We start from the raw sequence: 72,089 nt of genomic DNA, 5'->3' as shown, positions 1-72,089 counted from the left end.
TAATCCCTGCTGTGAGCCAGGCCAAACAGAGTTGCTTGGGCACATGGGAAGTTTTCTGGAGGTTGGTTTGGTGTAAAATTCAATATTTAGGGAGAAAAAAATGAACCACTGTGCAACAGGAATAGTTGGGTCAACTGCAGTCAGAGAAGGTAATGGCACCCCACTCCAATACTCTTGCCTGGAAAATCCCATGGATGGAGGAGCCTGGTAGGCTGCAGTCCATAACGTCACTAAGAGTCAGACACAACTGAGCAACTTCACTTTCACTTTTCACTTTCATGCATTGGAAGGAAATGGCAACCCACTCCAGTGTTCTTGCCGGGAGAATCCCAGGGACAGGGGAGCCTGGTGGGCTGCCGTCTATGGGGTTGCACAGAGTCGGACACAACTGAAGTGACTTAGCAGCAGCAGCAGTCAGAGAGGGTCACACATTAACACGTAGGCACTGAAAATACACACACACACACAGACACACACAACTAGCCTGATGGGAGAGTTCCCAGGAAAGAAATATCAGTCAGGAAATTGAGCAAGGTAATCCCAAAATTTCCATCCAAATGAAGAAATCCTCAGTTCTCTGTATCCACCCTCCCAACCTTCAGGGAAGTCAGGCAAGAAGAGATGGGATTTCACCTATGGCAGGAAAACTACTGTGAAAAGGAGGTGCTTTTTATTTTTCTAGAAAGCAGGATATTAGGAGAAAGGGTGAGGGGACTTCTGTTTCTGGTTATGGTATAGGAAGTAAAAACCAAAACCAAACCAGGAAGAGGAGACACCTACTGTAGATGGTAGAGAGAAGCCTACCAAACTTGTGGGAAAATTATAATGACCGTGTGTGAGTCAGTGTGAAAGATTAGGATGCCAAGGAGCTCCAGCCACAGAGGAAATCTGTACCCACCTATCACACATTTTAATACAGGTTTTGTCCAAGTTCATGGACAATATGTTGAAGGCTGGGACCAGAGAGCTGAAGGAGGTCTCTCAGGAGGTAAGAGGAATCTCTCCCAAGTGCAAGGCAGCTAGCTGCCTTGAAAAGCTGAGGGCAGAGCAGGGAGCTGACAGAATGCCATCCAAGGCAGTTAGGGAAGGGGCAGGGACTCCAGGGAACCACCCCCCCTAAAAAAAAATCAGAGGAATGGATACTGGGGAACATAGGAGCCAGGCTGTAAAGCAGAGAGCTATCCCATGGTTTGGAAAATGGCATTTTTGTGTACATCATAGAGAAGTATCTGGACTATCTCAAATGCTCAGGCCTTCAGACCTGCTGAAGGTGAGGAACAGCCAGTGGGCAACTGAATCAAACTAAAAGAGAAGCAAAGGTCAGATCCAGACTGACTACGTATCAGATGGACTCAGCCCTCCAATTTTGAAGCCATACTGAAGAAGGGATGTGAGATTCCCTAGAAGTATTATTTACTTGTTTCTCTAGTGTTCTTTCATGTAAAATTTTCATTATATGATGATAATAATGAGACATTTGAAGATACTAAAAAAGTAAGTCCATGTGACTCATGGTCAGTAGAAGGAGTGGATGATAGAAGCATACCTGGAGATGGTACAGTTCTAAATTTTAAAATAACAGTGATGACTTATCTCTGGGCTTTCTATTTTGTTCCATTGATCTATATATCTGTCTTTGTGCCAGTACCATACTGTCTTGATGACTGTGGCTTTGTAGTAGAGCCTGAAGTCACGCAAGTTGATTCCTCCAGTTCCATTCTTCTTTCTCAAGATTGCTTTGGCTATTCGAGGTTTTTTGTACTTCCATACAAATCTTGAAATTATTTGTTCTAGTTCTGTGAAAAATATCGCTGGTAGCTTGATAGGGATTGCATTGAATTTGTAAATTGCTTTGGGTAGTGTCCTCATTTTCACTATATTGATTCTTCTGATCCATGAACATGATATATTTCTCCATCTTTGATTTCTTTCATCAGTGTTTTATAGTTTTCTATATATAGGTCTTTAGTTTCTTTAGGTAGATATATTCCTAAGTATTTTATTCTTTTTGTTGCAATGGTGAATGGAATTGTTTCCTTAATTTCTTTTTCTACTTTCTCATTATTAGTGTATAGGAATGCAAGGGATTTCTGAGTGTTGATTTTATATCCTGCAACTTTACTATATTCATTGATTAACTCTAGTAATTTTCTGGTGGAGTCTTTAGGGTTTTCTATGTAGAGGATCATGTCATCTGCAAACAGTGAAAGTTTTACTTCTTCTTTTCCAATTTGGATTCCTTTTATTTCTTTTTCTGCTCTGATTGCTGTGGCCGAAACTTCCAGAACTATGTCGAATAGTAGTGGTGAAAGTGGGCACCCTTGTCTTGTTCCTGACTTTAGAGGAAATGCTTTCAATTTTTCACCATTGAGGATAATGTTTGCTGTGGGTTTGTCATATATAGCTTTTATTATGTTGAGGTATGTTCCTTCTATTCCTGCTTTCTGGAGAGTTTTTATCATAAAGGGATGTTGAATTTTGTCAAAGGCCTTCTCTGCATCTATTGAGATAATCATATGGTTTTTATGTTTCAATTTGTTAATGTGGTGAATTACATTGATTGATTTGCGGATATTGAAGAATCCTTACATCCCTGGGATAAAGCCCACTTGGTCATGGTGTATGATCTTTTTAATGTGTTGTTGGATTCTGATTGCTAGAATTTTGTTGAGGATTTTTGCATCTATGTTCATCAGTGATATTGGCCTGTAGTTTTCATTTTTTGTAGTATCTTTGTCAGGTTTTGGTATTAGGGTGATGGTGGCCTCATAGAATGAGTTTGGAAGTTTACCTTCCTCTGCAATTTTCTGGAAGAGTTTGAGGAGGATAGGTGTTAGCTCTTCTCGAAATTTTTGGTAGAATTCAGCTGTGAAGCCGTCTGGACCTGGGCTTTTGTTTGCTGGAAGATTTCTGATTACAGTTTCAATTTCCATGCTTGTGATGGGTCTGTTAAGATTTTCTATTTCTTCCTGGTTCAGTTTTGGAAAGTTGTACTTTTCTAAGAATTTGTCCATTTCTTCCACGTTGTCCATTTTATTGGCATATAATTGCTGATAGTAATCTCTTATGATCCTTTGTATTTCTGTGTTGTCTGTTGTGATCTCTCCATTTTCATTTCCAATTTTATTGATTTGATTTTTCTCTCTTTGCTTCTGGATGAGTCTGGCTAATGGTTTGTCAATTTTATTTATCCTTTCAAAGAACCAGCTTTTGGCTTTGTTGATTTTTGCTATGGTCTCTTTTGTTTCTTTTGCATTTATTTCTGCCCTAATTTTTAAGATTTCTTTCCTTCTACTGACCCTAGGGTTCTCCAATTCTTCCTTTTCTAGTTGCTTTAGGTGTAGAGTTAGGTTATTTATTTGACTTTTTTCTTGTTTCTTGAGGTATGCCTGTATTGCTATGAACTTTCCTCTTAGCACTGATTTTATAGTGTCCCGCAGGTTTTGGGTTGTTGTGTTTTCATTTTCATTAGTTTCTATGCATATTTTGATTTCTTTTTTGATTTCTTCTGTGATTTGTTGGTTATTCAGAAGTGTGTTGTTCAACCTCCATATGTTGGAATTTTTAATAGTTTTTCTCCTGTAATTGAGATCTAACCTTAATGCATTATGGTCAGAAAAGATGCTTGGAATGATTTCGATTTTTTTGAATTTATCAAGTTTAGATTTATGGCCCAGGATGTGATCTATCCTGGAGAAGGTTCCATGAGCACTTGAGAAAAAGGTGAAATTCATTGTTTTGGGGTGAAATATCCTATAGATATCAATTAGATCTAACTGGTCCAATGTATCATTTAAAGTTTGCATTTCTTTGTTAATTTTCTCTTTAGTTAATCTGTCCATAGGTGTGAGTGGGGTATTAAAGTCTCCCACTATTATTGTGTTATTGTTAATTTCCCCTTTCATACTTGTTAGCATTTGTCTTACATATTGCAGTGCTCCTATATTGGGTGCATATATATTTATAATTGTTATATCTTCTTCTTGGATTGATCCTTTGATCATTATGTAGTGGCCTTCTTTATCTCTTTTCACAGCCTTTGTTTTAAAGTCTATTTTATCGGATATGAGTATTGCTACTTCTGCTTTCTTTTGGTCTCTATTTGCGTGGAATATCTTTTTCCAGCCCTTCACTTTCAGTCTGTATGTGTCCCTTGTTTTGAGGTGGGTCTCTTGTAAGCAGCATATAGAGGGGTCTTGTTTTTGTATCCATTTGGCCAGTCTTTGCCTTTTGATTGGGGCATTCAACCCATTTATGTTTAAGGTAATTATTTATAAGTATGATCCTGTTACCATTTACTTTATTGTTTTGGGTTTGGGTTTATACACCCTTTTTGTGTTTCCTGTCTAGAGAATATCCTTTAGAATTTGTTGGAGAGCTGGTTTGGTGGTCCTGAATTCTCTCAGCTTTTGCTTGTCTGTAAAGCTTTTGATTTCTCCTTCATATTTATAGATCAATGGGACAAAATAGAAAGCCCAGAGACAAACCCACACACATATGGACACCTTATCTTTGACAAAGGAGGCAAGAATATACAATGGAGTAAAGACAATCTCTTTAACAAGTGGTGCTGGGAAAACTGATCACCCACTTGTAAAAGAATGCAACTAGATCACTTTCTAACACCGCACACAAAAATAAACTCAAAATGGATTAAAGATCTAAATGTAAGACCAGAAACTATGAAACTCCTAGAGGAGAACATAGGCAAAACACTCTCTGACATAAATCACAGCAGGATCCTCTATGATCCACCTCCCAGAATTCTGGAAATAAAAGCAAAAATAAACAAATGGGACCTAATTAAACTTAAAAGCTTCTGCACAACAAAGGAAAATATAAGCAAGGTGAAAAGACAGCTTTCTGAATGGGAGAAAATAATAGTAAATGAAGCAACTGACAAACAACTAATCTCAAAAATATACAAGCAACTTATGAAGCTCAATTCCAGAAAAATAAACGACCCAATCAAAAAATGGGCCAAAGAACTAAATAGACATTTCTCCAAAGAAGACATACGGATGGCTAACAAACACATGAAAAGATACTCAACATCACTCATTATTAGAGAAATGCAAATCAAAACCACAATGAGGTACCACTTCACACCAGTCAGAATGTCTGCGATCCAAAAATCTGCAAGCAATAAATGCTGGAGAGGGTGTGGAGAAAAGGGAACCTTCCTACACTGTTGGTGGGAATGCAAACTAGTCAGCCACTATGGAGAACAGTGTGGAGATTCCTTAAAAAACTGCAAATAGAACTGCCTTATGACCCAGCAATCCCACTGCTGGGCATACACACCGAGGAAACCAGAATTGAAAGAGACACATGTACCCCAATGTTCATCGCAGCACTGTTTATAATAGCCAGGACATGGAAACAACCTAGATGTCCATCAGCAGAGGAATGGATAAGAAAGCTGTGGTACATATACACAATGGAGTATTACTCAGCTGTTAAAAAAAATACATTTGAATCAGTTCTGATGAGATGGATGAAACTGGAGCCGATTATACAGAGTGAAGTAAGCCAGAAAGAAAAACACCAATACAGTACACTAACACATATATATGGAATTTAGAAAGATGGCAATGATGACCCTGTATGCAAGACAGCAAAAAAGACACAGATGTGTATAACGGACTTTTGGACTCAGAGGGAGAGGGAGAGGGTGGGATGATTTGGGAGAATGGCATTGAAACATGTATACTATCATGTAAGAATCGAATTGCCAGTCTATGTCCGATGCAGGATACAGCATGCTTGGGGCTGGTGCACGGTGATGACCCAGAGAGATGTTATGGGGAGGGAGGTGGGAGGGGGCTTCATGTTTGGGAACGCATGTACACCCATGGTGGATTCATGTCAATGTATGGCAAAACCAATACAGTATTGTAAAGTAAAATAAAGTAAAAATAAAAATTAAAAAATAAATACATGCATAAATAAATAAAATAACAGTGATGAGTATACTAAACAATGTAATGGAAAAGGTTAACCACATGGAGAAAGAGATGAGAATTTCAATGGAGTAATGAAGATAATGAAAAGGAAGACAAAGAAATGCTATTAAAATTTCACTTCTAACCAACCTGGAGTTCCTGTAATTGGATTTGCCCTTCTGCATGAAGCAGCAAAGAACTGGGCAAAATATGTGAAACAATGATTTTCAAGACACCGAACATAGAACAGTGATCCCTCAGACACAGAAAACAAGAGAGGTGAGTTCAATCAATTGTCCAGTGTTTGCCTTGTAAGAGTTTTCAGGCTGTGACACAGGGAAGGCAAGCTAGGTAGAAAAACCAGAAGACTCCTGGACTGAGGAGTTGGAGCTGGAAGTTCAAGGACACTATGATGGCTAGAGGTGGTAGACCAGAGAGGGGAAAGCTGCATACAGAAAGAACCCCAGATGACTATAGAGGGTCCTTCCTGAGTGCTCAGGAGAGCACTCATCACTGCATGTTAGTTCATTTCTCTGAGACTGCAGAAGAGTAGCTGGTGCCCATAAAGCGCTGATAGTGATGCTTGTTTACACATCAGAGAGAAGAAAATCATGAAAATTCTTATCTCAGTAGTGAAAAATAATTAGCCCCAGTTTAAACACTGCTCTGATCTTGAGTTAAAATTAGATTTGGAATAATCCTCCATAGCTCTAGGATCTGCTTTCTGGGATCTTCTGAGTTATCCTTCCTTTTTACAATGGAAGGTAGCACATTATGATATTATGATTGACAGTAATAAATAGATATTTGGCCTTTGTCCTTGGTTGCTTCATCCTCATTTTAGAGCTACTAAAACCAGTGGAATTGCCAAAATGATGAGAATGACAAGGCTGCTATTTGTTCTGTTAATGAACTGAATTTTGGAATGTCTCTAGGTAACCAAAGGATGAAAGTAAAAGTGTTAATTGCTTCAGTCTTGTCTGTCTCTTTGTGGCCTCATGGACTGTAGTCTGCCAGGCTCCTCTGTCCATGGAATTCTCCAGGCAAAAATATTGGAGAAAGTAGCCATTCCCTTCTCCAGAGGATCTTTCTGACCCAGGGATCAAACTAGGGTCTCCTGTATTGCAGGTGGATTCTTTACTATCTGAGCCACCAGGGAAGATATAAAGGATGAAAAGTGAAGTGAAAGGCACTCAGTCGTGTCTGACTCTTTGTGACCCCATGGACTATACAGTCCATGGAATTCTCCAGGCCAGAATACTGGCATTGGTAGCCTTTTCCCTTCTCCAAGGGATCTTCCCAACTCAGGGATTGAATAGGGGTCTCCTGCATTGCAGGTGGATTCTTTATCAGCTGAGCTACTAGGGAAGCCCTAAAGGATGGAAACTGGTAGTCAAAGGAGCCAACTGTGTGTTTAGAGGGTTGGGACTTTCAGCCCCACCTCCCTGGAAGTAGCGTTGGAGGGCTGGCAGGCAGTGTTTTGGGGCTGAGCCACTTATCTGTGGGATCTGATGCTATCTCTGGGTAGTTAGAATTAGTTGAATGATAAGACATCCAAATGGTGGCAGACAGTCTCTTGTTAGTGTGGGGAAAACTTGCTACCCTCCCCATCTCACATTGGAATTGGGTACAGAATTATTTGACACATGTTTGCAGCTGAAGAATTTTTCAACCTGCTTCTTACCAGTGGAATCTGGGATTACAACAGTCTCCTCTTATTTTGTCCCATCTGTATTTTCAGTCCAAGCTGACAGTGTTTTTTCTGGAACAATTTTCTCAAGAACTTTGTGGGCTTCCATTGATTTTCCCAGAGTTCACTCCATTAGACAGAAGCTGCACCCACAGAACTTTATGAAAAAGCCCTTTTCTACCTTGGTCTTCTGCTGAGATGGCTGAGGGACAATGCCTTTGAATCTCCTACAGGATCTGTGGTTAGACTGAGATCCGTGAGGCACACCCTTAGTCTCTTGAAAAGGCTCTTTGTGTGGCTGAATATGCTGACTTTTTGATCTTTTCTGAGATTTGAGGACAATATTGTATATTCACACACTAATCTTTTTCTCTAGATTTCACTTTTTTGAGAGTGGAAGCTGTCTCTCAATATTAGCATGTTTTGCCATCTAGGGAGGCTGAGTACTTTCAAAACATTTTGTATACATTAAAACCTGTACATGAGTGCTCATATTGATTTTTTTTTTTCACATTGACTTTAGTCTATTCATCATTGCCAAAAACTAGAAAGAACCCAGTTGTCTTTCAATGGGTGATGATTCAGCAAACCACAGATTACTAGTCAGTAATACGAAACTCCAATACTTTGGCCACCTGATGCGAAGAACTGACTCATTGGAAAAGACCCTGTTGCTGGGAAAGATTGAAGGCAGGAGGAGTAGGGGATGACAGAGGATGAGATGGTTGGATGGCATCACCGACTCGATGGACATGAGTTTGAGTAAACTCTGGAAGTTGGCGACTGACAGGGAGGCCTGATGTGCTGCAGCCCATGGGATTGCAAAGAGTAGGACATGACTGAGCAACTGAACTGAACTGAACACAAAGATATGGACTATTGATACAAATAACAACTGGATGAATCTGAGGAGAATTAGGCTTAGTGAAAAAAGGCACCAAGAAAAGTTTTGGTTCCTTCTAGTTCAACATTATTTTTCCCCTCAAATTATCTCTTTCTTCACACATTTTATTCCAATTAGCAAGGAGAAATCAAGTGGCACCATCAATATTTTGCTTGGAGATATCCTTAGATAGCTCAGTTTATCCCTTACAAGTTCTGCTTTTCACATAATTGCAGAAGATAATTGTGCTAAGCTTTCTGGCACTATTTAACAAGGATCCTTCTTCCTCCAGTTTCCAATAACATGTTCCTCACTTCCTTTTAAGTCCTTACTGGCAGCATTCTTAATGTCCAAGTTACTTTTAACAGTCTGTCCAAGACAATTTAGGCTTGCTTTCTTTTCAAAACTCTCCTGGCCTCTACTCACTGCCCGGTTCCTAAGCCATTCCCACAGTTTTAGGTATATGTTAGATCAGCATTTTACTTCCATTACCAAAATCTATATCAGTTACCTTATGCAACAGAACAACATCATCACAAATTTAGCAACTTTCAACAAAACACACATAGATTCTTTCTAACCCTGCGGGTCAGCAGTTTAGGCATGGTTTAGCTGGACTCTGCAATCAAGGTGTTGGTCAGGGCTAGGTTTTCATGTAGGGAGAGAGGTGCTTCCAAATTTATGGTAGAATTCAGATCTTTGTGACTGTAAGACTGAAGAATCCAGATTCTTGATGGCTGTTGACCACAAGCTTTCCTCAACTGCTACAGGCAAGCTTCAGTTCCTTGCCACATGGGGAAGCAACACAGCTATTTTCTTCCTCAAAGCCAACAAGTCACTCCTGTTCCCACAGTGGCATCTCTTACAGATATTTTTCAGATCCTGTTGTTGTTGTTCAGTCACTATTTGTGTCTAACTCTTTGTGACCCCATGGATTACAGCAAGCCAGGCTTACTATCTTCACTATCTCCCAGAGTTTGCCCAAACTCCTGTCCACTGAGTCAGTGACGCCACCCAAGCATCTCATCCTTTGTAACCTCTTTCTCCTCCTGCCCTCAATCTTTCCCAGCATCCTTCTCCTATAAGTCAGCTCTTGGCATCAGGGGGCCAAACTGTTGGAGCTTTAGCTTCAGCATTTGTCCTTCCAATGAATACTCAGGGTTGATTTCCTTTAGGATTGACTGGTTTGATATCCTTGCTGTCCAAGGGAGATGATCATATTTCCTTGATGTCCATTCTGATGTCTGACATTCATTTAGAGTTATGTTATATCCCAAAGGCTGCTATTTTTCTCCTAGGAGTGATGACTGTAGTTCCAGTAAGTGACATTGGGTGCCCAGTTAGAACAGAATTGATCAATAGGCTTGCTGCAAGTTTATCTAACTGGTATCTTCATCACTTCTTATCCCGCATGAAAGATTAAAGATGAGTCACCTACATTTCCATTTTAATAATAATGAATGCAAGTTTCAGAAATAATATCTTTTAGATAATATTTTTGCCCATTTCAATGATGGCTTAACTTAGCAACACCGAAGATTACTTTTTATTGAAACACAGTTGATTTGCAATGTTGTGTTAGTTCAAGTGTACAACATAGTGATTCAGGTAAATATATATATATATATATGTATATATATGCACATATATATATTTAGATTATTTTTCCTTATAGGTTATTATAAAATATTATGTATAGTTCTCTCTGCTATATAGTAGGTCCTTGTTGGGTAAAACCAAAAATTATTTTATCTGATGGCTGCCCTGCTTTAGTGTTGAAAGCTTTTGTGAGATTTACTTATGTGTGTAGCCAGACAATTTGTTGACGTAATACCTCTTCCTTTGAGAGCAAAGCATCAATGCTCAGAATTAACATGATTCCACTGAAAACTCACTTTTCGATCTTAGACATATCTGAAACTTCTCTGAGCCCCAGTTTTCTTCCACATAATTTCTGCTCATATTCAATCCCTGTAAAATGGGAGTATTCTAGCCTAGTTCTTATAATATTAATCCCCTGTTCTTATTACAAAAAGGAATTCATTTTCTAGAAAGAGAGTTCAATTTGTGTAATTCTGAGCCTCTCTCGGGTCCTTTACTTTCTGGAAAGATGAAATGCCGTGACAAATCTGGGAAAACACCTGGGCACATGTAGGTTCAATTTCACTCCTGTAAGGAAGAAGCCTCCTCATAGAAAGCGTGAATTTCCATTTGTTCCTCCAGGCCTTTGGCCTCCTGAGATAAGACTCCTTACACAAGCTCACTATCACTTTATTGGGAGGGTGATTCTATTTCTAGAGTCTGGTGAGTAGGGCTATAGAATATTAGAGTAAATGACCTTCTCTAATTTAGTTATGTCAATAATAAAACCATTCTAGACTGCTTACTTAATCTCTTATTTTATTTTATACAAATATACAAATTCTGGTAGAATAGAGGGATGCAGGCTATTGAGGGTTTCCTTGGAAATCCCAAAACCTATCTGATAGAGTTTTGTCTATCTAATGCCACAGAACAGAGAAGCATTATAGCATAGTGGTTAAAATGGCTTCCCTGGTAGCTCAGTTGGTAAAGAATCCACCTGCAATGCAGGAGACCCTGGTTTGATTCCTGGATCAGGAAGTTCCACTGGAGAGGGATAGGCTACCCACTCCAGTATTCTTCAGCTTCCCTGGTGGCTCACATGGTAAAAAAAATCTGCCTGCAATACAGGAGACCTCTTGGTTGGGAAGATCTCCTGGAGAAGGGAAATACACTACAGTATTCCAGCCTGGATGGGGTTGCAAAGAGTTGGACACAACTGAGTGACTTTCACTTTCACTAAAATGGTAGGCTCTGGTACCAGTCTTATCTCACTTTTAATTTCAATTTTAGCTCTTTCTGGATATGTCCTCAGGTAGATTGCTAAATCTCTGTGTCTCATGTGTTAAATGAGGGAGGGTGGTTTGTAGATTATATGAATCGGTGTATGTTAGCACTTAGAAGAGTGCCTGGTACATTGTCAGTCCTCAGTAAATGTCAATTACCATTTACTGTTACAGTGTAGTTACATATAATACCTGCATCACAGTGAGCATTCAAGAACTTATAGCTGTGATTGTCACCATGGCAGTGACCAGTATATGAAAGACATTTGTGTTATTTAGGATAAGTAGGCAGAATATGGGCTTCTCAGGTGGTGCTAGTGTTAAAGAACCTGCCTCCCAAGGCAGGAGATGTAAGAGATGCTGATTTGATCCTTTGGTCAAGAAGATCCTTTGGAGGAGGGCATGGCAACCCGCCCCCCAGTATTCCTGCCTGGAGAATCCCTCAGACAGAGGAGGCTGGCGGGTCCTATGGTCCATAGGATTATAGTCAGACATGACTGAAGCGACTTGGCACACACACACACTAACAGAGTACACAGATGTGCTGTTATAAATAGACTCAAATATTCAATGGCTTTGAGAGGAAGCTTATTTTTCAGCTCATGCAGCAATCCACAGAAGTGGAGAGTTCTGTGCACATAAAAACCTCTACACGAGTGCTCATGTCAACTTCATTCATAATGGCCAAAAACTAGAAAGAACCCAGTTGTCTTTCAACAGGTGAATGATTCGACAAACCAAAGATTACTAGTCAGTATCCCTGGTAGCTCAGCTGGTTAAGAATCTGCCTGCAATGCAGGAGACCCCAGTTTAATTCCTGGGTCGGGAAGATCCCCTGGAGAAGGAATAGGCTACCCACCCCCGTATTCATGGGCTTCCCTGGTGGCCCAGACAGTAAAGAATATACCTGTAATGTGGGAGACCTGGGTTTGATTTCTGGGTTGAGAAGATTCCCCTGGATGCTTGATAGGAGGATGGGTAGTGATATAACCCACTCCAGTATTCTTGCCTGGAGAATCCCCATGGACAGAGGAGCCTGACAGGGGTCCATGGGGTCTCAAAGAGTCGGACATGACTGAGCAACTAAGCACAGCATAGCACAGCAATACAAAGATATGGGCTATTGATAGCAAATAACAGCTGAAAGAATCTGCAGAAAATTAGATCGAGTGGAAAAGAAGCACTGCAAAAACATATTCAGTGTGATTCCATTTATAGAACATCCTTAGAGTCACAAAATTCTAGAAATGGAGAAGAGATTGGAGTTCGCCAGGGATATAGAGCAGTGGGTGGGAGAGGAGGGTATGTGACTATAAAGGTCAACATGAGGGTGCCACAAGGATGGGAATGCTCCGAGGATGCTCCAAATTTGACTGTATCACTGTCAATATTCCTGTTGGGAGAGTACCGCTACGGTTTTGCAAGATGTTACTATAGAGGGGGACTGGAGAACTGGTGCTCTGGGGCTCTTCATATTATTTCTTACAACTGCATGTGAATCTACAGTTATCTCCAAATAAAAAGTTCATTTTAAAAATCTCCTGATTTGTTTCTTAACAACGACAAAAAAGAAAACGTAATTTGCTTTTTAAACTTTGACATGATTTTAAAAGATAGGTCAAAACTGTTTCTTAAAGAAGAAACTCCTCAGTTCAGTTCAGTTCAGAAACTCCTCCCTGGAAAACTTATCCTCACCAGGAAAATACACACTTTGGTAACAATTTGTAACAATCTTGGCTCCTGTTGTTCATTACTGGACCCACTCTCTGAGGTCCATCTAGGCTTTGTTCCTTCTGTGTGTATGTCAGTCGCTTCAGTCATGTCTGACTCTTTGCAGTACCACGAATAGTAGCCCACCAGGCACCTCTGTCCGTGGGCTTTCCCAGGAAAGATTACAGGAGTGGGTGGCCATTTCCTTCTCCAGGGGATCTTCCTGACTTGGGGATTGAACCCACACTTCCTGCACTGTAGGCAGGTTCTTTACCGTCTGAGCCACCAGGAAAGCCCTTGTTCTCTGTGGCAAATGCCGTTTTATTCAGAGTGAACTGCTCTCCAGAGCAGCAATCAAAATCCAGAAGGCCAGCAAGTGACCCACTGCCAATCTCCGGGGAGAAGCAGAAAGGTGGGTGTCCATTCCTCTTGACTTAAATGGTCTCTCTGTGGTCCTTGGACCTAGTATCTAGGAGTGCCTTGAGAGAGAGTCCATTGGAAAGAAGGAATTCTGGTATTTTCCAGAGGGCCAAATCTCAGTGATTGCCCCTGGTGTGTAAAGGTGAAGGAGGAGAAGGGTCTGGGGCTGGCTGGCCCTTTCCTCTCCTATAAATCACCCTCCATAGGGTCCTTCTTATGATCCTCTTCCCCTGAATGACTTCTCTGATATCCATTTTAACCAGATTCTTCGACTTCTTTAAAAAATCAGTCATTTATTCAAAAAATACTTCTTGAGTCCCTGTATTGTGCCAGGTGGTAGCAGATAGTGATGAGCAAGGTAACGCTGATGTTTCACCATCATCAGCTCCCCTGTCTTCATAACATGTCTTATATTTTTGAGAGTCTTCTATGAACAAGACACTGTATAACATTCACTGATCCTTTATTACTTGAAGATCTGGTGTACATTTTAATCAAGTGTATCTTTTTATTGGTGTATTTTTTATCCAAACCACCGTCCAGAAATCTAAAGCTAAACTTGTAAAGGTGGCGTGAGCACTTTGGTCACTACAGTTTGAAAACCTATTATGTGCAAGGACCTGTGAAAATCCTTGCCCTCTCCCTACAGACTCCTTATTCACAAGAGTGAGTACACATCTCCACTCCCTTCTTTCAGCGTCATCCCACTTACTTATCCTCTCTCCAAGAAAACAATGATAATAATGGGTTTCTGGGAACACCATGGTCATCCTGTGGTTAATCTCCCATTGAATCCTTTGAGATAGTTACTATTATTATCTTTACTTAACATATAAAGAAACCGAGGCTTACAGAGGCTCTATAATATCCCCAGGGTCCTCCAGCTAGAAGAGGTAGGATTTGAACTCATTTGCTGATCCTTCTATACTTCTCTGCACTAACCTACCTCCAGGAAAATGGTGCTGATTGACCAAGTGCTCTGCCAAGCTCTAGCCTGGGCAGCGCCTTGACTCTGCTTAACCATGTGAATGGGTGGATCAGCAGGAAGGATTCCTACATCCTTTTGGGGCAATTGTTCACTCATGGTGGTGGTTTAGTCACTCTTTGCGACCCTATGGAGTATAGCCTCCCAGGCTCCTGTGTCCATGGGACTTCCCAGGCAAGAATACTGGACTGGGTTGCCATTTCCTTCTCCAGGGTTTCTTCCCAACCCAGGAATCGAACCCAAGTCTCCTGCTTTGCAGGCAGACTCCTGCACTGTAGGCAAATTCTTTACCAACTGAACTGCAAGTGAAGCCTCAATCATGGTAGCTACAAGCTGGTTTTTAAGAGCAACCATCACATCACAGAAATAGAGCACAATAATGGAAAGCCTGGGCTCTGGAACCCAGGCATATACACAATCTCTACTCCACTGCTTACTCTGTGACTCTCTCTCAGCAGGTCACAGAGTTTTTCTGCATCTCAGTTTCCTTCCCCGGAAAACAGGGCTAATAACAGTACCTGTATCTAGAAGTTGTATAAGGAATTTATCCCTGGACTTAGGTCTATCATTCCTCTAGTTCATGGAGTGTTTCCTTGTTGAGTTTTGTGAAAGGTTTAAAAAAATGAATCATTTAGTTTTCACAAGCATTCTCAAATCCCTAAGGTTTTCATCACGCCCCCTTTAACTAGTCTTCTTTCCAGACTAAACTATCCTAATCTTGGAAATCTCTCTTCCTTTAGAGCTAGAATCACAAGTACCAAAGTAGAAACAAAAACACTCTCTTCTGCATTTGAGTTAAAGTGCTTGTTCTCAGCAGAACTCTTCCTGTGGAAAGACTGAAAAATTGAGGCAGAGAAGTTCAAAGACCCAGAGCCACTGAATAAAAACAAAATCCCTTAAAATTACACTGATGGTTCTTCCAGATAAGCAGGTAATTCTTCGAGGTAATTTGGAGAGAATTCAACAGTGTTTATTACAGGTTCACTTAAGAAAGTCAAACATCCAGCCCTAAAAGCAATTTCAAAGCAAAACTCCAAACAGTATTTTAGAATACAGAGGAAATTATATGCACAATCTTACCTCCCAGGGGTTTTGAAGGATTAATGGGGGGAAAATAGAAGCTATAAAGGAAAAAATCACCAGAAGAATGACAGGAAATATGAGAAATTCACAATAAATGGGACAGGCTAACAGGGTATAATGTGCATAATGTGATTTTTAATGGACGTTAAGTAAATACCTGAAGGTGGATTGACTTTCTGCCCGATGGGAATATAGCACTTGGGGGAAACAGACATGACCAAGTGGAGAAAGAATCACCGCAGAGAATGGAAACTAGTTCAAGTTGCTTTATTTTCTTATTTTGACTCTGAATATCAAAGGAACATTAGCATTTGCCCTCAAAGAGTATTTTAATAATTTATTGGGGTTGGAAGTCAGATTATTTTATTTACCAGGAAAATGACACATAAAATACCAGATTTTATGATACTATTTATGGTGCATCACACTAAGTGCCCTTAATGGGGGAGGGGGCGATATCCACAGTATTCTTCAATTAGGATGGAAAATATAAAACGTCCAGCATTCTTTATAATAATGAACAGACAACGGATGAATTTAAGACCTTTATGTTATTCTAAACTTTCGTGCGAGTTCTCTAGGGGAATACTGAAAATTGCGCTGGGCTCCTCTCTTGAATATACTCACGAGACAGCATACCCAAGAATAACTCTGATCTTCCTGGGAGTCTTCGTTGTCTGGAGGCTTCACCTCTGCCTCTTAGTTTTTAGTGATTCTTCCCAGAAAGGCATTCCTCTCTACACATGGACCACACTGCGACTGGGTGTATACTCTCTCAAGGGCAGTTGTATTTCTCAACATGAGTCAAAGCTCTGGGTTTTAAAGGCCTGAAGCTCATTCTCCCTGATTTCCGGGCTTTAGAATCAAGGCAGCATAGTCAAGAATACCCAGACTTTGGGATCAAAGTGTTCCAGCTTTGAATTCTGCCTCAACTGTTCACTGGGTAAATGGTCAGTCAAGTTCCTCAGTTTCTCATCTCTGATTCCCACCTGCACAATGGAGAAAACAATTCTTACGTAACAGGATTATTGCATGAATAAATGAAATTGCTAATCCAAAGAACCTTGCTTACGGTACCTGTGTCATTGCTGATATGGTGGTTTTCACTGTTGATGTTGTTCTAGTCCAGAACAATGAGCCTATTGAGGTGTTTCAAACAACACACGGGTCTTGAGCAATATATTAGAAACAGTATTGTCCTAGAGTTGGTGTTTTCTCTCCAGAGATAAAGTTCTTTTTCTTCCAGTGCTAGACTCACCAGCTCCTGACTTACTGACCACTCAGTAATGAAAACTTTTGTATAATCATTTTTGTTGTAGAACCACCATGTTTTAGAACTGGTCTAAGGTCAGTTTGCCAATGATGGTCACCAAATATGGGGATTCCGCTACAAAAGAAACTACTGCTTCTCTTTTTGGTAAATTTAAGGAATTGTCGTAAAGGAATTGTTAATCCATATAGACTAGAGGCTTAGAATTTTACAATGTGAGATGCCTTTTTTTTTTTTTTAAGTGTATGTTAGGTTTCTTCAATATATTCTTAAGATTGGCCTGGTTGATGTGAAGCTTTCTTATATCCAATGGTGTAATCACAGGAGGGGTAACTCATAAATGTACTATTTCCCTGTGGGAAGAAGGCTGGGGGTCCTGGTTAAACACCTCACTAGAGGGAAAATACTTCTCTTGCATCGATAATAGTTTCTGCTTCCACTTGATCAAAAAAGAAGAAATTATAATTAAGCGGTACTTCTTTAGGGCTTCTCTGATAACTCAGTTGGTTAAGAACACGCCTGCAATGCAGGAGACCCTGGTTCAATTCCTGGATCAGGAAGATCCCCTGGAGAAGGGATGGGCTACCCACTCCAGTATTCTTGGGCTTCCCTTGCGGCTCAGCTGGTAAAGAATCCACCTGTAATGCGGGAGACCTAGGTTTGACGCCCAGGTTAGGAAGATCCCCTGGAGAAGGGAAAGGCAACCTATTCCAGTATTCTGGCCAGGAGAATTTGACTGTTTAGTCCATGGGGTCACAAAAAGTTGGACATGACTGAGTGATTTTCACTTTCACTTTCTTTAGGCTTTGTCAGTTTAGGGACAAAATTCTTAAGAATGAGAAATTTGTGATGGGGGAAGAGAAAATTCATAACAAACAACATTTCTAAAGTCATAAATTTCATAATAGATGGAGAAAAGATTGCTTGCTAATTATATGCTTATTTGAAAGTTACTCTTCTCCAGTGTTTCAACATCTCGGTTTGTTAGAATGCACAACGAATGCCTAGAATCTCTTTCTTTTGGAAAAGATCAAGCTATCTTGTTAAAGGAGTCATATTCCCTGAGAGTAGGCCCAGCACTGAATGGTTAAATGGTTACTCCATAAAGAGATTAAAAATGGAAATACAGGAGGAAAGGTGACTTGTGACTGTGAACCTCATGGATTCCACTAGCATCTTTTCTCATGAAATCCTGTCAGTGTTTTTTGTTCAGAAGATAAGCCTTGGCACTAATTCCACTTCTTATTTTGCTACTGCTTCCTTGGGTGGTCATGGAAAACACATTTAGTCTTTTGATATCTTGGTTTCAACAACTATAAAATGACTTAATAACTTTTACTTTTTATAATGGACTTTGTAATAACTATCTATTACTGGATAATGAATTGCCCCCAAAACGTAACAGGCTTAAAGCAAGCGTTTCTGCAGCTGCATGTCTATGAAATCCAGAGACGGCATGTTTGGGTGCCTCATAGTCTCTCCAAGGCTGCAGTAGAGGTTTGACTGGGGCTGCCATCTTATCCGAAGGCTCGGTTGAGAGACAGTCCGCTTCTAACCTCCCTCCTGTGGTTGTCAGCGTGATCCAGTTTCCTCCTAGGCTACTGACTGAGGGCCTTGGTTCTTTGCTGGCTGTTGCCTTGGTGGTGGGAGGAGGTCAGCCCCAGTTCCCTGCCATGTGAGCCTCTGCACAGGCCAGCTCATGAGATGGCAGCTGGCTTCCATCAGAGTGAGCAGGTGAGAGCATCAGAGAAGGTTTGCCAGACAGAGCCACCATCCCTTCACAACCCAGTCTCAGAAGGCACACCCTGTCACCTTTGCCATGTTCTATTCATTAGGAGCAAAGTTCTGGGTCCAGCTGCACTCCAGGGGAAGGGGTTACACAGGGCATGGCCGTAGGAGACGTGCTGAGAACGAGCTCAGTCACTCATTCATTTATGACTCTTTGCAAGCCCATGGAATGTAACCTGCCAGTTCCTCGTCAATGGGATTTTCCAGGCAAGAATACTGGAGTGGGTTGCCATTTCCTCCTCCAGGGGATCTTCCTGACCCAGGGATTGAACCTATGTCTCCTGTATTGCAGGTAGATTCATGATCATGGAGCCACCTGGGAAGCCCACTATCAGAGACACAGGGATTGTTAGGGTCATCTTAGAGGCTGCCTTCCGTGGACTTAGTCATAGTCGATCTGTGGGATCACAGAAAAGCATGTGTCTAGATCATTTGAAGTCTCTCAAAATCTCACCCTTCTCCTAAAGTAGGACAGCTTTTATTCATCCATTCAAGACCACATTTAAAAATTCATTCACTCATTTGGAACATTTACCACATACCTGCTGTTTATAAGGCACTGTAGGGAGTGCTTTGAAAGATCAAAGCTAAAGGAGTTAACAATTCAGGGAGCACAGAGCACCCTTTGATAGTGGAGTCATCTGCTGTGTGGATGGGTAAACATCACCCAGGGACAGACAGCCAGATCTCCATGGAAACAGGAGTGGAACAGAAATGCACACAACCACAATACCGCTAGCCACACTTCCATCAGCTGAAACTCTAGGAAAAGATCTATATGAGAAAGAGATATTCTGCCTGCCTTGAACCACTTTTAGGGGAGTCTTTCAAGATAAATGCAAGGTGCCAATCCTTTTTAAATCTCTTTCCTCAGGGCCCACAGGCTGTGGTTCCTGTGCAAAAAGGCGGAAACAAAGATCTCCCTGGGCTCAACCTGCCACTAGCCAGTGACACTTCTTATTTTAATTCACTGTGACTAAAGTCTAGACTTCTTACTTGGCTTTTATATGTGTCCTTCTTGTCTCTGCAACTAGATTACTGTTCTCCAAAAGCAGAAGGCACTTCTTACCCTTCCTTGCATCAAAACAACTTTGATTAACATGGTACTGTTGTTGTTGTTTAATCCCTGACTCTTTGTCTGACTCTTTGCGACCTCATGGACTCTAGTCTGCCAGGCTCCTCTGTCCATGGAATTTCCCAAGCAAGGATACTGGCGTGGGTTGCCATTTCCTTTTCCAGGGCATCTTCCCAACTCAGGGACTGAACCCATGTCTCCTGCATTGACAGGGGGATTCTTTACCACTGAGCCAGCAGGGAAGCCCAACATGGCATACAGGCATCAGATGATTCATACACTGGTGCCTCTTTCAGAGAGGCCCAGTTTGCACCTGGATCCAATTAGGAAGGACCAGCTTAGGATCATTGGCTGAAGGGCTTCTGGGGGCATCATCTTATTTACCTTTGCCTAACTTTTGAGTCCTTTCTTCTGCTCTGGCTATCTTTGAGTTTTAGGTTAATATTTCCTACCCCTTAACCTCTTTAGTTTCCCACAAAATCATATTTTCTTTTCTGTCATGCTTTGCTTCAACGCAACCTCTGTTCCTGCCACAGCCCCTAGGTGGGAGGCAATGGGCACCAGGGTCTCTGTCAAGAAGGAGAGTGAGGAAGAAATATGCTGCCACCAGAAGACCCTGGCCCCATCCACAAGCATGAGGATAAGCTAACTTCTTAGCTCTTTCCTTCTGTACTTTTCAGAGTTCTTCTATTTAAATACAGGGACCTAGGTCTACTATGGTAGTAGTAGGTATTTTAACATATAAATATCTTTATCCTCTTTGGGAATGCGTTTCCTGTTTTGACTTGTTCTCTAAATATATATAATTTTTAAATTACAGGTTTACATCAGGAGGACAATTTAGTCAAGTATAACTTTCTTCACAAAACATGTCCTGGTCTCAGCACATAAACTGTGGAATGTGAACAGTCTCAGAGAACACACGAATTGAGGGATGCCCTCCCCCACTCCTCCGCCCTGACATTGTAAAAATGTATCTCGGGTTTTTTGTTTAGCAACCAAGTCTATGAAAGGCGCTGCTCTCTAAGCAAGGATACTAGAGATCAGAACCTTAGTTGATATCACCCAGATAGAAAAATATTCAAAATCTTGTCACAGAGATAGAAAGGTCCTTTCTAGGAGCATCTTTATGATCTAAGGCTGCACGGGAACAGACATTTCACCCTAAAGCCTTGTAACTGGGGTCCTGAGTTTCTAAACAAGGCAGAGAGGAAAGGTGACCTCCTGGAAGGGTGGGCTGTGTTCCTCATTGTGTGCTTGGACATTAATGCAATCATGAGCTTTCTCTTCTCGTTTCTACATCTCATTCTATTTCTTTCTTTTTTTTTTTTCATTTTTATTGCAGTATGATTGCTTTACAGAGTTGTGTCAGTTTCTGCTTATAGTAAAGTAAATCAGCTGTATGTATACATATTTCCCCCTTTTTCGGATTTCCTTCCCATTTAGGTCCCCACAAAGAGCACTGAGTAGAGTTTCCTGTGTTATACCGTAGGTTCTCACTAGTTATTTATTTTATATGCAGTAGTGTGTATATATATATGTCAACTTCAATCTCCCAATTCATCCCACGCCCCCCTGTCCCCCCTTGGTGTCCATACATTTGTTCCCTACTGTTGTATCTCTATTTCTGCTTTGCAAATAAAATCATCTATAGCATTTTTCTAGATTCCACATATATGCATTAATGTACGATAATTATTTTCTGTGATGCCAATTCATGAAGTCAAAAATTAGTTTTTGACTTAGAATCCAAAGGCCTTGGCTTGAAAATGGAGAGGCCTTACCTCCGACTGGGACACAATAAAATAACTTAAGTAAGGTTATGTCCTAAAAGTTAGATTAAAGCAGAAATATATAAATAGGTTGAGATATAATTATGTAAATGAATTACACAAATGAAAGATGGACTTCTGCTACGTCATAGTCTGGGTTTCCTGGAATAAGATTCTGAGATGGAGGTGTGTGTGCAGGTGGTTTAACTGGGGAAGAACACCAGGGAACAATCCTGTACAAGCTAGAGAGAAGCAGAATTCGACAAAGGGAGACGGTGACCCTGGACGCAGGAGTGACAGAGACTCAGCTGATGCCACAGGAAGCCCTGGAGCTGTGAGGGGGAGGGCCTTCAGAGTCATCACAGCTTAGTTCAGTTCAGTCGCTCAGTCGACTCTTTGTGACCCCATGGACCACAACACACCAGGCCTCCCTGTCCATCACCATCTCCTGGAATTTGTTCAAACTCATGTCCATCCAGCTGCTGATGCCATCCAACCATCTCATCCTCTGTTGTGTCCTTCTCCTCCCACCTTCAACCTTTCCCAGCATCAAGGTCTTTTCAAATGAGTCAGTTCACATCAGGTGGCCAAAGCATTGGAGTTTCAGCTTCGACATCAGTCCTTCCAGTGAACACTCAGGACTGAGCTCCTTTAGGATGTACTGGTTGGATCTCCTTGCAGTCCAAGGGACTCTCAAGAGTTTTCTCCAACACCATAGTTTAAAAGCATCAATTCTTCAGGGCTCAGCTTTCTCTATATTTCAACATCCATATATAAATATTGGAAAAACCATAGCTTTGACTAGACGGATCTTTGTTGGCAAAGTCTCTGCTTTTTAATATGCTGCCTAGATTGGTCATAACTTTTATTCCAAGGAGTAAGCATCTTTTAATTTCATGGCTGCAGTCACCACCTGCAGTGATTTTGGAGCCCCAAAAAATAAAGTTAGCCACTGTTTCCACTGTTCCCCCATCAATTTCTGATGAAGTGATGGGACCAGATGCCATGATCTTAGTTTTCTGAATGTTGAGCTTTAAGCCAACTTTTTCACTCTCCTCTTTCACTTTCATCAAGAGGCTTTTTATTTTTCCTTCACTTTCTGCCATAAAGGTGGTGTCATCTGCATATGTGAGGTTATTGATGTTTCTCCCAGCAATCTTGATTCCAGCTTGTGTTTCTTCCAGTCCAGCGTTTCTCATGATGTACTCTGCATATAAGTTAAATAAGCAGGGTGACAATATACAACCTTGACGTACTCCTTTTCCTATTTGGAACCACTCTGTTGTTCCATGTCCAGTTCTAACTGTTGCTTCCTGACTTGCATACAGGTTTCTCAAGAGGCAGTTCAGGTGATCTGGTATTCCCATCTCTTTCAGAATTTGCCACAGTTTATTGTGATCCACACAGTCAAAGGCTTTGGCATAGTCAATAAAGCAGAAGTAGATGTTTTTCTGGAACCCTCTTGCTTTTTCGATGATCCAGCAGATGTTGGCAATTTGATCTCTGGTTCCTCTGCCTTTTCTGAAACCAGCTTGAACATCAGGAAGTTCACAGTTCTCTAAGCCTGGCTTAGAGAATTTTGAACATCACTTTACTAGCATGTGAGATGAGTGCAATTGTGCGGTAGTTTGAGCATTCTTTGGCATTGCCTTTCTTTGGGATTGGAATGAAAACTGACCTTTTCCAGTTCTGTGGCCACTGCTGAGTTTTCCACATTTGCTGGCATATTGAGTGCAGCACTTTCATAGCATCATCTTTCAGGATTTGAAATAGCTCAACTGGAATTCCATCACCTCCACTAGCTTTGTTTATAGTGGCCCACTTGACTTCACATTCCAGGATGTCTGACTCTAGGGGAATGGTCATACCATCATGATTATCTGGGTCATGAAGATCTTTTTTGTACAGTTCTTCTGTGTATTCTTGCCACCTCTTCTTAATATCTTCTGCTTCTGTTAGGTCCATACCATTTCTGTCCTTTATTGAGCCCATCTTTGCATGAAATTTTCCCTTGGTATCTCTGATTTTCTTGAAAAGATCTCTAGTCTTTCCCATTCTATTGTTTTCCTCTATTTCTTTGCATTGATTGCTGAAGAAGGCTTTCTTATCTCTCCTTGCTATTCTTTGGAACTCTGCATTCAGATGCTTATATCTTTCCTTTCCTCCTTTGCTTTTCACGTCCCTTCTTTTCACAGCTATTTGTAAGGCCTCCCCAGAGAGCCATTTTACTTTTTTGCATTTTTTTTTCTTAGGGATGGTCTTGATCCCTGTCTCCTGTACAGTGTCATGAACCTCCACCCATAGTTCATCAGGCACTCTGTCTATCAGATCTAGTCCCTTAAATCTATTTCTCACTTCCACTGTATAATCATAAGGGATTTGATTTAGGTCATTCCTGAGTGGTCTAGTGGTTTTCCCCACTTTCTTCAATTTAAGTCTGAATTTGTCAATAAGGAGTTCATGATCTGAGTCACAGTCAGGTACTCACAAACTTCCCTTCCCAGAATGGCATAAGTGCAAAAACTATTATTAATAGTTCCACATCACTTATGTTTCATACTAGCAAGGCATTTTCAGGTAAGTATATATATACTCTCTAAACAAAGAAAGAGACAAAGCCTGTTTCTGGGTTCAAATCCTGTCTCTGTGGAAGCCCTATAACCTTGGGATTCTCTTTGGCTTGGTTTTCTTTGCAGCGAAAAGTGTTGGATTAGATTGTGACAGTGGTTCTCAACCCTGATTGCCCCTGAGAACCAGCTTTTAAAATTCGTGATACCTGGAACTTACCTGACCTGTCCCACTCTAGAACAATTACAATAGAAATCTCCAGGGTTAATTTCAGACATGGCATGCAGTCAGAGTTCCCCAAGTGATTCGAGTGTGTAGCTAGGTTCGTGGAACTCCAAGTTAGATGATCTTCAAGGATGTTCCTTGATCCAGGGCTCTAAGCTTCTGTGAGTTTGTGCTTATGGGACTTTAAGCATGGATATGCTATTACTGGAGAAGGCAATGGCACCCCACTCCAGTACTCTTGCCTGGAAAATCCCATGGATGCAGGAGCCTGGTGGGCTGTGGTCCATTGTGTCACAAAGAGTCAGACACGACTGAGCGACTTCACTTTCACTTTTCACTTTCATGAATTGGAGAAGGAAATGGCAACCCACTCCAATGTTCTTGCCTGGAGAATCCCAGGGATGGGGGAGCCTGGTGGGCTGCCGTCTATGGGGTCTCACAGAGTCGGACATGACTGAAGTGACTTAGCAGCAGCAGCAGCATGCTATTACTGGGGTTTCCCTGGTAGCTCAGCTGGTAAAGAATCTGCCTGCAATGCAGGAGACCCTGGCTCAATTCCTGGGTCAGAAGGATCCTCTGGAAAAGGTTATCCCTTTTCCAGTATTCTTGAGCTTCCCTGGTAGCTCAGAGAGTAAAGAATCTGCCTGCAATGCAGGAGACCTGGTTTTGATCCCTGGGTCAGGAAGATCCCCTGGAGAAGGAAATGGCAACCCACTCCAGTATTGTTGCCTGGAGAGTCCCCATGGACAGATGAGCCTGGAGAGCTACAGTCCATGGGGTCACAAAGAGTTGGACACAACTGAGCAACTAAGCACACACAGCAAGCTATTACTGACCAGGTTTCTTGGTCCTCCAAATCAATAGAAATTGACCAGAGATCAGACAAGGAATTCAGGCAAGGAATCCTTTGTTGGGATTCCTGCAGTAGCAGGGGAGAGTGAAAACAAGTAACAGGTCCCTCGTGCACTTCCCTAGGTGGGGTGAGCTGATCCCTTTTAGGGGGTGAGGGTAGGGGTGTGTCCAGGGGTCAGGTTGGAGGGGTGGCTTAGGTGGTTTGCCCTCCCCTTAGGTGGTGTTGAGTGCAGGGGTATATGCACTCCCTGTTGTTTTTGCTCCCTGCTCTTTTGAAACAGCCGTTGAGTTTTGGTCTTTTTGTATCTTGTCCATAAATTGCCTCGACTCTGCATGCACACAGTTATTTTCAGTCCTTTATAGTTTCTTTATATTTTGTTGCTCAAGGAAATGTTTGTCCCGGAGAAAGCACTGCAGCAAAGGGTCCCAGACCCAGGTCCCAACCTGTCTCTCCACCTAGTTTGGAAACTAGCTGCTCTAACTACTTCCATCAATTGTCAAGTTAAGTAACCCTGCCTGACTCTGAGGAATGAGATAGTTATTTCTCCCCCACATCAGTCTTCTCCAGGTCTAGCGCCTTGACAGCCGGGAAGCCCCACCCCACCTTCATTTACAATTTATGAAAAGGTCACCTGAAACCTAACCTCAGTCCCATCACAACAGTATCCATCAGGGGTCTTAGCTTTGATGGTCAGACTAACCCCTTTGAGAACCTCATGAAAGCTATAGATGCTCTCACAAGAAAAATTTGTACCTGCACATCAAACTCAGCAGACAGTTCTCACGAGTACCAGAATCCTTGATGCAAGGAAAGTTCAATTCCATTTCAGCATAATATGTAAGTTAAAAAAAAAATCATTTAACCCAGGAAGGCAGAAATTCCAGCTTAGCAGGAAGCGTCGGGACTAAAGATTAAGAGACCTGAGTTCTAATCTTGGTTTTACTTCTGACCACCTAGGGGTCACAGAGTCACTTTATACTTCAGTTTACACATATGTCCAATTAAGCATCCCAATACCGACTCTGCCTCACTTCTGCTTACCATCTACTCTCACAAAGAACTGGCACATTCCTCTATCCAAGCTGTGTTTGAGACCATAGCACCCAGGTGTGTTTATGTATTTGCCTGTGTGTGTTAGTCGCTCAGTCATGTCCGACTCTTTTGCAACCCTATAGACTGTAGCCCACCAGGCTCCTCTGTCTGTGGGATTCTCCAGGCAAGAATACTGGAGTGGGTTGTCATTTCCTTCTCCAGGGGAATCTTCCTGAGCCTACTTCATTCTGAGCGCCTGCATTGACCAAAAGGCCATGAGAATGACAGTTTGTAAGGGTCCTGGAGCCCAGATGGGACTTCAAAGGGCCTGCATGCAGTGTCCATCTGCTTGGAGTAGGACTTGGCCTCTGACCTTGGGAGGGGGAGGGGGAGCGCCCATGGACCCACCATGCACCAGCCACAGTCTTCAAGGAGGAAGGCTGCGACTGGAACCAGAGGTCTGAGAAACAATCTCCCAGACTTCACACAAACTGCCAGATTGGCCACAGGCTTGGCAGAAACTTCCCAGCTGGTGAGTGCCAAGTGGTCTGGAGAGAGTGGAGCCGTGGCCAGCCTCTGGCACAGGCGTCCAGGGGAGCTCTGTTCCCAGGGCGCTAACCTGACAAGTGTGTCTGTCAGCCCTGCCAGGAGGGTGGGTTGGACTCTGAGGGGCCCCAGACACACTGCCTCACCAGGGGAACACAGCATCGTTCTCCCAAGAGCCTTGGGTAGCTGCATTCCCCAGTCACCTTCTTCTCCCCATCATCCAATCTGTCTCCAGACCATCTCCTCTGACAATCCTTCCAAAAGCAAGGGGTGGGTGAGAAGGGAGGGGTGGCAGTTCCCATCTGGGTCGCTAAGCTTCTGCTCAATGTGGTCACTTAGAGATGGCAGAGGAGCCCCATCCCCCAGGAGAGCTTCTCCTCTTGAAAGATATTGAGGGAACAATCACAGAAGCCTCTTGCCAATAGTGGTGATGGGGGAGGCTGTCTGGGGGCTCTCAGAGAGCCTGCAGCGTGGTGCTCCTGGGGACAGAGGGAGATGAGGAGGGCCCATGGTGACAGCTATGACTTCTCATCCCCAAGCTTCAAGGATGACACCCCTGCACCTTCAATCCCTCTCGTGCATCATTTCTTCTCATTTCATCCTACCAGAAAGGAAGCACTCCAGCCATGCATGGGACAGCAGTAGACAGATGTGGTTTTAAAAAAAATTTTTTTTTCTCCTAATTCCCCCTTTGCTGCTTACAGGCGGTTTTGCAACTACTGTTTCCAGCTGGGACAGAGGAATATACACAAGCAGTATACTTTTTAAAAAATATTTACTTCATTGAAAATAAAGATAGGCATCTCATAGTCTCTTCCCATGAAACAAGAGATGTGTGTTTCCAAGCTGGGGCATTTCTTGCTGTCTTTCTAGTTCTGACAAAAGATGCTCTTCTACCGCAGACCCTTTTTTTTTGTAAACCTTTTATTTTGAGAGAGAGAGAGAGATTCCTTTTCTGCACAGAATTGCTTTCCAGTATATCTGAATCATAGAGAGGAGACACAAGCACTGTTGATGGGCATAACAGGAGGAGGAAGGTTACCTTGTGGTTCCCTGTCTTGCGGATTTGGCAAAGGGACCACTGGTCAGAGGAAACCCAGAAGAACCTCTTTTAGGACCAAGAACGCACAAGCTTTCTCGTTTGTAGGACCTCAACCCCACCATTCTGTTTCCACAAGATGAGATACACTGTCACCATTGGTGGTAACACGTGGCCACAAGGTTCTTTACAAATCCAGGGGAAAACAGAACGAAATTCTCACAGTCTGCATCATTGAGGAAGCTGCCATGCAAAGTGACTCTCGCTCACTCCTGCTGGGGTAAGGGAGGCATGGACCTCTTTGTTCCAAAGAGACAGGGCTTCATGTCTGTGTCAGCCTGGGTCTAGTCAAGAACCAGACCACATCAGCCCATCTAAGAGAGAATTCACTATAAAGAACTGTGAAAAGGCAAACAGAACAGCTGGATGTTAAGGAGATAGAAACTGGGAGAAGAAACCCTAGGCTAAAGATACAAAGGACTAGATTGGGGTTACTAAGACTTGGAGCTCTGAGGATGGCTCCATGGAGCTGAAACTTTGACCTCTGAGAAGGGGAAGCCTCCATGGGTGGAACTGTTTCTCAGCGGATCAAAGGGGCTACTGATGCTGGGAAAGCTGCAAGGTGGACTCTACTGCTGCCCATTCCGGGGAAGCCAGGGTGAAGCAGTGCTGCTAGGAAGACAAGGACAGAACTGAATGCCCAGGAATTCATGGTCTTTCTTCCTCAAGTCGCTCCAGCGCCCTCTGTTGGCAGCACCTAGCAGATGCCACGGGCTAAAAAGTCCTTTGTCGCTCCCTCCCAGCAAGGAAGGCAGAACTGAGGATGAGAGACAGTGGTTTAATAACTAGTACACGTGACTGGGTCTCCACTGATTTATCACTGCTGTCCAGCTTTCCTTTGTTCCCTGATCTGTCATTACAAGCTGTGCGATGGGACCCTTTTGTTTTTTTGAAATGGCTAAACTCAGGCAGAAGGTAGATTTGGGAGAACTTCCTTGTGTAGGTTACCCCGCATGCCTCCAACCCAGGATTTCTCAGCCTCAGCGCTGTTGACATCTGAGGCTGGATCACTGTTTGTTGCAGGAGGCTGTCCTGTGCCTTGCACAGGTTGAGCAGCACCCCTGTCCTTCACCCACTAGGTGCTTAGAGCACCTCCCTCACCCTGCCCCCAGTCAATCCAAAATGACAACTAAGAGAGTCTCTGGATGTTGCCAGTGTCCCTAGGGAGCAAAGTCTCCAGTAGCTGAGAGTCACTGCTCTATGCTCTCAATATTGTTATCCTGAACTTTCTGGCCTGAGAATTAGAACGGTGAAAATAGCCATACTTCCACAAACTACTTTGCGGTCTTCAAAGTTCTTTTTTTCTGCTCTATTGAAACATATTCCATCAACTCCAGGAGACAAGGAGGGTCAGATACTATAACATCCACTTTAGAGGCTAGTGAACTGACTCAGAACTGCCACCCCTGCCCCCACTAGGAAACCCTATCAAGGCAGAAGCTATGCAACTCTAACAGACCTCACCCTCAAATATTTGGAGGGAAAAGGGGGTGGTTGGACATGGACTGGCAGAAAAGGGAGTCTCCTCTCCCAACCCCAAGCTACTAATAATGTTCTTTTTATTTTTCTTTTAAAGTGTCCGGCTATTGCCAGGAATACCATATAAAACTTCTTTATGAAGTGAACACAGGCCCCAGCAGCTTATACAAGCTGGCTTGGACAAGGGCACCGGTGTTTCTAATTAATGCTTGGGTCAGCGCTCCAGGCCAGCCCTACTTGCGTCCCGACCCTCCGCTTTTGACTTCTGGCTCACCTGCACAGGAGCCCCTGTGCTGGTGACTAATAAAGGCTCCTGACGTTTCTTGCCGAGTCTGGGAAGCCAGAAATAAAAGCCACTTCCAGCTAGGTGTGCTCCAGCCTGAACATGGACCATTCACAGGAGGCACTGGTCCAGCCATGCGGCACCTATGGACAGGCACTGCTGTGCTTGGTGTCAGCTGCAGCCGTCCCAGGGCCTTTGAATGACAGCCAAAGGTGTCTCCTCACCACCGGCAGAGCAATCATTCTCCAGACGTCAGGCAGACATTTTCACAGCTCTCCCCACACTAGAGATTTCTAGTTCTCCTGAAGACCCAGGGTAAGAGATTGTGCTGTCACTGGACAGAACAAGATAGAAACAGGTATTTTTCTATATTTTCTATATAGAAAATATTTTTCGATTCTATATTTCTATAATTGCTGTGCCCTCGTGTGTGTGTTTGTGTGTGTGCCTGTGCATGTGTGTGTGTGAGTGGGCACAAATGTGTACATATATGTGTACATGTCAATCCATGACTTCTCATATGGAGCTGAAAGAAACAAAGGCCTTAGCTGTGCAGACCTTTTCCACATTCTGTGTTCTGATTGGCTAACTTCTTGGTTAGTTGATTACTTGATCACAAATTTACAGTCTGTTACTCCCAGTTCCTTATATTCCAGATAGAGAACAAAAACCACAAAAAGTACCTAGATGTGTTGTACAAACACTTGGAAATATTCAGATAATTTGCCATAATTTCCTTCTATGTATAAATATTGAGCATTTGAAAAATAAAATCTAAATCTAGACCTTTGCAGCTTAGAATTCACAAATAAATAGGAAGCTTTGCTTTGGGAAGGACTGTGTCACAATTTGCCTGAGTTTTTCATGGTACTTAGCATACCACTGCGATGGCCACGGGACTGGCATTCCATTGACACCTGTTTCTTAAATGACCAGAAGAATGATGTAAAATTAAAGATACCAAATTTTTTTAAAAAATGACAAATTGACAGCTGGGGTCAGATCTTTCCAAAAGAGTGGAGGGATTTTCTTTCTCTCTGTTGATTCCCACAGCACCTGGGGGGTGGCTATGATGGAGTTGCGAGCGTGTTCCAGGCTCATGAAGGGGGTTGTGACCTCACACCTTGTGCCCTACAGAGGATGTTAGTTTTTATAACACTTCTCTGTGATCCTGGGAGATAAGGAAAAGCATTTGATGGGGAGTTCACTTCCTAACTGTGTGACCCAAGGAAATTAAATTGGGGATAATCAAGTTGGTATTCACATCCCATTGCTGTTGTGAGGATGAAATCCAGCAAGGCCATGCAGAAAGCAGCATGCAAACTGGAGAGGGCTTTCCAGGGGTGGTGGTCATTGCTGAGAGTTCTTGAGCAAATCCATCTACTTGAGGGATGTAAACTCCCTGGGCATCCGAGGGAGATGCCCAAAGCCACACAAGCATATGATATCAGTTCCTGTGATGCAGTCGACTGGTGACAGCTGCGAAGATGTGAATTTAGGAGGTGCCTCCATGTGTAACAGACGTCCTCATCCAGATATGAATTCTAGTTCATGAAATCAGAACAAGTAAACACTGTGCTTTCCTTCACCCACAACCTGACGTCAGGAGATCGGCTTTTCTGCGTGCAGCCAAGTGGATCCAAGTTGGTTCAGTTACAATAAGACAAAGATCGTGAGCATGGTACAGAAGTGACTAGAGTGAGAGGAATAGCAGGCTGGTACCACACTCTGATTTGTAGGCAAGGAGAAGTGGGTCATGATTTCCTCACCCAGAGATCAGTCTAAAACCAAATGAAAGTGTTAGTCACTGAACCATGTCTGACTCTGCGACCCCAGGGACTGTAGCCCACCAGGCTCCTTTGTCCATGGGATTTCCTAGGCAAGAATACTGGAGTGGATTGCCATGCCCTCCTCCAGGGAATCTTCCCCACCCAGGGATCAAACCTGGGTCTCCCGCATTGCAGGCAGATTCTTTACCATCTGAGCTACCAGGGAAGCCTCTGATGAATCCTTCAGTGGCCACAGCACTGGAGATCCATGACCCCTGCTGACCATCCTCATTTGGACTCCCCATAGGATAGCTTTTCTGCAGCATGTCTTCCTGTCTTAGGACTCCGGGTCCTCTATTTATATACCAGGTACTGTGTGATGATCACTCTTCATCTGCTTCGATACCTATCCACTCTTTCTACTTTACATTATGACTTTGGCCAACACCACAGTCTGCGTCTACCCTTTTGGGAAGGCCTTTTGTAACCAGGAACCTTTATCCAGTTCCTGGTTCCAGGAAACCTGGAAAAGATGAAGCCCTGCTTAGCGTGGGATTGAGAAGTGGCTGAGCCTCTGCCCAGCAGGAAGGGAGCAACAGAGAGCACAGGGCAGTGCCTGAGCTCCCATCAGTTCTCTTGGAGGGGCCACCTTGTTTCATCCCAAAGAGAACCTCCAGACCAGAAACATATTCCAAAGCTCCAGGTAATTGTCTCTTTTCACACTCTCTGGCTGCCTGGAATCACACATGACTCTTCTGCACTCTGATACAGATAAGTAACTGCTAAAGTTTGACCTATTATTTTCACTGTTCTAAATGCACCAGTGTTGAGACTCTGTTCTTCCTGCTTAGAAAAAAAACAAATAAACAATCTTAGAAAAGTAACCCAGAGAGGACATGATGGCTAAAATGAAGACAGAGTAGAAAGCATTAAGTCAGAAATAATTTCTACCACTTTGAAGTCTAAGACGATATTTTTGAAAGACGAAATATAGAACAAACGTGTGCAAGTGTAGATCCTGTAACATGCAATATCTAATTTGCACCAATATATTGTGGGGGGAAAAAAACTCAACAAATGGAAATTTCTCCCAAAGTCTGGCAAAAAGCCACTCCTCTGCTCTGATTTGGAAAAGAAGATTGTAAACAATGTGGCGGTGTCTGGTTTTACATTACAGATGATTTGCAGATATCCAAGTTTGATTATAGTTTAGCTTTTGAGATTTTTATCACAGGAACATATTTCAAAGAGCCCTAGCATGCAGAAGATGGGGGAGAAGCTTGTAAAAACAAACTCTTGGGCTTCTTTAAACCTAAGAAAAGGAAAATAAAAACAGTGAACAAGTTGAGAAACTCCCCCACCGGTTTATTTCTCTGGGTTTTGCTCTGTGCTGCAAGCTCTTCATGTCCTGACAACAGAAGTTTCGCTTATTACAGTGAATGTGGATCATGGAACCAACATGAGTGGAAGGAAGATTCAAGTCAGCCCCCACCTCCCGATGCACTGGAAAGGGTGGATCCAGCTCGCTCGATGGCAAAAGAGAAATGACAGAGGCAAAAGCCCACATTCCTCTAACAGAGTGAGACCTGTCACTTGGAGCTGGACACAGAGCCCAGAGCAAAGCACACTCCCCGACACTGTGTACTGCAGAAAGGACAGGGCACTTCAGAAACAGCCTGGAGGAAGGACAGCTCCGGAAATGCAGTGCTGTGTGAAAAGGGGGATGCGGTAGGGGACGCAAATCCACTGAACTTTCCAGAACATCCGGGGCAGGGCAAGTGCGGTCCGCAGCATCCATGCCAGGAACCTCAGGTGCTGGCTTTCTAGCACCAGTGGGGTCAGAATGTCTCTTGCATCTTCCCTCAGGTGGTCTTAACCTCACCCATTAATGCACACACGCAGCGGACCCATAGTGCTGCCTTGTATGGGCTAATCATCTTGAATAGGAGAAGCAATATGACTGAAGCTGTGGGGTGGGAGTGGAGTTGGGGGAGTAGGCAAGTGGCAAGACCAGCTCTCCTGCGGCTGAGGGCCCTTCCAGGATGCCTGGCCACCCACACAAGCCAATGTTGACCTTCTCCCTACCTCTCCTTATGGCATCTTCCTGCTCCTCCCTTCCCTGGAGATACGCAAACTTTGCCAAGACACCCACAAATACCATGAGGCAAACGGAATGCAGAACCCTGGGCTCCAGTAAGAAGATGCTGTCTGCTGGAGGCTCCCATCTGGTGTCCGTGAAATTACAAGGCAGGGGAGACTGCCCTGGCTGGGAGGAGCCCTGTGAGAAGTGTGGAACTCAGGAGCCAATTCTTGGAAATTAAAGCTTAACATGGTCTGGTGCATGGCGCAGAAACCTCCACAGAGATGGGCGACCCAGAATCTCCACCTAGCTGCCCCCATCTCTTGTAGCCAGCAAATCTAGCAAGTGAAATCACCTCTCTGAGCCTCAGTTTTCTCACCTGCCGAATGGGCATATTGACCCCAATCCTAGAGATGTATACGAGACTGTGTGTGTGTGTGGAATTGTAGGATGACAAGCTGTTCTGTAGGTACTGGAAGCTGATAGACTTGGGACACCAAAAGGCTGAATGTACACTAAAGTCCCCACGGGGATTCCGCATGCTCATAGCCTCAAACTGGGGCCGGGTGTGTGTTTGAGGTGGGGTGGAGTTTGGTTCAGCTATTGCCAGAGGGAGGCTTCACCACGTGGGACAGCACCCCCCCACCCCCACCCCCTCCGACACCCACACAGTGCCAGAGCCGGGTCCCCCAGTAAACTGTCCGCACCCACATCCTGTCAGGATTTTGAGGGAAAACGCCTCCATTTTCTGTAACACCAGCCTGAACCAACGCACACGTCACACTGCACCAGGTTCTGGGGGCTCGCGCTTCCTTTCCCGAGTTTGGTCCCCCCATGAGTCAGAGGGAGCCGGATCAGCGGGAGCTTAGTGGTTTTACTGGAGGGGAACCTACAGGAAATCATTTAAGAAGATAATAAGGGGGATTTTTCCTGTCTAGAGATGAGGCCCCTGGGTCTTTGCAGATGGTGCTCTTTTCTCAGATTCAGAAATAACTGCAGAGAAGAGCCTCAGCTGGTTCCTAAGTCAGTACAACTGGGTCAGTACACAGACCCTCCCGGGACAGGACCGAGCTTTCATGCCTTGAGCTTTGCCAAAGGCTCAAGTCTTCACAGATCCGTGGGACTCCCCTCCCAGCACCCAGAGTCCTGGCAGGCTGGGCTCTTCCTGAGCCTCTCGTGGCTCGCCCAGCCTCTCTTCCCTGTTAGATTTGCCTGATTACTTGAAATGTGATTATCTCTGGAACTGAAATTATAAATGGATTTTCATTCTCTGCTGTCTCAGTTGGTAAAGAATCTGCCTGCAATGCAGGAGACCTGGGTTCAATCCCTGGGTCAGGAAGATCCCCACTCCAGTGTTCTTGCCTGGAGAATCCCATGGACAGAGGAGCCTGGCAGATTACTGTCCATGGGGTCACAAAGAGTCAGACACGACTGAGTAGCTAACACTTTCCTCTGAGGTAGAAGGTAATTACTTTGGGTGGTGCCCCTACTGCGGTTATGTAATTTCTCTTTTAATAAATGTTGTGACACCTAACGTTGACTAGCGTTGAACCTGAGTAATGAAAGATAAGGTATTTTGCCCTTTTCTGTATTTTGTTATTCCTATCATTCCTCCTATTAAGGTTCATTGTATGTCCGAGAAGAGCAAATATTTTCACTATCTGAAAAAAATGTCTGAATTTTTATACTTGTTAGCATCTTTGTTTTGGTCATAAAGGGTCCAGAAATAAATCGAACCACAAGAGTTGGGTTGATGGCTCAGGAGCCTTCATTTCTTAAGATGCCCCTGAGCATCTCTTCCCAGAGCATCACCCTTCTCCTAACTGGACCATAGGCCCAGTTTCTGATTTGCAAGCTTACTCATCACAACACATCCAGTGAAATGGATTCACTCATCAAACATCTACTGAGTGTCTGTGCCACTGCATGCTGCAGAGACAGAAACAAGCAAGTCCAGGTCTAAAAAACAAAAATTATTGACTAGTCTTGAAATTTTGCCTTCAGAGACATCTGCTCAGGAATTTGTATGTGGAAAAGAAGAAGCAATGGGTGGATAACCAAGCAAAAAGGATACAGAATGAGGACCCATGGAGGAAATCTAGTCCCTCTCTCTGTATCATAGACCCCAAGCCCAGTGACATCACGTGAATGATGGATTCATGAATGAACCCCAGGAACAGAGCCCCAGAAATGGAGCTGTCCCTAAGAGTCATCTAGCTCTAGCTGAATGCTGTGAGTTTTCTAAATGAAGGGGATCTGGCTTACAGAGATTGCAGCCTACCCAAGTACGACCACAGTCACGGAAAAAGGGAAGGTGAAGGGCGGAGTCTGCATCCCCAGGCCTTGAGCGAAGGGTCCCCACTCCCAGCAGGTCTGCTCTCAGAGGAGGCCCTGCCTGGGTTAGAACCCTGCTCCCCAGCCCCATCTGTGCAGTGCAGTCAGGACTGGCTTTGGAGCTGGAAGGGCAGCTTTCATCACTTCCACGACGAGGAGGAGGGAAGCATAATCACACTGGTTGGCCGGGAAGAGAAGCCATTCCCCGCCCCCCGCCCCCCCCCCCCCCCCCCCGCCTCGTGGCGGGAAGTGGAGGGCGGGTGTTCTCACGAGTCCGGTTTCCTGTTCCCTGGCCGTCACCCGATCTCGGATCAGTGTCCAGTAAACAGAAAAGAGCCTGCTTTATGCCATCACAGATTAAGTGACACCAGCTAAGGGCTCCATCTTTCACTCTTTCTTTGAAATGAATCCTCGCTCCCATCGCTGCTTTGTGTCCCACGGGAGGAATGCGGTGGTGGTTGGCAGGGGGGCCAGGGACCGAGCTTTTTCACATCTAGACACTGAGAAGCGGCAGTGCTTTGGTTGCCAGGGGTTGGGAGGACTGGAAAAACTAAAGCCATGCTTAATTTCAGGGCATTTTCATCTTAATCGTCATTTTAAGTGGAATGAGCAGATGACACCACCCTTATGGCAGAAAGTGAAGAGGAACTAAAGAGTCTCTTGATGAAAGTGAAAGAGGAGAGTGAAAAAGTTGGCTTAAAGCTCAACATTCAGAAAACGAAGATCATGGCATCTGGGCCCATCACTTCATGGGAAATAGATGGGGAAACAGTGGAAACAGTGTCAGACTTTTTTGGGGGGGACTCCAAAATCACTGCAGATGGTGACTGCAGCCATGAAATTAAAAGACGCTTACTCCTTGAAAGAAAAGTTATGACCAACCTAGATAGCATATTGAAAAGCAGAGACATTACTTTGCCAACAAAGGTCTGTCTAGTCAAGGCTATGGTTTTTCCAGTGGTCATGTATGGATGTGAGAGTGGGACTGTGAAGAAAGCTGAGCGCCAAAGAATTGATGCTTTTGAACTGTGGTGTTGGAGAAGACTCTTGAGAGTCCCTTGGACTGCAAGGAAATCCAACCAGTTCATTCTGAAGGAGATCAGCCCTGGGATTTCTTTGGAGGGAATGGTGCTGAAGCTGAAACTCCAGTACTTTGGCCACCTCATGCGAAGAGTTGATTCATTGGAAAAGACTCTGATACTGGGAGGGATTGGGGGCAGGAGGAGAAGGGGACGACAGAAGATGAGATGGCTGGATGGCATCACTGACTCGATGTACGTGAGTCTGAGTGAACTCTAGGAGTTAGTGGCGGACAGGGAGGCCTGGCGTGCTGTGATTCATGGGATCACAAAGAGTTGGACATGACTGAGCGATTGAACTGAACTGAACTGAACATCCCAGAGGGAGGTAGCATCCTCCGGAGTGAGTGGTCCCAGCGAGATGAGACACAGGATGTGGGCAGAACCCTCTCCAGCAAAGGGAGGGGATGTCATTTGCTGTATTTCACATCCTGAGGCCATGCCCTCCAGTCACGGCTTGCCTTCAGCATCCCTGATTTCTAAAACAGCCGATCTAGGTAGTTGTTAAGACCACAACGTTAATTTTTCTAGTTTGGGAATAGAAGATGAGAAGCCCACGACAGCTGCTTTTCAGTGCTGTGGAGAGACAGCAGGAAGCCCTGGGAGGAAGCCTAGAACCTTCGAGCTTGGCATGGCTCTGAGCCCTGCTCACTGGATGGAGCATGGGGAAGCAATTTTTATTTGTGTTTGCAACTAGAGCCTCAGTTACTGAACCTGATAATGATACACTGAACCCATCTATACAGAAATAATTTCCAATTAATGCACTGCTTCACCTCATGTGAAACTTCAGTTTGCTCACAGTTTTCCCAGTTATCAAGATAAGGTACAGAAAGCCTTACCATAGGAAGACAGGCCAGGTGTAAAGATGGGCAAGGATAATACACAGGGGGTTTCCCAAATGATGCTAGTAGTAAAGAACTCACTTGCCAATGCAGGAGACATAAGAGACGCTGGTTTGATCTCTGGGTCAGGAAGATCCTCTGGAAGCCGGCATGGCAACCCACTCCAGTATTCTTGTCTGGAGAATCCCATGGACAGAGGAATCTGATGGGCTACTGTCCATTGGATCACAAAGAATCAGACATGACTGAAGCTACTGAGCATAGCCCAATGCACAGGAGGTACCAGCTCTTCCTAGCCTCTTAAGGCTGCTGCCCTTTACAATGATACAGTGAGTGCACTTTAAAGAAATTAGGCTTCATTGATAGAAAATGGGGCATAGGACAGACTCTATATCTCTTAAAGGTAAAATCATAGCTTTAGGACAGGATTTTGTTTCTATGAGGCAAGTTTTTGTAAGGCAAATTGGATCTAAGAGGTCAACTCATTGTGGACCATTTTTGCTCCATGGGACTTACAAACATACCATCAGCTCCTGGAGTGGTCCTGATGGGGAAGTGGTCGGTGTAGAGCGGGTGGACCAGCAGACACAGCAACAGCCCCATAGGCCTTGTTTTCCTTTGTTTTCTGCCAGTGGTTGTCAAAGCTATTGTGACTTACTTTTCTGGCTCTGAAACTCTGACTCTTATCTATGTGCCTGCATGCTAAGTCACTTCAGTCATGTCTGACTCTTTGCAACACCAAGGCCTATAGTCTGCCAGGCTCCTCTGTCTGTGGGATTCTCCAAGCAAGAATACTGGAATGGGTTGCCATTTCTTTCTCCAGGGGTTCTATCCAACCCAGGGATTGAATCAGCATCTCTTATATCTCCTGCATTGGCAGGCAGGTTCTTTACCACTAGCACCACCTGGGAAGTCCATGCAATTCGGAGTCTGTTTAGTATTTGATTTTCTTTTTCTCACTCTAGCTTTGATAAGCCTGGTGATTGTTTTTAGGGTGCAAAGACAGAATAAGTTCACAAAGATATCTGTGTACATTTCCTACAGTAGTCTTTAGCTGGCAGCCTGAACCTCTAGCTCTCAGCCACACACCACCAACTTCTCATTGAGATGATCCATGTTACATGTTATAAAAAAAATAATGATGTGAAGTACTTTGGGAATACAGACATTTCATGGGAAGAGTAGTTGGCTCAGGGTATGATAATTTGGAAAGCTTTTGATAAACTAAAGTCACATCAAAGACTAGAGGGTAAAGGAGCTGGAAATCAATTCAGAAGAGCAGGGACATGTGAGGGTACCCAGGGGCCAAAGGTCTGTCTACGATACATTCTTTAAGACCTAACCTGTGTTTCTGCAAGATGAGGGGCCACAAGTCCGATGTGACAGGGACTCAGATTTCTTTTATTTAAAACTGGGGTATAGTTGCTTTACAATGTTGTGTTGGTTTCTGTTGAGAATTGTTCACAAGAAGGGGCTGCGTTGTAAAGGAGTGGTCTTCTCATCAGTGAGAAATTTCAAACAAAAACTCGATGACATCCTGTCATAGGGTTAGAAAAGTACTTCTCTTGTGTCAATAAAAAAAAAAATGTCACTTGCCATACCAGTAACCAAAGGGTGCTGCAGCTATCAAGCCATCACATTTTAGCTACGCCAGCAGTGCACTCCAGGGAGATTCAGGATGGAGGGAACAGGATACTGGCCCTAGATCACTATTGTACACATCAAGGGAATGACTGCAGTGAGTCCAGGCCCTTGTGTCTTCCCTCACGTAGAAAAGTGCTAAATTCATTCACTTGAGATGTCTGGGCTATAAATTTTTTTAAATTAACATTAGTCTTTTGATGTTCTGGGTTTTCCTGATGGCTCAATGTTTTAAAGAATCTGCCTGCTATGCAGGAGCCACAGGAGATGCAGGTTCAATCCCTGGATTGGGAAGATTCCCTGGAGGAGGACATGATGACCCACTCCAGTGTTCTTGCCTGGAGAATCCCAAAGACAGAGGAGCCTGGAGGGCTACAGTCTATAGGGCCTGATCTTTTTTCAGTGTTGACTGAAAAAAAAAAAAAAAAGCAAAGCCTAAAAGTTGAGAATTCTGTTTTATTTGGCAGATAACACTGAGGACTTAATCCAGGGACACAGCCTCTCAGGGAACTCTGTGGGACTGCTCCAAAGAGGCAAGGGAGAGGCCAAGATATAAAGGAGATTTTGCAGCAAGGATCAGATTGTGCATTTCTTTTCAGTCAATACCCATGATGCTCAGATGTGACATTCTCCACTAGCATCTCAAGAGTGCCAGGGAGCACATGGGCAAGCAGCAGGGAGCGATGACGACTGTGATGGACCACACACTGCCACTGTCTCAGACACGGAGCCCGTCACCAACTTGCTCCTCCTCCAAGATCAGTTCCTCCAGGTTGGTTTCTACATTTTTCTGATCACATCTTTATATTCACTTCAGCTTATCAAATCTCTCCCCTGGAAGAGCCAGAAATGTTTTTCTCCAACTGGACACTGATACCAAGCAGGACCCTGTAGGGTTCCTGGGCACAAAGATGTTCTGTGTCCTCCGTTCCTTTGCTTACACGAAAATAGGCTTCGTTTAGCTTCCGTGACCTTCCCTGAGATCCAAGAGGCAGATTCAAGTCATTGTTAATTAGGGAAGAGAGGGGATGCAAGACCAGGAAGAAACAGTCAAGAGAAACCATAGTGCAGCCTCGGGACAAAGATCTGCTTCTCCATCAATAGATACACACAACACTATCTTTGAGCAATTTTTCAGGTACTGAAACCCCCTCCAGGTGGGAGAAGGTAGCCATATGTTGCTCACAAGCATGTAGACCCCAGACCACTTGGAACTGAAGGGTGATGATACTGAGTCCCTCTTACCTCACCACCGGCCCACTGTGGCCCCCTTTGCTAGGCAAAGCAATAAACCTGCTCTTTTCTACTTGACCCCAAATAATCCCACCAGGAACAGACCCCTCCAGGGGCCACTGATAAAGCCATGAGTTTAGGAAAACTCCCTGAGCGCAGGATCCTATCTCATTCCTCTGGGCCCTCGTTCACTGGGTGTGGAGCCCGGGTGTGGGGACCACTGGAGACCTGCCTGGCCCACCTGGCGGCATGGAGGGAAGCCTGCGGTGTGTCTGGAGAGAGACTTCGACAAGTTTATTTGAGAAACTCTAACCACAGAAGGGCAGATGCTTGGCCCCTCAGGTTTCTCATCCATTTGAGCTCCAGGGACTTCTAATCCACATGTTGCCTACTAATTTACCCTTCATTCATCAGAATATTATTTTGTAAGAGCTTTTTGATGTCTGAGAAGCTAAATGAATCTCTTAAGCCCTTTCCCGCTTTGTACCACGAAACTGTGTGCTCCCAGCAGTTGGGGAACAGGAGCCAGAAAAGCTGGGGGCTATGCTTGCAGCCCTTGCAGGGAAGAGCACAGCCTTGCCAACAGTCCCCACCCAGCCTGCAGGCCAGTGCAATTATACCTTGTGGCAAGAAGGCACACCTCCTTTCTAGACATTTTTCTATGAGTCCTGCCTCTAGGGAGGGTCCCACTCACTGGAAATTCAGTATATCATCCCATTCATCCACTCCCTCCCTGACCAATTGTTTAATGAACACTGCTTAATGGCAGTGGACATTGGGCTAGTGTTGGACATCCAAATATGCGCAATGCTCAGTTCTTTCCTTGAAGAACTTACAGCCTATTGGGGAGGGGGATAATTAGGGTGTTTGGGGTGGACACTGTTATATTAAAAATGGATAACCAACAAGGACCTACTGTACAACACAGGGAACTCTGCTCAATGTCATGTGGCAGCCTGGATGGGAGGGGAGTTTGGGGGAGAATGGATACATGTATATATGGCTGAGTCCCTTGGCTGTTCACCTGACACTATCACAACACTGTTATTTGGCTATACTCCAGTATAAAATAAAATTTAAAAAGTTTTTCTTAATTTACAATAAATATTATGAAACAATAAAAAAATAATCCAAGAGCTAGTTTTGTGAAAATACCAAACCCTAATGAATTTAATTATAACTTTTTAATATTGAAATTTAAAAAAAAGAACTCACATCCTAGTGGAGAAGAGGGTTGAATAGACCGTTCCAGAAAGAGCAGTGAGTTCAATACCAATGGGATGCAGGGTATCATAGAATTAAGAAGGAGCACCCACCCCAGACAGGGATGAAAAAGATGAGTCAGGAAAGGCTTTTAAGGCTCTGTTCTTTGCCTACAGAATATTGTGACCAGTCTTCCATAGTTACTGATGCCAAATTTTGAATTATGGAAGGATCATGGCATCCCACCATTTAAACACACAAAATGTTACTGACTCTTCAGAAGATCTAGAAGAACCCTGTTTTCCATCTCAAAGGAGAGTCATATGATTTATTTGTGATATTTGAGGAAAAGCAGAAGGCAGAACTTTCTTCCTTCTAAAAATTGAAAGGAAAACCACCTTTCAAAGCATGATAAATTCCTGTATTAACTTTCTTTTCAAAAGAAGAATAACATTTTCTTATGTACTAGTGTGCTGATGTGTTCTTTGTGGTTGAAGTTAAACTTTGAATTAGCTTTGCAAATTCACTTTAAAGTTTAGTTTCAAGCTTATTTGAATGCTTTATCCCTCAGAATTCAATATCACTGAAATGTATATCATGTATAACTCAGAATTGAATATCACTAAATATATTGATATATCTTTTTGTTAAAGTAGCATAGAAATAACTGTGATCAAAGAAAGAAATGAATAGCACGATGCTGTGTGGCCCTTAATGGGCTTTATAATCTCTCTGAGCCTCAATTTCCTCATTGTAAAATGGAGACAGTAAGAACACCTACTTGTGAAAGACTGCAGAAATGTCCGCAATTCTTTCATCAGGTAATGAAGTCTACTTCACAGTCTCTTTAATCCTATCTGAACCCATAACCTGCTTTGGACAATAAAATATGACAGAAGTGACAAGGTGCCAGTTCTAAGCCTGAGCCTTGAGAAGCACTGGCTGCTTTGCCTGTCTCTCAGAACTCTGCCCCACCACCTCGTGAACAAGCCCAGTTAGTCTGCTCAGGAGTGAGAGAGAACATGGAGCAGAGACAAGAATCCCCTTAGAGGCTCTCTGAGACCAGTCAGCCCCACATGAAACAGCATCTGACCACAGACACAAGAATAAGCCCAGTCAAGACCATCCACTGAGCCCAGCTAAAATGATTGCACACCAGAATCATGAGCTAAAAAAAAATAGCATTGTTTACACCACTGCATTTTGAAGTGGTTTGTTATGTTGCTGCTGCTGCTGCTGCTGCTGCTAAGTTGCTTCAGTTGTGTCCCACTCTGTGCAACCCCATAGACGGCAGCCCGCCAGGCTCCGCCGCCCCTGGGTTTCTCCAGGCAAGAACACTGCAGTGGGTTGCCATTTCCTTCTCCAATGCATGAAAGTGAAAAGTGAAAGTGAAGTTGCTCAGTCGTGTCCGATTCTTGGCGACCCCATGGGCTGCAGCCTACCAGGCTCCTCCATCCATGGGATTTTCCAGGCAAGAGTACTGGAGTGGGGTGCCATTGCCTTCTCCAGGTTTGTTATGCAGTAAGCACTAATTGAGATGCAATATCATATAGGCTTATTGAGAAGTTTAAAAGATTGGCATTTGTAAGATATTTATAACTATTCCAAGTTCTATGTAAATTTTAAATAACTGCTTGTTTTCATAATCATTATTAAGATATTAGGATATCCTTACAGTTCCATGATACATTTGGAAAGGAAAAAAAAACAAGAGTCTTGAATATCGGCTTTAGAAGGATGTTTTGACTTGTTCACATCCAACAATGGTCAGTAAATTAGTAGATTTACCTATAACAATATTTTTGTTGCAATACTAATGATTCCCGGCATGACTGAGATCTTTTGGCACACGAACAAGTATTTTTGCTGAGTGACAAGGCTTTAATCTTACAAATACTTACTCTTTTGCCAGGGAAATTATACTTGTTTGAACTTTTTAAAAACAAGCATAATTTTGATTTGCTTAGACCTCCCTGGTTACAAGTGCATTCTGTTGAGACCAGACATGTCATAAGCAAAATCTACTCATTTCACTGTGTGTGCTGGAAATCAGCTGAGTCACCCAGAGTGACGTTAAATGTAATTTCAGAATTGAAAAGAGTTCTTGTTCTTTCCTGTGGTAACAAGTACTTAATATATATTTATAGTTTAGTATAATTAGTCATAACGTTACATTATTACAATTACTGTTTTTATGGACATAACTTTCCTACAACTTATTCAAAGTGATTCTATATGATTACCTCTGTAACAGAAAATCTAGAGAATTGCAAATCAGCTCAAGAAATGGCACATTTAGGACTGCTTTTTTCATACATTCCAGAGACTAGAGACATCCTCTCTGCTTATCTTTAGAAAGTATAGAAGATTACCAAAGGCTGCTAGAAGACACCTTACTTGCAATCTTTTATTATAATTTTTCTCTATCATCACCTGTTATAAAGCAAACTTCACTTTATAAATAATAAAATCTTACAGTCGTCTCAAAATAATTGTATAAGCCATGTCATTGTTGTTTTAGTCCCCCAGCTATCTAGAGAGGTAGACCAGATATCTGTGGTTATCTCCATTTTGCACAGCAAGTGAATGAGCAAGAGAGAATTGGTACATTCAAGTCACCTGCCTAGTGAGTGGCATTAGTAGGGTCAAAACTAGAGTTTCCTGTTACCAGTGTGGGACTCCTTCAATAACATGTCATTAAATTCTTCATAGAGCCCCTGAATGATGAAAAGACAGACATGGCCAGAGAAGAGTCAGGCACATCTAATGTTGAATCCTGGCTTGTCCACGTGTTAGCTAGGTGACATTCAGACAAGTTATTAACCTTGTGGGTGCTTAGTCACTCAGTCATGTCTGACCCTTTGCAACCCCATGGACTGTAGCCTGCCAGGCTTCTCTGTCCATGGACATTCTCCAGGCAAGAATACTGGAGTGGATTGCCATGCCTTCCTCCAGGGCATCTTCCCAACCCAGGGACAGAACCCAGATCTCTCGCATTGCAGATGGATTCTTTACCATCTGAACCACCAGGGAAGCCCTTAACCTTGCTGAATCTCATTTTTTATATATAGAAGAGAGATGATATTATATACTTCATGACATTTTAGTGAATATTAAATTATGTAGTTAAAGTGCTTGGCACTGGAAATTTTTAATAAATGTTCATTGTTGTTACAATTTTGGTGTTATTATTGCTGTTATTAGCCTGGTAGTTAGATGAGCTAGCTCAGAATCCCACTTAAGATTTCATGGTCTGAGACTATTCTTAAAATTTATGTGGGGATGTCAGTTTCCCCCAATCTCCTGATTTGATGTGTAGTAAACTGTTTAATTCCACCCCAAAGTGAAATAGATAAAGATGGGAACTAATTCAGATCATGTTTACAATCTTTGGGGGTCGAATTGTGGGGAGTGTGTGTAATGGATGGATAGTGCCCACTCAGCTACTGCCACTTAATTACATGAAAGATTGCATTGTCAGTGAAGATACCATTGTGATAGAGGGAAAAGTGAAAGTGTTAGTCACTCAGTCATATCTGACTCTTCGTGACCCCACAGACTGTAGCCCCCCAAGCTCCTGTGTTCATGGGATTTCTCCAGGCAAGAATACTGCAGTAGGTTGCCAGTCTTTTCTCCAGGGTGTGTTGTCAAGCTTCATCGAGGTGTTTTCCTAGATCTATTCAAGAACTCTCTGCTCCAGACTGGAATTAGGCCATTTTCCCAGAAAGCAAAGACTACATGCAGTAGGTTTTTGCTTGAATAACCTTTCTGGTTCCTTTCTCACTATATGTGTATGTGCCATCCCAAACCTAGCCATTTTCATGCTACAATGTAGAATGAAATGCATTTGAGAACTACGGAGAGGAAAAATGACATCCAACTGACAATGTTCTTAAAACTTCCTAGACCTGGGCTATTTAGTTAGTTTGATTTTTGAATGATGCAGAAGAAACTTAGCTCATTAAGAGAGTGACTTGGAAAAGAACTCAACTGAAAGGTGAATCTCAAGACTTAAGCCAGAGGATTGCCAGTTGCTCCCCAGAGATAAATCCAATTTTGTGGGAAAATAATTCTGAACTACTTTGAAGATTTATGTTTTCTATAGTCTCTCAACCCAAAAGCTTAAACTCTACTACGCTAATAGCCTTATAACCTGAGGACCAGGTTGCCCTTCTCACTGTCAGTATTTTATCTCAGCTGTAAGAAGAGAACAATTCTGAGACTGTGTCATGATTTCTTGTAGGACTCAAACACTGGGAAGAGAGTGTATTTTGCTAAGTGATTTTATATTTGTGACTACTTTTTACCTTATCTGTGGTTGATAATGTTAAACTCCAAATGGACTGTGAGGATGAGCTAGAATAATGGTCTGTTTATGTTATGGCAGCTGCCTTCTTTGGTTGATCACTGGCACTTTCTTGTGTCAAATAACCCACAGATAATTTATGTAAACGGATAGATACATAAGAATGTGTCTCTATTGAAAATCTCATGGCAGCTACAAGCCATGACATGGAACTCTGGAGTTCATTTGGTTACAAAACTGCTGAAAATGAAAGTGGTTTTGACATCTTAGTGAAAAATTAAGGTTTCAGCTCTCTTCCCCAAAAGATACTCAGTAAAGTAGTAGGTTGTCTGAACCAGTACAGAAAAACCCTAGAAGAGATGAGAGCTTCATTCCCAAATAATCCTTCTAAAATGTCAAATGTAAGTGAGAGATTTTGCAGTTACAAATGTAATAACTGACCCAAACAAGTATGACCAGTGGAAGAAAGTTGTCTGGGAGGGGGTGGTTATGTGGTCTCAAATGCGATTCACAAACTATTAATTACTTACAGAGAAGAACAGTTATCAATACCTTCATAATGGAGAAATCTATTGGATAAAAAATCCAGATTAGTAAATATACTAATGGAACACATTTTGGGTACTTTCTGATGTGATCCACGAGAAAGATTCAGCATTGCCTGCATGGCATCTCCCCCCAAATACCTACACTGAATCTCACCAAGAAGAAACAATCAGCTATATCCAAATTCTACATCATTCCACATATCCAAATTCTGTAATATGCCACAAACCAACTGGCCTGGATTGTTCAAAATTGTCAAAGTCAAGAAAGAATTTTCTGGATTAAAGGAAAATAAAGAGAAATGACAACTAAATGGCATCTGTTGTCTTTGATTAGATCCTGGACCAAGAAAAGTTATAAAAGATAATTATAGATTGCATGGGTGCATGCTAAGTTGCTTCAGTCGTGTTCAACTCTTTGTGACCCCATGAACTGTAGCTCTCCAGGCTCCTCTGTCCATGGAATTCTCCAGGCAAGAATACTGGAGTGGTTTGCCACTCCCTTCTCCAGGGAATCTTCCTGACCCAGGGATCGAACCTGGCTGGTTTTCCCACATTGCAGGTAGATTCTTTACCATCTGAGCCACCAGGGAAGCCTGGGGAAGCCCTTGTGTATACATATATCTCAGCTTTTCTCGATTTCATTCCCATTTAGGTCATCGTAGAGCACTGAGTAGAGTTCCCTGAGCTCTATGGTAGGTTCTCATTAGTTACCTATTTTATAATAGTGTCTATGTGTCCATCCCAGTCTCCCAATTCATCCCACCCTCCTCTTCTGCCCTTGGTGTCTATACATTTTTCCTCTTTGTCTGTGTCTCCATTTCTCCTTAAAACATATTTTAAATCCATGTACCTTCCTACATTTTCACTGCCATCAGCCTAGTCTAAGTCACCATCATCTCTTTTCTAAATTTTTCTAGGGACTGTTTACTTGAGTTGCAAATTCAGAGCAGTTAATGGGTGTGACACCTGTGCAGATATATGGTGCTTCATGCTTTTAAAAGAGTCCTGTGGTTTGTTTAAAAATCTGCTATTGCTGTCTTGAAATTTTTAAGAATTTTTTAAAAAATTTCTTTTATATTGGAATATAGTCAGTTAACAATGTTGTAATAGTTTAAGGTGGACAGCAAAGAGATTCAGTCATACACTAAAATGCAGGTGAAGGAGGACAGCTCAGTTGACAGGGTCCCTGCAGAAAGGCCCAGGGGTTGGCAGCATTCTGGCTTCCAGATGAGATCAGAAGGCCAACAGCAGCCCACCCCATGGACAAAGATGACTGACATCTTCCTAACTTCATGTTGTTTCTTCAAGACACTCCAGATTTTGTTCATAAGACGAGGCTTCTGCAGCATCTTAATGTTTCACGCGTTGATTTTCCTCAGAGTATTACTTTATTTCATATGATGGCCCTGGAGCCAGACTGTGCTGGTTTTAATCCAGGTTGTTAATTTACTAGCTATGTGGATTTGGGCAGGTGACTTAATCTCTCATGATTTGCAGTATCCATATTTATAACAGGGGCATAAAAGGGATAACATCTCATGAAGTTATTTGGGGAATAAAAGAGAAAAAGAAAGGTAATCTTGGCACAATGCCTGGGGCAGAGTAAGACTCAATAAATATCTGCTATTACTAATATTAGTATGCATGCAGCTGAGAACTTGCCAATGAAAACTACAGTAATGAAAGTAAGCAACAAAAATGTATCAGGCCCCTACTATGCACTCAGAGTTGGTGCTGTTCGATGAGCTGTTCAACAGCTGGGGAGGGGGCAGGGACTTCTCTGGTGGTCCAGTGGTTAAGACTTCCCCTTCCAATGCAAGGGGTGCAGGTTTGATCCTTGGTTGGGGAGCTAAGATCCCACATGTGTTTTGGCCTGTGGCCAAAGAAACAAAAAAAAAGAAAACAGAGGCAATATTGTAACAAATTCAATAAAGACTTAAAAAAACAGTCCACATCAAAAAAAAACAAAAAAAACTCAGCAAAACAGTAACAGTAAAAGACCTTTTCCCCAATGGAGTTTACATCGTAATCCTCATTTACATGAGCCAGGATAATTCAAAGTAATTTACAGCTATTAACTTGTTTAATTCCTCAAGCTATCTCTGACTCTCTGAGGTCTCCTCTCAAACATGCTGCCCTGTGGCCTGACTTAATTTCTGGGGCTTTTGAAAAGTGAACAAGTCAACTTGGCATGTATAAGAAGGGGGGTAGTTTGTTTTGCTATATTTTGTTTTTGTCCTTCCAATTCTGTGAAAGTGTTTCATGACAAAAACATTTTCTGGTTGAGCCAGCAACTATAAAGATCTAATAGAAATAACTGATGAAGTGCACTCATCATTTTTAGGCAAAAGATATTCCCTGGAGTGGGCTAAGGGCTGAAGAGACTAATGGGAAAGTGAAACAAAAAAATGCAACCTCCCTTTCTTATAGTTTTTTTTAAGAAACTTGGTCCAGGATTTCTATGTGATCTCCCCATTCTTGCCAAAGTTACCACGACTCTGTTAACTGGAGAAGAAAAACCACTTGGCTTCTAAAGGAAGACACAACTCTGTACCATATCATCAAGTCTGAATTTGTCTCAGCTTTTGGCCACTGGGTCTCCACTCAGCTGCCTGGTCAGACCAGCCCTGTTGTGACCCACCATGAGTCCCGGGGGGTAGACGCTGTAACCTTGTTGACAGTCTGTCATCATTCCCTTCCTTGCAAAGCCAGACCTAAAGAAGCCTTTGCTGATATTCTTGACATGTTAAGGAAGGCTGCAATCCATGGGGTGGCAAAGAATCGGACACGACTTAACAACTGAACAGCAACAACAACAAATATATCTCTAGAAAACTCAAGACACCTTTTGAAATATATTTCTTTTCATTTTATAAACCTCTGAGTATTTCCAGGAAGATATCCATATGTTTCTGTTTTTGTGTCCACTTACTTCATCCTACTGTTTGGATAAGAAAAACTGGTGTTCTACAAGAAGTCTCATAATCTTTCTTTCCTTTTCATTGAGAGACAGGATGGCCACAGTCTTAACCAAGTCCAAGGCTGGCTGGATACTCAAAGCCACAGGCTTTTAACTTTGCAAATACTATTTGCTTCTTCCTAATCAAAAAGACCACGGTAAGGACCCACAGAAGGCAAAACAATTTTAATAGCAGAATGGACAAAACAGGAAGACCCAAGTAAATTAATGATCACACAATTTGTATTCTGTTGACAATGTTTTCTTGAGTACTTAAAATGTTCTTGTCGTCTAACTCCAAAATTCTACTTCTAGGAAACTGTCCTAAGGGAAAAGTCAGAGATATACAAACAGATTAAATTTATTAGAAACTAAATCGTTAATAATAAGTTATTGGTAAACTAAATTATAACATGTCTAAAACATGAAACACTATGGAGCCATTAATGAGTGTTAAGTGACATAGGAAAATGTTAGTAACATATTGAGTAACAAGGCAAATTACACAGAAGTAGCATGAGAGTTGCTCAAAAATTAATGGAAGAGAATAAAGTGGTGAATGCTTAGCTGTGTCTTTCATTGCCGTCTGTAGGGTCTTTGCACTAGAATGGAAGGGAATTTCCTTCCGTGTCCCAAGAGTTTGGATTCTACTGTCAAAAGACAGTTAACAAAAATTTCTTTTTAAAGCCCAAGGCCTTTGGAAGGGAAAGGATGAAAGTTGCAGCCTTGGAGAAGGAGGAACTGGAGTCCTCGGATCTGGGAAGGGAAAAAGGGTGGCGAGTTTTATGGGGAGCTGAGCTGGGTTTTATTCCAGCTCCCAGGAGGAGGAGCCTGGGTGACAGGGTGACTCCAGGGACCCTCAAGCATTTGTATCAAACGCTATGGCTTATCACTGTTTCTACTTCCCTCTCCTGGGTCACTCCCACTACGATACAAATGTGCTCTGGTATGTTTCAGTTCAAAACAACCGCCATTCTAAACACCTTATTTCTCCTTACCTGCATCCCTGTTGCTATACGTTTTCCCACAGTGGACCATCTCCACTGCCCCTGCTGTGCCCTCCCCCGTCCACAACCATCAGTGTCTGTTCCGTTACATTGGTCCAGAGGTGGGGACACTGCTCAACTTAGTCACCCATCACGCCCCCCGTCCCCTTCCTCAGGGCATGCCACCTCCCTGTCTTACTCAACCACCCTGACTGTCTAGAAACATCAACTCCCCTAAACTTCCAGGATACCCTGCCCTCCTGGTTTCTTATGTCTCACTGGTTAATCCTGCCCTTCCTCCTTAGATGACTGCTCCTTAACAAATTCTAAATGTGGATGAAAAAGAGCTCAGTCTGCCTCTCCTTTCTCTCTCTACCTTCTCTCCCTGGGTCATATCATTTATTTTTCAGAAATTTCAGTACCATTTTTATACAAGATCATCTTCTGCTGCTGCTACTGCTAAGTTGCTTCAGTCGTATCTGACTCTGTGCGACCCCATAGATGGTAGCCCACCAGGCTCCCCCGTCCCTGGGATTCTCCAGGCAAGAACACTGGAGTGGGTTGCCATTTCCTTCATACTTGTGTAAATCTAGACAGCCTGACTTTTGGATTCCTACCCCGTGCCAGGTAAAACATATGAAATGCACCCATAGTTCAAAGTAAATGTACTTTTTTTTTGAAGGGTTACATTTTTTAGTATAAAATATATGTAACATAAACTTTTCCATTTTAATCATTTTGAAGTGTACAGCTAATTTAGTGGCATTAATTACATTCAAATGTACAACCATCACCACTGTCCATTTTCAAAACTTTTATCATGCCAAGGAGAAATTCTGTGTCCATTAAGAAAAAAATTTCATTTTCCTCTCCTCTCAGTCCCAGTAACTTCTAATCTACTTTCTATTTGTGTGAATTTGAGTATATGTTCCAGATTAGATGTGCTTTCTTGCTATTAAAAAAGACAGAGTCTTTAAAATAATTTTACTTTTGAAAGTGGATAAAGCATTTAGTTCAAAACTGGCTCTTATTTTTCATATCCAGGAATTCCGATAGAGTGAGAAAATCTAATCTTCATATTATTTATAAATTCCTTCTCCAGGGACTCTTCCCAACCCAGGGATTGAACCTGGGTCTCCTACGCTGCAGGTCGATTCTTTACTGACTGATCTACAAGGGAAGCCCAATATATCTTTATTGTTTACTGCTGCTGCTACTGCTGCTAAGTCGCTTCAGTCGTGTCCAACTCTGTGCAATCCCATAGCCAGCAGCCCACCAGGCTCTGCCGTCCCTGGGATTTTCCAGGCCAAAGTACTGGTGTGGGATGCCATCACCTTCTCCGTTATTGTTTACTAAAACTTGGCAATTACTAAGCCTGATATAAACCTGCATTTTATAAACAGTGAATGCATTATTTATTAACTTTTTTTACTTTTATGTGTTGAAGTTTTTGAAAATAATTTTAGACTCACATAAAAGTATCAGACATTTGCTCCTTGGAAGAAAAGCTATGACCAACCTGAGTGAGAGAATGAAGTCACTGTATCATCCATGGGGTCAAAAAGAATTGGACACAACTGAGCGACTTTCACAGACCCTCAATGTGTGCATACGTGCTAAGTCACTTCAGTTGTGTCTGACTCTATATGACCCTATGGACTGTAGCCAGCCAGGCTCCTCTGTCCATGGGATTTTCCATGCAAGGATACTGGAGTGGGTTGCCATTTCCTACTCCAGGGGATTTTCCCCACCCAGGGATCGAACCCGTGTCTCCTGTGTCTCCTGCATTGCAAGCAGATTCTTTACCCTCTGAGCCATTGAGGAAGCCCTAGACAGCATATTAAAAGGCAGAGACATTACTTTACCAACAAAGGTCCATCTAGTCAAGGCTATGGTTTTTCCAGTGGTCATGTATGGATATGAGAGTTGGACTATAAAGAAAGCTGAGGGCCAAAGAATTGATGCTTTTGAACTGTGGTGTTGGAGGAGACTCTTGAGAGTCCCTTGGACTGCAAAAAGATCAAACCAGTTCATCCTAAAGGAAACCAGTCCTGAATATTCGTTGAAGGACTGATGCTGAAGTTGAAACTCTAATACTTTGGCCACCTGATTTGAAGAACTGACTCATTGGAAAACACGCTGATGCTGGGAAAGATTGAAGGCAGGAGGAGAAGGGGAAGACAGAGGATGAGATGGTTGGATGGCATCACCAACTCGATGGACATGAGTTTGAGCAAGCTCTGGGAGCTGGTGATGGACAGGGAGGCATGGTGTGCTGCAGTCCATGGGGTCACAAAGAGTCAGGCACAACTGAACTGAACTGAAAATTATCAGGATTAGTACAGAGAGTTCTCATGTACCCTTTCCCAGCTTCCCCCAAGGATGACATCTTACATGCCCACAGTTTGTTATCAATTATCAAATTTTTATTTGATTTCACCATTTTTTCACAGGTACCAGTTGTGTGTATGGGGTTCTATCAGATTTCATCAAATGTATATTAATAGATGTGTGTGAGCACCACCATAACTAGCACCACCATAGAACTCTTCATGAGAACGAAACTCCTTCAAGCCAACCCTTTATGGTCACACCCTCCCAATTGGCTGCTTAATCCCTGACCACCACTGACTCATCCTCTATCTCTCCACTTATGTCATTTTGAGACTGTCATATACACAGAATCATACCTTTAGAGACTGACATTTTTCACTTAGAGTCTATTTTCCCTGCCCATGTTTCAAATATCCTGTTCTCTGAGAAGGTGGGCTGCATGACCACCCAGAACTGGGGGATGGAGAATGAGTGTCTCAAAAGGACTGAAATAAGAATATTTTGGTGTCTCAGTGATCCAGTCTACTAACCTTCAAAAGCAGCTCATACCTTCCCTATCCTGTTGGATAATGACCCGTCATGAAATTTTTTTACAACATCTCGGCATCTCTAGGCTCTGTGGAAATATTCTCTGGACATAAACCCATCTCTCTGTCTGTTTCTCTCCCCCATGTCCGTATCTTCCTTTTTCAACTAAACCACCAACCTCTCTCAGCTGACTGCCCCCCACCAACAAGCCTCTGAACTCTTCTCTCTGTTTCTTTTCTCATTCTTCAGAAATCCACTCCCGGCAGCAGCTCATGGCCACATTGTCCCATGCCTAGTCAGCTCTGAAAATACCTCTTTAGATGGACTTTCTCTGCCAATCACCTCTCTCCCCAGCCCTGCCCCTCTCCCCCAAAAGTAGCTACCAAGTTGCTCTGTTTTATGTTGTTCATACACTTAAAAGAAATTCACGTATTTATGTTGTTGGTGTACAGTCATTTACTGTTTATTTGTTTATGTCCTCTTCCTCACTATAAAATCACCTTGATGAATGCAAGTTCCTCTGTCCCTAGCACCTGGGCACAGTCATGACCTCAGTAAATATTTACTGATTGAATGAAGGGCTACACAAACACTCAGTGTGATAAAAGGCTGCTCCCAAGGTGGAATAAGCAAGACAGCTGTCCTTGTTACACTCTACAACTGCTCCGAAAATGCAGCAGAACACGGAGAATGTCTACAGCATGTGGGGATAAACAGACCAGCAGGATATTGTGGACAGTTTTCGAATCCATCCACATACTGTGTTCACAACCCCAACACGTGGAAAATGCTGTTGCAGCTTACATGGTGATGGTGGTTAGGATGTTGGCTTTCACCTAAATTGCCTGGAAAATAAAGATCTCCCTCCTTGTCCTCTCGTTGTTGCCTGATTCGATTTCTTTCTATGTATAGTAGTCAGCCACTTGTAAACTCCTAAGCCACATGCCAGCAGGAAGCATGTGGCAAAAATAGGCAGGTTTCAAGCCAGTGCAGGGGAGGAACTGCTCTAAATCAGCTTGGTTCTGTGGGTTCACCCGAGGTTCAGAACACTAGTTGGCTCTAACAGCCCCATGGCAAGACCAGCCAGCTCTAGCTGGATTGAATATTTCCTGCCTCAGCAAGAAATTTCTGTACTAAATCTACTGATGGATGGGCTGGGGTAGGGGTGGGGGTTGATATCTGGCATTTGGGACCACAAGGCAAAACAAATGTTTTGTAGGGAAAAGAGATTTTCCTCAATAGAAAATTAAAGGCTTCTTTCTTCAAAGAAGAGAAGTGAGATGAGATTTTCTGCTTCTAATTGAAAAAAGGACTAACACTGAAACTGAAGCTCCAATACTTTGTCCACCTGATGCGAAGAACTGACTGACTGGAAAAGACCCTGATGCTGGGAAAGATTGAAGGCAGGAGGAGAAGGGGACGACCGAGGACGAGACTGTTGGATGGCATCACCGACTCGATGGACGTGAGTTTGAGCAAGCTCTGGGAATTAGTGATGGATAGGGAAGCCTGGCATGCTGCAGTCCATGGGGTCACAAACAGTCGAGCATGACTGAATGACTGAACTGAACTGAACTGGAAAAAAAAAAAAGTCTTCCACATAAAATATTTCTGCACCATCCCAATAAGATCAGGACTGGTCTTGAGGTGCAGGCTACAGGTGGTCTCATAAAAGATATATATCTCTGTTCCCACGGAGTCAAGCACAGGAGCAAACTAAAACATCAGAGGAAGCCAGTTAATCTCAGTAAGCATCATCTGGAGAACTGGGGTGTGGGGAAACGGTCACCAAGGCAGGGATAGCGGCACCCAGAATGTGAGTTACTCTTTCCTAATGTTGCATATTCATTCTGTCACTCATCAAATAGTGACCGTCTCTACCAAGAGAATGAAGAGCGCTGGACCAGATACCACAGGACATTCCTGATGCCTGAGACACAGTCCCTTTCTTCAAAATACTATCTAAGTGTAGGAAAGAGGAACATGCAGAGAACACATGGAGAAAAGCCACCAGAAAGTTCCAGGGAAGATGTTATGAAAGTCTGGGGAAGACAGAACTTATTTCACTTGGTTAAGGTAAGAAATGCCGGAAGGGGACAAGAAGTGAACAGAAAATTCTCTGTAAGAGGGGACACCTGCAAGGTAATTTGCCAGATGGGTGGGGGTTGACCAGGAGGGTATGAAGCCAAAGGGATTTCCTCACAGTGGAGGCATCCACACAGTCACCCACAGAACAGTATCTCCTTGAGAAGGCAGAAGGGGGCATAGAGAAAATTGGGTTAATCAGTTCTGAAAGGAGTAGAGAAGAAACTGTAGGAAAAGGTACATTTCCTTGATTCATGATCAGGAATGACACCAGGTTCGATTTGCATTATATAGACCAAGATTACATGCAAGGCCCCCAGAGTCTAACCCAGCAAAAATAGATAGGAGGGGGGCAAACCAATAAATGCCCAGAAGAGGTCTGAATTGACTCAAATTAAGTGTGGGCTCGTGTCAACTTTATTACTTCATCTCTTGGTGACTTTTTCTGAGCTACCTCACTGGCTTCTCCTGATTTATGAATGAGATCAATTATCATCTTTAGGAACATCCTAGAGGCTTTTGAGGTGGAAATTCATAGGTGGTAAAAGCACAGTTTTGGGAGTCAGTTTGTTTATATTTAAAAAAAATTTTTTGCCCTGGAGCATGTGGTATCTTAGTTCTCCAGCCAGGGATCAAACCCACACTTTCTGAATGGGAAATGGGGGTGTCATGACCACTGGACCTCCAGGGAAGTCCCAAGTTTGTTCATGTTTTAATGATAAGTCCTCTTATCATCCACTTAGTAAACTTGGACAAACAATTTAACCTTCCAAAAGTTCCCCCCTAAAAATGGGGATAATAAGAATATATATTTCATTGGCTCTGTTTAAAGGTTAAATAAGAATATTTGTATAAGACAATCCAATTTCAGCACCTAATGATGTAGTTCTGTTATGAATAAGCAAATAGCATCCCCTAATCCAGAAATTGATCTACATATTGCAGCAGACGAAAGCCATGTGATGAAGGCCATTAACTGACTCAAGAGCTCCAAGATAAGGATGCATTGCTTGTGTGACTTAGAATATAGAATAAACCAACATGAAGTACAGCCAGATCTCTGAAACTGAGTGTTTCTTTTCTTTTTTTTAACTTTTTATTTTGTATTGGGATATAGTTGATTAACAGTGTTGTGATAGTTTCAGATGAACAGCTTAGAGACTCAGCCATACGTTTACATGTATCCATTCTCCCCCAAACTCCCTTCCTATCCGGGCTGCCACATAACATTGAGCAGAGATCCCTGCGCTATATACCGTAGGTCCTTGCTGGTTATCTGTTTTAAATACAGCAGCGTGTACATGTCTATTCCCAGTTCCCTAACTATCCCATGCCCCGGTCCTTACCCCCAGCAACTGTAGGAGACTGAGTTTTTCGATTAAGTAAGGGTCCGGAGAGAAGACACTTAGAGAAGATGATTCAGTTGGAAATTTTTGAGTAGAATCCACCTCTCTCTCTCTCTGTCTCTTTTCATCAACATTCTGGAAAGCGACCATTGCCTGTGGTGGAAGTTCGGGACATGGCAGGACTCTCCAGGAGTAATCATCTCAGTCATCGTTGGAAGCAGCCCTCCCAGCATTGCCAGCAGAGCTCCATTATTCATTTCTTTAAAATCAAATTGAAAGCTCCCAAGGCTCATTTGCTTTGAGGATTCCCCTGTGGGTTGTTTGTTTTTTTTTTTTTTTTTCCATGCAAGGTGTCCGCTGAACAATCAGGTAGATTTTTCATGCAGGGGCTCTTAGAGCCACCAAGCTGTTTGTACCTCCCCATGTGAGAGTAATTTATTATAATATTCTGTTTCGGTTGAATTTTAACGCCTTCACTTAAAAGACGAAGTTAAATAACTTCATGCAGGATATTTTAGAACCTATAAATGTCTTTCCCAACACCCACCTCCTGGTTCAATTTCCCTTGCCTATGGGAATGGAGTAAAATATACAGTTTATCCAGGAAGGGTCAGTGCCAAATGGAGACATAGCAGCTTGTTTAAAAAGCAGATATCTTATTACTTACAACCCTCACCTTCTGGCCCAGGTTAATGCCATAATTACTCTCTTAAATTTCCCTTTATTTAACATCATCCATCCTGCCTTCTTCTGTTACCATTATTTAACTAACTAAACACACCAAATACAATACCAAGGACTAAAGGAGGCATGAGTCCAACTTGTAGAAACCTGCTTTTAATTTAGGATTATAGGGCCAGTTTCCTAGAAATTGCCACATTTTTAAAGAAAATGGATTTTCCTTCTTTATGTCAAGAGATGCTTGATCTAATTAAATTCAGTTTAATCTAATAACAAGTATGTTAGTGCCATCTTCAAAATTAAAATTTTAGGCCACATCCAAACTTTAATCATCAGACATATGAATTCTTGCTAGTCTAAATAAGAATTCAATTATGCAATTCCCATAAGAATTTTTCCACTCTCATGGAGATATATTAGAAGGTATGAAGATGAAAAGATAAAGCAAAATTGCATTTGGCCACCAAGTAGACCTCTATGAGTCATTTTCCTTCTGAAGAGATGCTGTGCTGTGCTTAGTTGCTCAGTCATGTCTGACTCTTTGTGATCCCATGGACTATAGCCAGCCAGGCACCTCTGTCCATGAGGATTCTCCAGGCAAGAATACTGGAATTGGTTCCCATGCCCTCCTCCAGGGGATCTTCTCAACCCAGGGATCAAACCCAGGTCTCCTACACTGCAGGCAGATTTTTTTAACCTGATGAACCACCAGGGAAGCCCCAAAATACTGGAGTGGGTAGCCTATCCCTTCTCCATGGGATCTTCCTAACCCAGGAATTGAACCAGGGTCTCCTTCATCTCAGGCAGATTCGCTACTAGCTGAGAGACTTCAGGGAAGCCTCTGAAGAGATACTGAAATCCAAACACTCCTGGGAAGTTAGAAGCTCTTGGTAAGCTCCTGGAAGGTGAATGGCATGAGTCATTTTTGTATCTCGAGTGTTTCACAGCATAACACACACAGTGGGTGCTCAGTAAATAAGGGCTTCAACCTCAAAAATTCCAAGCTAAAGTGAGATGATCCCAAGAGGGAAGACTCTTTTCTGTTTTGTCCTCGATTATACATAATTTACTGTTGTTGTTTAGTCACTAAGTCATGTACAACTATTTTGCAACCCCACAGACTATAGCCCACCAGGTTCCCCTGTCCATGGGATTTCACAGGCAAGAATACTGGAGTGGGTTGACATTTCCTTCTCCAGGGGATCTTTCCGACCCAGGGATCGAACCTGCCTCTCCTGCTTGGCAAGTGGCTTCTTCTGAGGCACCTGGGAATAGGTGCTTCAAAAATATGGATTGGATGAATGAATGGCTGATACTGACCTGGACCTCTCATTGGGTTGCTATATCTGGTTCATATAGAATCTTCAGGCCTTGGAAAAAAATATGGCCCTTGAGTTGGTGAAGAACAAGTTACTGAACAGGAAACTCGACCTGCCTCCCAGTGGAGCATCGTGGGGACCCAAGCAAACAGCAATTTTATAGTAGATAATTTTGACCTTGACCACTAGGAGGCCCGAGAATTCTGTCAGGTTTGACAGGTTAGAAGTGCAGTTAGAAGGCAAGATTCCCTCCGTTGTCCTGCTAATAATAATAAGGGGTGGAAGGCAGCATCTAGAGAACTAAAGAACTCACAGTGGACTGTAGGAAATTTCCACTGTAAATAAGTTAGGTGACCTTAGAACTGTCTATAAATAGGTGGTATATGCACCAGACCCAAGACACATTGGGAAGGAACAGCATGACTTTCTCTGGGGAGTTTCCACAGCTCTGGTGCATATAGACAGCTGGTTCCTTGTTCTGTGCGTATCCAAGGTGAGGTCAAGTCTTCTGTGTTAGTATCACAGAAAAAAAAAAAAAGAAAGAAAGAGATGAAATGTTCAGTTCCTGAAAGATGGTTGGTTCTCCCAAGCTGATTAGACCCACCAGTAGCAAAAAGCATCTCTCACCAGAGGCATGAAAGCAAAAAACCTTGACCTCAAATCTTCGTATTAATCCCCCAACTCTGAAAAACACCTTTTAAAGAAAATTGGAGTATAGTTGACATACATATAGCTGTGTTAGTTTCTTGACTGAAGTGGTGGATATTGCGGAGAAGGGCTGCAAGTGCTGTGAAGGAAACGAGACTCAGGATCTTCAGAGACTGAAGTGGAGAGTAACAACATCCACAATCACACACACAAAAAAAAACACTGCAAAATTCAGCAGTTATTGCAGAACTGTAGTCACCAGGATTGAGTCACATCTCTGGACTCCTCATTAGCAACCCTGACTTTGTTTATGGAAACTGAATTTTAATAACTCTAGTCTTCCTCAAATTTTCAAATAATTTCATAAAGAGGAAAGCTGATGCTCATGTTGAATGCATACATATTCTCCCACATATTTACATGGATGTGTGTGCAAAGTCATGCATACCAGGAAGGAGGGCTAACCACACTGGCCTCCTAAATGGAGCCGTGTCTGGGGAGAAACACAATAGACATTGGCCTCAGCGCATCAAAACTGGGTAATGACTTTCTGACATGCCTCCAGGGGATGGGGAATAACTAGCATGTCCAATTGAAAGCCAGAGAGGATTTAGAAGCCCCCAGAAAGGACATGAATCCTCCTCTGTCTCTCTTTTTCATTTTGAACTCCATAATATAATTTTTCAACATGGACCTTTTGAAGCCTGACACTTGGATGGAAATTCCTGAAGGATGTGAGGCGGCAGAATGCATGACGGAGGAGGGCATGGAATGTCCTTTCATGAGGATCTTTAAGGGTGGGAGAGACAGACAGATGGATGTTTATACCCCTCTCCATCCTCCAACTTCAACAGCTCAGGGAAACGAATCTTGACTCTGCCCAAATAGCAAGGCCAGAGCGGAAAAAAACAGAAATAAACAAGTACATCTTTATTGTGTCTGCCCCTCCCCTACTTATTATGGTCCAGCTCCCCAGGCACCAGCGCAGTCTTCATCCTTGCTTTGTCTCTTCTCATCTTCTTTGACACAGACATTCACGAGGGCTCTGAGTTTTCTTCTCCTCCGCCCTTTTGATTTATTCACCTACCCCCTCGGGGCAGGGAGGGGGGGCATCCATGTCCTTCTTGGCAGCCAGTTGAGCCCAGACTTGCTCTGTCACTGATGGTCCCTCACTTTGTTCTGATGTTTCCAGATTCCCTTCAGGACCACTTCAAGTCTTCCTGCTTCCCTCCAGTTTTCTGGAGTTGAAACTCACGTCCATGGGTTAGTGGCACCAAACCTTAGGATCAAGGTCCTGTGTGTTCCCGCCCCTGGGGCAGAACAACATGACCCTGATTCCCTCCCCTCTCACCAGACAGGCCTCTGGGTGTGAATCTCCTTGGCTTCTGGCCCTTCCCCACCTACAAACTCGCCCACCTTGACACCAGGCTCAGCCTCCTTCCAGAATCAGATCATGAGACCTGCCTCGTCCTGTTCAAGATCATGGGACCCCGGCCTCCAGAACTCAAGCCTCCTGCTGGGCCTGCTCAACCCTCCTCTCATCCGTATTTGCCATTTCCTCCTCCTCCCCCTCTTTCCAACCTCACCGAGTTACCCCAGGGCTGATAAAATTGTTTAACTCAATCTCCTCTCATTTTCCAAAAACATAATCAAGTTCCATTGACTTCACTACCCATTTTTATAACAACTCTCTCCTCAACCAAAGTTCACGAAGGAAGAGTGGAGCACTTTTTATCTCCCATCTGGAATTTCTCACCTATTCCTCAAGCCATCCCTTACCACTCACTGTCTCAGTAACCTCCCCGCTCCCATAAGTCTACCCTTGTTCCTGAGGATATCAAGGACCTTCTTAATGATGGCTTTTTTATAAAAATTTATTAATTTATTTGGCTGCACTGCATCTTAGTTGTGGCACACAAGGTCTTTGATTTTCCTTGTGGCATGCAGGATCTAATTTCCTGTCCAAGGATCGAACCCAGGGCCCCGGTTTTGGGAGCGCAGAGTCTTAGCCACTGGTCCACCAGGGAAGTCCCTGTAATGATGACTCTTCATGTTATTGAACATCTACTTCACTTGACACTGTTGACCTCTCCCTGCTTCTGGAAACACTCTGTTGAGTTCCCTCAAGGGCCATGCATTTCCTGAACTTGCTTCATCTTCTTTTGGCCTTTACACGGTAGTATTCTCAGAGGGTTGGTCCTTAGCTCTGTTTTCATCTATACTTTCCCTTGACTGAGCTCACCTAATTTCCTAGACTTACGAGCAGTTAACATGTAAGAGATGGGTAATCCCAGATTTCTCTGCCATACCTCATCGCCCTGAGCTTCGGACTTCCTAAGGGCCACTGCCTTGTGATTTTTTTTTTCCCTTGCAGTAGCTATTAGGCAAGTCAAACTCAGCACACCCCAAACTGGCCCTCTGTTTGCCCTCCTTCCAGGTTTTCTGTCTCAGACGGTGGCAGCAGGATCTTTGTTTGCCTCACCTGGCCACAGGTAAACTTCACTCTTCACGCTTCGTTCTGCCTGCCTTGTGCCACCACATTGCTAAACAGCCACTGAATGCTTTGATTCACCTCCTGAACACATCCCAAATCTACTCCCTCTTGGGACAGCCAAAACCCTCGTGTAGGTACAGATGCTCTTCCAGGAGGATTAGTGCAAAAGGTTCCCATCCTCCTGCACAGTTTTGTCCTCAGATATACTGGGCACATCCCATCTGAAAGATCCATGCCTAAAACCTGACCAGTCATTCACTCCCTATTACCTAAAACGTTAAGTTCTTTACCCAGTTATCTGGAGAAACAGAGCATAGTATTTTGGGAATGGTAGCACCCGCATAGTAAACACCTGACAGATCAGCCCATGTCTGTGGTAACTAATATAAAATTATTTCCATGTGTGTTTATCTCTCTAACTAGATCGTCTTGAGGAAAGAGACTGTCCCCAGGATCTAGCATGGTGCCTGGAAAATAGCGAGAATGAACAGATGTTGCTTGGCATGTGCATGGAGAGATCTCACTGAACTTGTTGAGGTTCTCTGGAACTGGCTTCTAGAAATCTGAAGGGAGGGAGGGAGAAGCAGTGGGGCGCTCTGTGAGGCAAAGGGCTGAAGCGGGGGACCATCTGTGATGGGGGAGCTGATGAGGTGTGTGGGTTTGGCTCCATGTGACTGATGTTAAACACCGAGGTGCCTCTGATTGTTATGACGGGATCACCTATGCCAAAGGACAGAGGAGGTGGAGATGCAGAGAGAAGAAGTGGTCTCTGACCTGCACTTACCCTGTGCTGATAAGGACCGAAGGCACATGGTAATCTCTCTCTACGTATGTCCAGCATTGGGAGAGCAGCCTGGCACCTCTGTCAGCTGGAGCTGATCAGGTGTTTCCCCAATAGGTGTGAGTATTCGGGGGGCGTGATTAAGCCCAGGAAGGTCAACACTCAGGGAATGATGAGCTGCCTGGTAAGGGTGTCCTCCCACAAAATCTGAAGAACCTTTCCTCAGGAGGGAAATACCTCTGCAATCTCCCACGACACTTGTGGAAGCAGAAGATACTGCCTCTATCTCTGTGCACAGTTGGGCTCCATAGGGTCCCATCGGGACCAGCAGCTTTGCCCCTAAAAGGAAGTCCCCAGGCCTTTATCACAGGAATGGCATTTTCCTACTTATCTAAATGTAAAGAGCCTCCCAGGGTCCTTTTCTTCTTAAGTCCATGTATGATTTGTGGAGTTAAAATTGTAGACACATCTCAGGCAGCAGGTTTATTACTATTATTGAAACCTTCCTGTGATCATAGGCAAACAATAAAAATAAACCTCCTTTGAACCTAATTATTTTGAAGATCAGGAACTTCTTTGGGTTATTACTCTCCTTATCTATTGACTGAATCCTTTTTCTGAAATTCTAATTTTCTAATCTTTATTCAGATTCTCAGAGGAATTCCCTGGTATTGCCCACAAGACCAAATGTTTGTGGTACATTAGAAAATCAGATTGTGTACAGCTGATGGGGCTATCACAATATTTCTGGAACCTCCAATTAATACATTATCTTGTCTTGTCTTGGACAAAGAAGAATGATTGAATATGAGGATTAGAGTTAGTGTTAGTTTATGATAAAATTTCTGCCTGAGGAGTACCTAATTTTATAACAGCACAAAGAGAATGATCATTTGTATAAAATCTTTCTCCATTCCTTTTTGTTTGCTTGTTTGTGGTTTTTCTCACTCTGATACTGTTTTCCCATTAATTTCCATCTATGATAAAGAGTTCTGTATTCATTGCTCAAGTTATGGTCTTTTTAGAAAATCTTGATTCCCCTAAATCTTGCCAGATCTCTGAATTGGAGGTGAGGTTCAATGAAAACTGAGATGAAGAATTAAGGAGTTGAAGAAGAACCTTCATTTCACTGTGGGTAGAGACCACCTGGTCTTTTCATCCTGTTATAGTGTCATTTTTAAAAAGAAAATCCTATGATTGGTGAGAGTAGAAATTTCTCTAACCACTCCGAGGGTAATTTGGCAATGTATGAAAAGTTTAAATGACTTGCCCTTTGACCCAAGAAAAATTTCAAAAATGTGTCTAAAAGGATGTTCATCAATTATAGCACTTTTTATTAAAAAAAAAAATCTAGAAACAACTGAAAGAGGTTATCGGTCAAAAACACACCAAAGGAATTCTAGGCAGTTATTAAAAGTAATGACATTGTTTTGTAATGGTTTTCACAGTATGAGAGGAAAAAAAAGATTACCAAGGAGAAATATAGTAAAATTTCCCTTTTGTTAATTTGTATGTATGCATTTTGAACAGTCTATAAGAATATGTAAGATGTTAACAGTAGTTATCACTGGGAAATGAAATGCTACGTCTTTTTGAAAAATATTTTTCCATGCTGTCTGAATATTTCTCATTTGGGGGAGTCAGGCACTGAACTCTGACACCAGAACTTTGCAAGGTTCATGACAAGGCATCTCCTAAGCCCCAGAGGGCAGAACATAGGGAGTGTTTTCCTGAACCAGCTCGCATGGAACATTCTGTGCTCTTGGCTCCCCCAAGAAGCTGAGATTCAGACCAGTCATGGTGGTGAATTTCCTTTTATTGCCAGAGAGGATGCAAACATCCCAGAGGATATTCTGGGAATGGTGATACTTGCCTTGCACGTCACATGACACCCACGTGAGACCAAGGTCATGGGCCAGCCCAGAATGTTACCTAGAAAGCTAAGCTCCACTCAGGGCAAGAGAGGTCATAAAACCCACTGATAAACAAGTTGACCTGTTCCCTGTCCATTCTGGCCTCACTCATCAATGCTAACGCCACTTCCCAAATATGCTACCTCCCAAATCCTTTCCATCAGGGTGAGACAACACCGGGTTTGCTGGTATAGATATTCTGTGCATGTTAGACAGGGCTTCCCAAACAAATTACAACTTGATTTAAAATAATAAACCTTCCATCGATATTGATACTGAAGGAGATATATTACTAGGTCTTGTCTAATTTTGAAATCTTAAAAGTAATTCTTAGCATGTGGAACTAGTTATTTTATAATAAATAAATGAATCGGGCTATTGCTCCTTAGACTCCACAACAAGCTTTTTTGGTTTGGGGTTTGTTTTAACAACAGCAGCATGACAAAATGCTCTCAGATTTCCCAGCCAGCAAGAAGGAGTCACTGACTAAATCTGGACACAGCCCAGTGAAAAAGTAAAAGTGTTAGGTGCTCAGTGGTGTCTGACTCTTTGCAACCCCATGGACTGTAGCCCACCAGGCTCCTCTGTCCATGGAATTCTCCAGGCAAGAATACTGTAGTAGATAGCCAGTCCCTTCTCCCGGGGATCTTCCTGACCCAGGACTAGAACCCAGGTCTCCTGCGCTGCAGGCAGATTCTTTACCATCTGAGCCATCAGGGAAGCCCTTGGACACAGCCCGGACTCAGCACCCTCTTGCTGATTGGACCAACTCTGGATGCACCACTCCGTCCCAGGGCTGTGGTTTCTACCTCCTTGCATATCATCGCCAATGTCTGTTCCTTCCAGGTGTACAATTCTAAGATCCTTTGTCTCCTAACACCTTAACAGAACAGAGAGAATAGCATTTCAAGGTTCTAGTTGCTGCCTAAAAGGCCATTGTTGGAGGAGCTGACCTTCTGGGTCAGTTCTGGACCAATTCTTACCCAATGGGTGAGGAAGTAGGAGGGCACTCAGTGATAAAATGAGTGGAAGGGTAAGCCCCTGGCTTGACCTGGAACTAGAGATGTTGGTTACACTGGGGTAGAGCGAGGACAGGAGTGGGGGAAGAATTTGATTTCATGAGCATTTCATATGTACAAGATGCATCATTGGTGCCAATAACAGCAAAGTTCTGCTGAGCACCTACTATATGCCCCAGTCTGTGTCTAGTGCCTTACATATGCAGTCCACTGGGGCCAGCCTCAATCCTAGCCCATTAGGATGATTACGCTCCTTTACTTTTTCTTTTTAATTGAAATATAGCTGATTTACAATGTTGTACCTATCTCTGCTGTACAGGAAAGTGACTCAGTTATACACATAAGACATTTTAAAAATATTCTTAGTCATCATGGCTTATCCCAGGGTATTGAATAGAGTTGGCTGTGCTATACAGTAGGACCTTGTTGCTTGTCCATCCTAAAGAAGATATGGTACATGCAGACAATGGTTAACTACTCAGCCATAAAAGATAGCAAGATAATGCTATGCACAGCACCATGAATGGACGTAGAATTTATCATACGAGGTGAAGTAAGTCAAAAAGAGAAAGATGATTATGCTATTTGAACAGGAGAGAAAACTGACAGTTAGAGGTCACACAACTCTAAGTCATGGAGCAGAACTGCCAGGCAAGTCTAACCCCAGAACCTGAGCCTTAGACTATCACCTAAACTGTACGTGTCTTAGTCACTCCGCTGAGTAGGGACCCACATCTGAGAGGCACAACTCATCTGCCTGGAGAAGCATATAAGAAGCCACAGAGTGAGGGTTTGAAAGCAGGCCCGTCTGACGCCAGCACACGTGTTCTTCTCCAGATTCTGGCCGAGAAGGAAGACTCACCTACTTAGCAAGGCAGTTGATTTGTCTCCATATAGAGTCTAGGAAGGGAAGCCTTCCTAGGGAGGCTCAGTTGGTAAAGAATTTGCCTGCAATGCAGGAGACCTGGGTTCGATCCCTGGGTCAGGAAGATCCCCTGGAGAAGGGAATGGCAACCCACTCCAGTATTCTTGCCTGGGAAATGCCACAGACAGAGGAGCCTGGTGGGCTACAGCCCATGTGGTCACAAAGAGTCGGACATAACTGAGCAACCAACACTAGAGAACTACTAGAGAGTCTAGAAACTGAGTCCAGCTTTTAACCCAAAATATGGTTGAGAAAATGTTTTAGAAAGATGGATGGGTCTATGTGGGGCTTCTCTAGTGGCTCAATTGGTAAAGAATCTACCCACAGTGCAGGAGACCTGGGTTTGATCCCTGGCTCAGGAAGATCCCCTGGAGGAGGGCATGGCAACCCACTCTAATATTCTTGCCTGGAAAATTCCATGGACAGAGGAGCCTGGCAGGCTACAGTGCATGGAGTCGAAAAAAGTCGGACAGGACTGAGCAACTGAGCACAGCACAGGGGTCTATGTGACCAATAAACCACATGAATAACCAAGACAGCTTCAGACGAAGTTTCAGAGATCTTGGGACACATGCTGTAACCACTGTGGTATTTCCTTTAGAATTTGTTTTGCCTTTTTTATGCACCTTTGAGTGGCTGACTTCGCCATGCCAACAGGAGGGGAACTCATAGCTGGGCCAGGAGTCAGCAAAGCTCTGGCCTGAATGTAAACCACAAGCAAGGCTATTCTGTTGGCTTATCTGCTTTTGATAGAGGGACCTCTGCTTTTTCACCCCCTTTGTGTGTAAACCAGCTCCCAGGTACCTCGATCAGCCTGCAAGTAACGGATACTATGTTACATCAGCACCCCCAAATACAATGACAACCTGGGTTCACATGTGTATCAGTCTGTGTGTGTTTGTATTTCTGCATGTGTGTGTGTGCGTGTGTGTTTGTAGGTTGGTTGTGTGTGTATCTTTGTGTGTGTGTTTGTGAATGTGAGTTTGTGGTGGAGTTATGTGTGTATGTATGTGAGTTTGTGTGTGTTTCTGTGCGTGAGTATGTGTGTTGTGAGTCTCTTCCCAGTCCCTGCACTTATTGTTGTTGACATTTATTCTTTTACCAGGTACAATACCAAGTGATTCAGAGTCTTTTTGTTAATCCTCCCAACCACCCTCTGAGGTCTGTATCACTAGTCCCATTTTGTGAGTGAAAAAAAGCTTAAGCTCATAGCATGACAGCAGCTTTTCACGGTCATGCCGAGTAAAACAAGACATGGGGTTCTGGGTCCACTGCTTCGGTTTCCAGCATGGATAACTATTCTCATGACGCATCCTGACCATTGTGAGGGAGGGTCGTGGAAAAGCAGGTGATACTCTGAGGAGGGCCCAGAGCAGCATCAGAGCTGAACCTACGTAAGTCCAGGAAATCTGGCTCCTTTCCTTGACCTTGACAACTTCTTGGGCAGCTGCCCAATGACTCCAAGGCACGCGCCTCTGTGTTTCTGCAGGTCCTTATCTTTTAAGCAGATTCTGTCTCATGCACTTCCAAAGGGAATTCCTTACACTCCTCTCAAACCTGCAGGCTCTTGAGATAAGTGGACCAGGACATACCAGCCGCCAGCACCAGGCTTCCCGGCTGAGAAATCTCAGTTACTCCAGGTCCTATCTTCATCACTTTCCCATGTCCAACTTATCCAGAAACACATTTAGGAAACTGAAACACAAAAATACCTTCTTGAGATAAAGCCTGTTTCAGAAGGAGTCTAAAAATAAAGTTCAGTCATGATCTATGTATGCCTACATGTCAAACTGACAATCTGCCTGAATTTCTTCTTCTGCAAAGCGTTGGCTATGTGATCTTAGGCAAGAAGTAACATTAATCCCTAAGTCTCTGTTTATTCGTCTATAACTTCACAGTCCAAAACAGTAGGCACTGGTCTCTTGAATTATTCTGTAGGTAAATGGTAGTCACTAAGTCGTGTCCAACTCTTCACGACCCCATGTACTGTAGCCCACCAGGCTCCTCTGTCCATGAGATTTTCCAGGCAAGAACACTGGAGTGAATAGCCATTCCCTTCTCCAGGGGATCTTCCTGACCCAGAGGTGGAATCCAAGTCCCCTGCATTGCAGCCAGACTTTTTACTGTCTGAACCACCAGGGAAGACCATAAAATACACACTGGACTTCAAAGATAAATGGCAACCCACTCCAGTACTCTTGCCTGGAAAATCCCACGGGGGGAGGGGCATGGTAGGCTACAGTCCATGGGGTCACAGAGTCGGACACGACTGAGCGACTTCACTTTCACTTTCAAATGAAAATACCAGATGAGATGGTTAGATAGCATCACTGACTCAATGGGCATGAACTTGAGCAAACTCCGGGAGACAGTGGAGGACAGGGAAGCCTGGCGTGCTGCAGTCCATGAGGTTGCAAAGAGTTGGATACAACTGAGTAACTGAACAACAACAACAAATATAAATAGTATCTTAAATATATTATCAGGAGCAACATATCATTAATATATTATTGATAATAATGTTCATACTGATTATATGAAAACATAATATTTTGGATACATTTGGGTTAAATATATCATTAAAAATGTTTAATAATGCAATCACTATTTGGATTTAGCCAGACTGCCCTCATTTGGGTGTTTGATACAGAACCATCCTGGCTCGGAAGGAGCCTCACTGGAACCCAGTGAGATGCTACCTTTCTATCCAAATGATGGACAGGTGAATCTGCAGAGGAGACCCTGGGACCAGCATGGAGGGATTCAGAGGCCAGCAGGCGTAGTTAATGTTCTGATTCCTTTCTGAATTCAACACTGAGTTCATTGCATGGCTTGTTACCCTCAAAGCAGAAGGAGTTAAAATTTGAAAAAAAAAAAAATATATATATATATATCCAGTAGAGAAATAGATCAAAGGCTGAGCTTGGTCAGTGGCATGCAGAATAAATATTATTTCACGGCTCAAACAAATTTTCTGGCTGCCCAGGCAAGGCATGTTGATAAGAAACTATTATCTTCTCTCCAGTCCCTATTCCCCAACCCTGGTGACCTCTTCTTTTTAGTTCTCTATGGGGCACCTGATGATGTTTGAATAATCAGAAAGCAAAGGCCATCATCTGAATCACACAGGAAGCCTTCAGATTCCAGGCAGGACCCAGATGAGTTTCGTGTCCCCCCTCTGCCATTGGCTGACCACTGGGAAAGTTGGACGTCTGGTTCTATTCTGTGTTTGCATCTGTGTTACCACCAGCTGTATAATTTTCTGGTTCTATTGCCACCACGGAGATAATTTTTAATGCACTCTTGAAAGTGCTTTGTAAAAAATGGAATCTCAGGTGGGACCACCAGCAGCCTGGGGACAGCTCATGCTGGTAGGATCGTGGACTGAGTCCAGGGGCCCTGTAACAGGAAGTGGATTCTCCAACTTCTGACAATCAAACCAGGTTGCATTTATTAAACAGTTGTGTTGTGCCAGGCACATTTTCAAGTGCTCTGCAGACATTATCTTTTTTGATCTTCACAGCAACCCTACTGGGACCCTTTGCTCTTCTTTTTTTTTTTAACTGACGAAAATGTATATTACTCATCTAAGGTCACACAGCTACTAAGTGACAGAGTCAGAAATCAAATTCAAGTCTGTGGGATCCCCAAGTCCAGGCCCCAAACCCCTAAACTACAACGATCACACAGCCAGGTCCTGTGTTAAACTTTCCCTTTAACTGTCAAACTCTAAGAATTTTTCTGACTTTCTTGATGAAGGAAGCTTTCTAACCAGGCCTTGCTAATTTTAGAATTTCCATTGTCATCACAAGTCTCTCTCAGTTCATTTGGAGGTTGTCACCCAGACAATCCAGGGTGGCGCTATAGCTGTGGTCCACACAGTTCTACGTTGTCCGTACACCCACTCTGACATTGTGCAGTGTACAGCCCACGCAATTGTACACAGGGCCTGTGGTCCCTAATTTACTGATCACCAATTTCCATCCTCCTATCCCATTCCTGATGAATACAGAGCAACATACTAAATATCAAAAGTGTCCCATAGCATTGATTTAAGTATCCTGGGCTTCTTCTCAACTTATTTAAGATTAATCTCCTTAACTTCCAAGTGATCTGCTCTGTGGCTTGCTTTCCTAATTCCTCTTTAAGTAAAGCAGTCAGAGCTAGAAACTCGTGACAAATGAAATTGCTTCTGGCACGACAATTGGAAGAGAGTCTAAGTTTATGAAGTTCATCACCAAAGCCATGGGACTTGTATTTTTACACCAAAATTCCTAAACCTACGTATGCAGTTAAGGTTGCCTCAGAATGTATGTGTGGAAAATTACTTTTAGAAACTACCTTGCTTTTCATTAGCCTCAAGAATGAATCTTAAAACTTTTAAAAGAAAACTTGAAATTATACTTGATTTGGGAAAAAGGTAATCTATTTGCAAAGCAGAAGTAGAGACACAGATGTAAAGAAGAAACGCATGGATACCAAGGAGAGAAAGGGAGAGTAGGATGAATTGGGAGATTGGGACTGACATGTATACACGACTATGTATCAGATAGATAACTAATGAGAACCTATTGTACAGCACATGGGACTCAGTGCTCCGTGGTAACCTAAATGGGAATGAAATTCAAAAAAGAGAGGATACGTGTGTACGTGTGGCTGATTCACTTTGGTGTACAGCAGAAACTAATTCAACATTGTAAAGCAACTATACTCCAATAAAAAAAATTTTTTAAGGTAATAAAAAAATATGAAAGTTTCATCTATTTAAAAAATGAGATAATAAAATAATGACCCTGTTTTTCTAGTATAAGCTTGTGAACAGTCTTCTGGAAATTCCAAGAGGTGTTTTAAAATATATTCTGAGAGATGGCATCACCTTGAAACAAATAAGATTATTGTAAAGGAAAATAGTCATTGAGTCTATAAAAGGAAAATTAAAAGAAATATTTCATGTCCTTTCAGTCACATCTGTCACAAGAGAATAATGCCCAGCTCTCAGTGCTCTGTCCTGATAGCGTGCTCGGGTGTACAAGGTAAAAAGAAATTAAAATAGCTACCCCAAAATGCTAAATTGAACTCTGTGGCTTGGCATAGAATTGAGGGCTTATGTTTAAAAACTTATTTTTAAAAGAAAAGTAATTCAGAGGAGGGAGAAACCACTGAAACAGTAGTTCCTCTGCCAACTTTAGCTCCTGACCTTGGAGATGCCTGGCAATCAAATGTTCCATGAAGGACAAGCGCCAAGCAGCAGCCCCGGGCTGCCTCGGAGCTCAGGCGAACACACTCTCAGTGGATGCTGTACCGTGGGAAGAGGCCAGGTTGTTTGTGGATCAGCCGGAGAGAGACTTACGAAGCCCAGACTTAGAGGGGTCTGCAGCCGTGAGCGCTGGAAGGGGTGGGAGTGGAGCTCTTAGAGAGCTGAGGTAGGTGTCTCTTGCCCCCAAAAGAGTGCTGGCTCCT

At 43.1% G+C, this 72,089-nt stretch overlaps 1 long non-coding RNA gene across 3 annotated transcripts; it reads left to right on the top strand.

Moving 5' to 3' along the window:
- Positions 29,682–57,005, top strand: LOC108637384. Of its 3 annotated transcripts, XR_001919002.1 has the most exons (4): positions 29,682–29,931; positions 39,921–40,093; positions 55,287–55,494; positions 56,449–56,553. It is a non-coding gene; the product is annotated as an uncharacterized LOC108637384 (long non-coding RNA). The 3 variants fall into 3 exon arrangements; XR_001919001.1 differs by lacking the exons at positions 29,682–29,931; positions 56,449–56,553 and adding an exon at positions 56,993–57,005 and having other exon boundaries at positions 39,763–40,093; XR_001919000.1 differs by lacking the exon at positions 29,682–29,931 and having other exon boundaries at positions 39,763–40,093.

This window comes from Capra hircus, chromosome 13, assembly GCF_001704415.2.
Source record: "Capra hircus breed San Clemente chromosome 13, ASM170441v1, whole genome shotgun sequence".
In the NCBI taxonomy this organism is placed as follows: domain Eukaryota; kingdom Metazoa; phylum Chordata; class Mammalia; order Artiodactyla; family Bovidae; genus Capra; species Capra hircus.
The sequence above is the reverse complement of the archived record's forward strand: the minus strand, read 5'-3'. Positions and strand labels throughout refer to the sequence as shown.